This window comes from Trichosurus vulpecula, chromosome 3 (assembly GCF_011100635.1).
Source record: "Trichosurus vulpecula isolate mTriVul1 chromosome 3, mTriVul1.pri, whole genome shotgun sequence".
Taxonomy (NCBI): Eukaryota; Metazoa; Chordata; class Mammalia; order Diprotodontia; family Phalangeridae; genus Trichosurus; species Trichosurus vulpecula.
In genome coordinates this window covers 109,492,635-109,564,571 of record NC_050575.1, presented here as the reverse complement: position 1 = coordinate 109,564,571, position 71,937 = coordinate 109,492,635, and the positions used below count along the sequence as shown (strand labels likewise).

At 40.8% G+C, this 71,937-nt stretch overlaps 2 protein-coding genes across 3 annotated transcripts; both read left to right on the top strand.

Moving 5' to 3' along the window:
- Positions 1–2,001: 2,001 nt before the first annotated feature.
- On the top strand, positions 2,002–6,028 carry SLC32A1 (solute carrier family 32 member 1). The gene is made up of 2 exons (XM_036751221.1): positions 2,002–2,382; positions 4,414–6,028. The coding sequence occupies exons 1-2, from the start codon at positions 2,002–2,004 to the stop codon at positions 5,599–5,601; spliced, it is 1,569 nt and encodes a 522-aa protein (XP_036607116.1). The 3' UTR covers positions 5,602–6,028.
- A 12,722-nt stretch (positions 6,029–18,750) lies between these two features.
- ACTR5 (actin related protein 5) lies at positions 18,751–53,108 on the top strand. Of its 2 annotated transcripts, none has more exons than XM_036752614.1 (9): positions 18,751–19,190; positions 23,914–24,143; positions 26,393–26,562; positions 33,845–34,062; positions 35,087–35,269; positions 38,414–38,530; positions 44,193–44,332; positions 49,658–49,790; positions 52,427–53,108. In XM_036752614.1, exons 1-9 carry the CDS (start codon positions 18,819–18,821, stop codon positions 52,682–52,684), a joined length of 1,821 nt encoding a protein of 606 aa, XP_036608509.1. In that variant the 5' UTR covers positions 18,751–18,818; the 3' UTR covers positions 52,685–53,108. The 2 variants fall into 2 exon arrangements, with proteins under 2 accessions (XP_036608509.1, XP_036608510.1); XM_036752615.1 differs by having other exon boundaries at positions 18,805–19,190; positions 49,658–49,806; positions 52,427–52,541.
- Positions 53,109–71,937: the final 18,829 nt, after the last annotated feature.

Genomic DNA, 71,937 nt, shown 5'->3' with positions numbered 1-71,937 from the left:
ACATAGAGAGGTTATGATCCTTGCAGTAGGTCAGACAGGTCCAATATAGCCTTTGCTTTACTGAATTCTAATTCAATTGGTTCTAAATAATCCTGTCCCCTCAGTTTCTGGTTGTAGGGGGCCTATCTATACATGTAAGTGAAAGCAGAGAGTTGACTTAATGTGTTCATCTTGGACACCGTAACATGCCTCCCTCTTCCCCTCGGCAAGAGATCAGAAAACATTTTGCCTGAAAGATCCAGATGTTTTGGAGAAAATGGTTTACGTCTGAATTGTCGTGTTGTTGTCTGAATACCTGCTTCCCTAACTGCTCTTTGCGGCTGTAAGAACAGTTTCCGAGACTGGGCACACCTCGAGCTGGGCGGTCTTCCCTAGAGTACTTTTATGCGGAATCCCTCCAGTCTGCTCTGTCAGCCTCTAGAGGCTTCTGCTGGGACTCCTCCCTCTAGAGTTCTCCTTGACTCCTCTCTTGGTCTGTTCCCCTGAGTCCCTCATCCCGGGACTCCTTGCTGATTGCACTGACACAGACTAGCCCAGACAGACACACACGGATTCAAGTGGAGACGCACAGATAAACAAGCAAATAGGGGAGATACGAAGTAGGCACATTCGGAGCAGGAAGGGGATTTGGGATCCTGCGTCTGTGCTACCTCCGGGCTGGGAGCGTGTCCGAGTTGGGTATTGGGGAGGGGGGTATCCCCAACCTCCAGTCTTCACTGCTGCTTCCAAAAATAGATCTCTCTTTAAACCCTCAGTCCAAAGGTGAGAGAGGCTTCTAGGCCTGAGACCTGGACCATTATTCTCACTTGACAGAGACCTCTGACAGAAACCCCACCCACATACATCCTGATCCTTCAGTCCTAGAGACATCCCAGGCCCCCTTTCCCTCAATGAAATAAATAACCCAGACTTCTGACAGAGATTGAGGCAAGGAACTGTGCACTTTCCCGTGTGTGCACCCAAGTGTGTATCTCTCTGTGTATGTTTGTGATTAAGACAGAGGGAAACAGAGAAACAGAAGAGAGAACATTGAAGAGTGCTGGACGTTTCTTTTCCTCTTGGATCTTTCAGGCTCGATTTCTTTCGTACTTCTTTGAAGCCACTCCGAAGCTCCAAAGCTTCCCGACTTGGTTCAGGGGCTAATCAGAAATCAGAGCATTAGAGACTTGTGATGAACCAAAATACTCAAACCCGTCACCATTCTGGGGTCTGTCGATGGTAGGAAGGGCTAAGGGCTCGGCTAAGGCACTGAAGAACCTCCCCCAGAAATGCAGCACTTTCTCTTCCCTCCGCTCCACCCCCCTCCTTCTCTCCTCTAGTCTCCTCCTCTCTTCTTCCCCACCTTTCGTCTCCTCCTTTTCTCCCATCTCCTTTTCTTCTTTCCTCCTATCTTCTATTCCACATTACCCTATCTCCCTCCCTCCTTCTTCCGACTCTTCTCCTCTTGTCTCCTTTTCTCTCCTCTTCTCTCTTTTCACTCCCTTTCCTTTTTCTCCTTCTTCTCTCCTTCTCCCTCCCCCTCCTTCTTCTCTCCTTCTCCCTCCTACTCCCCTCTCCCCGCTCCCGCCTCCGTTGGATTTTTTTTCCCCTCCCGTTTGACAGATGATCGCATTGGGCCGCGGACCCGGAGTGCGCCGCGCCAGGCTGGCGTTGGAGATCTGACGCTGCTGTTCGTGCTCCCCCATCCCCTCCCGCGCCCCTTCGGCTTCTCTGCAGTGCACTAGCACCGCCGCTGCTGACGGCGCCGCCTCCCTCCAGTCTCTACCAGTCCGCCCGCCCAGGCCTGGCCCCCAGACCCACCACCTCCTGATCTCCAAGCGCAGAGAGAGGTCATGATCCAGGGTGCCAGCGGGTGGAGAAGGAAGAACGTGGGGGGAAAGTGGAGATAGCGGTTTCACCAGCCATCGCTAAAGCCCTTACACAGCCTGCGCCCGGAGGCTGCCCGGGTGACCTCCAGCCTCCTTAGCTGTCCGTGGAGTGGGTCGGGCCCAAGTTTCAGCCATGGCCACCTTGATTCGCAGCAAACTGTCCAATGTGGCCACCTCTGTGTCCAACAAGTCCCAGGCCAAGGTGAGTGGCATGTTCGCCAGGATGGGCTTCCAGGCGGCCACTGACGAGGAGGCTGTGGGCTTCGCCCATTGCGACGATCTGGACCTGGAGCATCGGCAGGGACTGCAGATGGACATCCTCAAATCCGAGCCCAGTGAAGAGGGCGCTGAGCCGCCCGTCGAAGGTGACTTCCACTACCAGAGGGACGGCTCCGGGCCCCTGCCACCCTCGGGTTCCAAAGAGCAGGGCATGTGCTCTGAATTCGGGGGTGGCCAGGACAAGCCCAAGATCACTGCCTGGGAAGCAGGGTGGAATGTGACCAACGCCATCCAGGTAAGCGCCACCCTCCTCCCCTCCAGGGACACTGCGGCGGTGGCTGAGGAAGCCAAGCACTTACTACCTGGGCGGAGGGACATACATACACAGAGAGAAACCAGAGCAGAGGAGGAAGCAGAGACAGAGACAGGAGATAGATATAGAAACAGAGACCGTGAGAAAGGGAGTTAAATATATACAGAAGTTTTGACATAAGGGAACGGGGAGGGGGCAAACAAAATGAGGCAGAGCCTCACAGAGGCTGTGACACATACACGGACAAGTATAGAGACAAAATGACAGACGGAGGTCCACAGAGTCTGAGAGAGAAAGACGCAGATATTTCAGAGGTAAAAGGCACAGAGACAGAGACATACATGAAAAGAAAGACAGAGACAGATCTAGAGAAATCCAGAAAGAGGCAGAGACAAAGAGAGACGTAGGACGCTGGACAGGCAGATATAGAGACAGAATGAGCAAGACTCAGAGATGGAACCTAGGAGGGAGAGACGGACAGAGAGGCGAAAGGAAAGAAAAAGATATGGAAGAAAGCTGAGAGAGACAGAAAGGAGAGGTAGAAAACAAGGGGTTCTGGAATGGATCCACTTTCAGGTCAAAACTGCAAGAGAAATATCTGACCTAGGAGCTCTTTTCAATCTCCCCTGTCCGCAACCTACTCCCCACCCGCTGGTTGCCTCCGCTTCCCCCACGCAGAGCTCAAAGAGCAATAGAGACCCGGGCAGCACAAAAGAGCCAAACAAAATCACAAACGGACCTTAACACGCATTGTCAGACAGGGATCCTGGCCTACAGACAGAAACCCTGTGGGACAGATATCCCACGACCGACATAGGGGTGTGTGTGTGTGTGTGTGTGTGTGTGTGTGTGTGTGTGTGTGTGACAGACAGATTTCTAGGAGAGACAAATCTGACCAAGGACAGACAGATTCCGCACACACGCAATCTCATACCAGCCTCGATTCCTCTTTTCTTTCAGTGTAAATCCCGGTTCCGACGGAAAACTAAGCAGAGGAGAACGGCAAAGAGATTAAATATCAACACAGAGCTAGAGAAGGGCAAGTCCCCTCTAAGGGTCTAGGATGCGAATTCGGAGTCCTGGGCCTTTAGGGGCGGGCTGGGGGCCTAGTGAAGAGAGGCGGGGGCTCAGAGAAGGGGCGGGGCAGGGAGCTTTCCAACAGCCTGCCCCAAGAGACCGAGGCCTCCCTTACCCTACTTGGTTCTGTTCTGGTATTCTCCGTCCTGCCCTTCTCCCTGGTATGGTAACAGGGACTAATTCTCCCAGAGTGGAAGATAGGAGGGAGGTGCTGTCCGGCCTTTTAATGAATGTCTTCGTGAAGGCTTTTTCAGTTACCAGTTGAAAGTGGAACTTGCGTCCTGGCAAAGCCAGGGCCACTGGACCCAAGAGGAGCGAGTCGGTCTCGGTCCCTGCAACTGAGCGCTGTTGGCGCACTTCCCTGTACAGAGGACCTCCCCCTACGGAGAGGCCTCGCTATAGATTAGCCAGTCCGCTTTTCCCCCGGTTCGCTGAGGTTGGCGGTCATGTAGAGAATCAGTCTTCACCAAACCTTTCTGACAGGCTTGGCTGCCCACTTCGCGCCAAGAGGTCGCGCAGCCCCAAGCCGGAGGCGGTTTCTGCTGAGGCTCACTTTAGCGCTTCCTTCCCTAGTGGGAAGAAAAAAGGCTTTGAATTTGGGGTTGAGGACAAGGCTAGTTGTTGGAGCGAGGGAGGAGTAGGGGACGCACTGTGAGAAGGGCAAAACTCAATAACCTTAGTTACCCTCGATTTCGTTTTTTTTCTTTTCCAAATCCCGCTATTTCCGAAGCCCCGAGGCTAGAACTCCTCTGGGCAGAAGCGAGCTAGGGCGTTAAGGCTCTGATGTAGTTCTACTGTGCTAGACACACACACACACACACACACACACACACCCTTCTTCTCCTTCCCCATCTCCCTCTCCCCTCCCCTCCCCTCACGAGCCAAAGCTGAGCTCAGGCCCACGGAGCCATTTCGTTTCCGTTTTGTCTCTTGTAGGGAATGTTTGTCCTCGGCCTACCCTATGCGATTCTGCACGGAGGATATTTAGGACTGTTTTTAATTATTTTCGCCGCTGTGGTTTGCTGCTACACTGGCAAAATCCTCATCGCGTGCCTCTACGAGGAAAATGAAGACGGGGAGATAGTCCGGGTGAGGGACTCCTACGTGGACATTGCTAACGCCTGCTGCTCTCCCAGGTTCCCCAAACTGGGAGGGAGGATAGTCAATGTGGCTCAGATTATCGAGTTGGTCATGACGTGCATCCTCTATGTAGTGGTCAGTGGCAATCTGATGTACAACAGCTTTCCCAGCTTGCCAGTCTCTCAGAAGTCCTGGTCTATCATCGCCACTGCGGCGTTACTGCCCTGCGCCTTTTTGAAAAATCTAAAAGCCGTCTCCAAATTCAGCTTGCTCTGCACCTTGGCCCACTTCGTTATCAACATCCTAGTCATTGCCTACTGCCTGTCTAGGGCCCGGGACTGGGCTTGGGAGAAGGTCAAGTTTTACATAGACGTGAAGAAGTTCCCCATCTCTATAGGCATCATCGTCTTTAGCTACACCTCACAGATCTTCCTCCCATCTTTGGAAGGCAATATGCAGAAGCCGAAGGAGTTCCACTGCATGATGAACTGGACACACATCGCGGCCTGCGTGCTCAAGGGCCTCTTTGCTCTTGTGGCCTATCTGACCTGGGCCGACGAGACTAAAGAGGTCATCACCGACAACCTGCCATCCACCATTCGTGCTGTGGTCAACATCTTCCTGGTGGCCAAGGCGCTGCTATCCTACCCGCTGCCATTCTTTGCTGCTGTGGAAGTGCTGGAGAAGTCCCTCTTCCAGGAAGGTAGCCGCACCTTCCTTCCCAACTGCTATGGGGGCGACGGACGGCTGAAGCCCTGGGGGCTGACACTGCGCTGCGCGCTGGTGGTGTTCACGCTGCTCATGGCCATTTACGTGCCGCATTTTGCGCTGCTCATGGGCCTCACTGGGAGCTTGACCGGTGCCGGCCTCTGCTTCCTGCTGCCCAGCCTCTTCCATCTCAAGCTGCTCTGGCGGAAGTTACTCTGGCACCACGTCTTCTTCGACGCGGCCATTTTCCTCATTGGCGGCATCTGCAGCGTGTCCGGGTTTGTGCACTCCCTGGAGGGGCTCATCGAGGCTTACCGAACCAATTCAGAAGACTAAACCCTGGGGCAGCGGCGGAAAGGCTGGTGGGCTGGCGGGAGTTCTCTTGGCAACTCCCCCTCTCCCATGAACACCTGCACTGCTCCCAACCTTCTCGCTCTGGTCCCACGGGTTCCTTCGCTGCTCTCTGCCTAGTTCCATTCTATCCAGCCCAATCCAATCCCATTCTGCCTGGTCCCCCAGGTTCCATCTCTGCATCCCTTCCTATCCAAGCCCTTCCAGACTTGGGATTGGGTGGCTAGGGTGAGTGGTTCAAAGATGGCCGCACCCAGTCCAGACCCCACACCCTTATCGAATCAGCCCCATCCCACCCTCTCCAAGCTTCGCCCAGTTCAGGTGTTTGCATCTCTGTGACCCTCCCGATTCAGTCCGGTCCCTTTGGGGTAGGGCAGGGTCTACCTCGACACGTCTAGGCTTTTGGGCTTGTCGCTATTGGTCAAGCTCTTATCCCATTCACTCCTCCCTCTCCCCCTCTCCCCTTCCATAGCCCTTGACTTTTGGTTTAGTTTTTCGATCTAAGCTTTAAATTTAAACATCTATTTTCTTGTTTTTAGTATTCTGGAGGGAAATAGAATAATCCCAAATCAAAGCCTTTATATTATTTTAATTTGGGTTCATCTATTTATTTAAAAATAAAGCTGGGGGTCAGGTTGGGGCGAGGCATCAGAGTGCAGGGAAACGCTTGTCAATGTTTGAGGGAATTTCTTTCCACTAAAACCTCTTTCCTGGGATTAGCTCCAGCACTGGATCACGGGAACTCTATGCAATGGACAAGGCCCAGGCTAGCCCGTCTGTGAGTCCCTTCCTCCCCCTACCCCGGCCCCGATCCCAGAGCAGTGTGGGTGGGTCCATCCCAAGCGCATTTTGCACATTGTAGACTGTTCTAGGACACGCAGCACATCATTGTAGGGGCACCCAGGGAGGGAGAAATTGGCCAGGGACTCTGAGCTTTGACTGGGGATGCGGGATGGAAGGGAATTCCCAATCAACAAATATGCCCAGAATCTTCCACTTTTCCCCATCTCCAGCAAGCTTCCCATTTCCGGGGACATTTTGCTTTCAGCTGAAAACACAAACTGAAATTTGTTTCTTTTACGTTTCATTCTTTTCTTTGGGGAGGGGGGGGTGAACATAAACTGCAACTTGTTGGATTTCAGGAAACAAAATTCACCCCATTCTGTGCAACCTATCAGATTGTGGAGCTGTTCAAATGTGTGTGTGGTGTAATTGTGGTAAATGAGATGAAAATGTATATCAGAAAAAAAATCTATCTTTAACATAAGATGTGGTTCATAGTTATATACACAAATAAAGAGGAAACAATGACCCTGTGGCTTGAGATTTTTCTTTTTGTTTTGTTTTTGAGCCCAGTGCCTGATTTTTTCATCACTATCACATAAGGTAGCCTGATCTAGGCAGCTAGAGAAAAGTAAGGTGATTTCGCTTCAACTAAAAATTAGTTCATTCTTCTTTCATTCAGGAAATATTTATTAAACACCTACTTAGTGCTGGGCACTATGTTTAAAATCAACAGATGAACCATTTAGGTTACGACTAAAAGATCAATAGGGAGATGTCTAGCTGGTCAATAGGAAGAAATGGAGATAGAGGTGGGCAGAAAGAAAATTGTCTTCTAGACGAGGAGGTCCATGAGGAAAGGGATTGTCTTACCTAAATTTTTTGTCCACCTCAGCACCTGGGGATACTACTCTGCACACTTAAATGTTTGTTGACTGACTGAATGATTGAGGGCTCATGTAGCCTTTGCAGAAATCCTCCAGGATTTGAAATTGCAGGCTAGATAACTTACTGTCACCCGTTTTTTCCCTAACTCTACTCACCCATTCCTGGGGCTATGTGGTGTAGTTGAAAGAACTCTGTGTCTGGAAATCAGAGAAAAGCTGGGGGGGGGGGGAGGGGATGAATAACGGCTCTCGCTTTTACAAGTTGAATGATCATGCCCAATTCATGTAATTTCTCCGAATCTCTCTTTATCTCTAAATTGAGAGGTTTGGACTAGTTGACCTGTCCGTTCTCTTCTAGTTTTAAATATGATCTATGACTGTGTCTGCCACTTACTCTTATTATAGATGCATACGCTGAAACTCCTCTCCTGGAACCTTAGATGGGTAGCTAAAAAATCCTGAGGTCTGGCTCAGAATGGCAGTAGTGAATTTTTCTAATCCCGCCCTCACTCTGTTTGGTCAAAAGGAAGAGCAGAGGATTTGATCTGTATAGAAAACCAACCTGCATTCTTCTGATTAGAAATCCCTTTTTTTCTTCAGTTGCAGGGAGCAGTTTGCCAGGTTTATCTAGATAATCAATCCACTTTTCTTTACCTGTGTAGACAGATTCTGAAACCCTATTCTTTAATTGTCCCCCTTCTCGCCCCTTCTCAGCTCAACAGCCCCAAGCTCCGCCTTCTCAAAACCATAGAGGGAGTCTCCGTGTCATCGTCCTCTGTGCTCACGGACTGTCTAGAGTAGACCTTTTTGGATTTTTAAGACTTAGGGCGATGGGGGGAAATGAGAAACCAAGTGAAGGGTGGGCGCTAGGGCGGCTCGGAGAACTCGCTATAGCTCTGTGGGAAAGGGAAGAAAGTACGCCCCTGGGGAGGTGTTTTCTGAATTGCTTTGGTGAATCTCCCCCCGTAGCTGGACTGCCGCTTCGCCCCAACTGATTCGCTGCTTTAGTGCCTCATCTAAGAGGTTGGTTTGAAACGATTTCTTGGTCTTTTGTACTCACAGAAGATTCTAAAGAAATGAGTGAATCTCCACTCTCCCCTCCCAGTATTTCTCTGCTTCTGTTCCTATCTCTTTCTGTCGTTCAGTTTAACTTAAGCAGTATTACTATTCACACCCCGCTCTGGGTTCAGTTAGACACAGTACTCAGGCTCTGCTTTCAAGGAGCTTCCAATCTAATAGAGACTGGAAAGCAGAGACTGGTATCCAGTGGATAACTGGATACCAAGGAGAGTAGGATAAGGGGAAAGAAAAGATCGGGGACGAGTAATACAAGCATTTTGAAGATGGAGGGGTCTCTTTAATCTGGGGATAGAGTGAAGTCCTGGAAGGCTTCTAGGAAGTAATGGCACCTGAACCTCAAGAAGAGAAACTTCAACAGAAAGGGAGAGGAGATCTACTCCAGGAAGCAGGGATAAGCGTTAGGAAATGAAGAGAAAGAAAGAGGAGGAAAAAGGAGAGAGAACAGATCAAGAATAGGAGACAGAGCAGTCCAGATTGGTTGGACAAAATGTTGTTGTACAATACTTGAAGGGGAAGAGTGCGAAGGAAACGGAACTGGGCAGGTAAGTTGAACCCCGATGTGGAAGATCTATATGCCAGGATAAGGAATTTTAATTTTATTCGGTGGGCAATTGTTCTTTTTCTCCTCTGTCTTTCTCGTTTCTTATTTTCTCTTATCTTGTTTCTTAAGTCTATTTCTTTGCCGTCCTTATTCCCCTTCTGTCACTCTATCTCTCTGGCTCTCATCGCCTCTCTCGTTCTCTTGATTTCTCTTTCCCATTCTCGCTGCCTGTCTCTAACGTTCCCTGGTTCTAGGTCTTTCGGTGTCAGGCTCTCGTTCTTTCTCTCCGATTCTCTGTTGTGAACACAGGGTGGGGGGTGGGGTACAATTCATAGAGCTCTTAGCTAACCCAGAATGTCTTAGCTGGCACCCTGTTTCTCTCTCTCTCTGTCTCTGTCTGTCTCTTCTCTCGTCTCCACAAAGTGCCTTTGAAGGACAGAGACGTGACTCTGTTTTGAGTCAAACCTGGGTTTGAGGTTTAGATCTAGCAATCTTAAGGAACAATAAAGACGATCGATTCTGGCACAAATAACTGGCTGTCTTCTCGAAAACACACTGTCTGTCAGCAGAGCTGGGCGGCATCTTGTGCACGCTCCAGTTTTCTTTCAAGGTCAGTGGGCGGAGGGGGCGGGGATTCCTCCTGGAGGAGGGGGGCCAATGAAAGATGGGTTGAGGTATAAAGACTTGTGGCCTTTCCTCTTGAAGCTCTCTCCTTGAGTTCTGGTGAAAGAAACCTTGGTTAGGGTAACCAACTGCAGGAGACAATGTCCTTGCTTTTTTTTTTTTTTTTTTTGGTCTGTGCTGGTAGACTCCCACCCCCATTCCCCTCCCACGCACTCGCGTATCGCGCTGTCTGATTCGGCTTTGGGATGCCCAAATTTCAGCACAGTCTGGGGTGGGGCCTCCTCTGAGAGTCCCAGACTTTCCGCAATGCAGTAATAAGGATGGGGGTGGGCAGATACCAGCCAAGGTGGGGAGCGGGGAGGAGAAACCTAACACCCAAAGACTACCAGAATGCCATTCCTCTTTGGTTCCTGCGAAGTCCGGATACATGGAAACCCACCAGCTCCTGGTTTAAGATTGGGAAAGAGCCCCAGAATTTGGGAACTGGGAGAGGGGAAGTCAGACCTGAGTTGCACTGGGCTGCCTGGAAGGACTCCAGTCCTGAGAGGTCAGTCACAGGAGAGAGCAAAGATGACTCAGAGAGGGCCCAGTTCTGGGGTAGAAAGGAATGAGGACAAGGACGACAGAACCTCAAGAAAAGCCTTCTCTCACCTCTTCCTCCAACCTTATGTTGTGCGCCTGTCCTTCTTAGGAATGAGGGAATCTGTGGTAGCTCCTTCCCTAGATACCTCTTCCTAAAGGGTTCAGGACCAGCCAGTCATGGACTGGAGGAAGGACTGGACAGGACCAGAGAATCTCTGGAACACCTTTTTTTTTTTCTTTTTTGCTCTGTTTTCTCTCTTTACCCAATTAGGCCTTTGCATAGGACAGTTTCTGAGGTAGGGAACAACAACCAGGTTAAAATATGTCTGCCTTTCACCTTGTACTCCTGTGTTTCCTACTCTGGGGAGGAAAACCTCAGACTGAAGACCACAATCCTGAAGAAGCCAGGCCTTTGTTTCTTTCCCAACCCAGCCCTAAAACACTGCCTTAGCTGCAAGCAGAAGGGTACCTTCTTCCCAGGTTCGCCCTGTGACATTCTTCAAGGACATAAGATACTCTCTGACCCAGCTCCCATAATGTATTCTATGATTAGACCACAGTTTTTTGCAAATTCTGGCGTGTGCCTAAGACCTTGAGTTCTCTTACCTCTCACCACCAGAGCCGAGCTCCTATGGGTGGAAGTCAGAGGGGGAAAGAGGTATGAAGTTCCCTGGAACTTGGGAACTACCCACCCTTCTTCTCTCTCCCTCCTATCCCCTATTCCCATGGGATAGAAGCCAATCAGTTTCTTGGTTTCCCAGGCAGGTGGGAAGAAGAACCTCAGTTTAGAGGCCAAGTTTTTATTTTTGTTCACTTTGGAATTAAGGTTTGCCAGATATTTGAGTGCTATACTTAGCTTTAGAAGGGACCCTAGAGAACATTTGGTATAATCTGCTGTTGAAGGAGTGGCAGTTCAGAAAAGTTTAATAACTTTTCCAGAGACACAATGACTTAGCAAGGGGGCAAAACTAGAAACTAGGCCTCTTGCCTCCCAGTCCAGACATCTTTGCATTACACCAAGCAATACTTCCTTCAGCAGACAAACTTTGCTTCCCAAAGCAGAACTCCCCAATCTGCTAGAGATCCTAAGCCTGCAGAAGAAACCAGCTGATTCCCTTGTCCTGAATGAAGTTAGGCTGGGAGATAGAAGGAGAGGTGCTTGAATCTCATCTTCTTTCTAGATTGTACCATCCACACCGACTTTGATCCTGATTCTGAGCAGGAATGTTTCAGAAGCCAAGCTGACCTTGGGGCTGCCAGTCAAGAATGGCCCCTTTTTGAGAATGGCTAAACTAGGAAGGTTCCTTTCTTCTTCTTGCTCCCTGCCCGACAACTGTGGCCAAGGCTTCTGACTTGGGCCTCCCCCCAGGTCATGTAACCCCTACCTCTTGCCGACCCATGTTGCCCAAATCTCTAGCCATAGAGGCTAGTTGTTTTCAAAATAATGGGATCCACTTTTAGCAGGCAATTGAAATTGCTGAATAAGAAGTCCTAAAAGTCTTAACTAGAGTGGCATCCATAGGAATATAGAAAAAGGGCCAGATACAAGAAATTTTATGGATATAGGATTGACAAAACTTGGCAGCTGATTGAATATATGATGTGAGGGAGAGTGAAGAATTGAGGATAACTGACTTTGAGAACCTAAGTGAGTAGAATGATAGCAATGCCTTTGATAGAAAAAGAGAAATTCATTAGAAAAGTATATTTAAGGAGAAAGGTGGGTTCTGTTTTAAAATGTCAAGGTTAGGATTACTGTGGGACACACATAAATATAAGTCATTTGTATTAAGATGGACAGTATTTAAATACTGGACCATTGTAGCTGGAGGGATCATCGTCTTTGGGATGGTAGAATAGAAGCCTTATGGATAAGAACTGTCTTACCTTTTTTCCCTTCTTAATATCTAGGCCCTGAAACATGATAATCAAACATTCATACGATAATCATGAATGTCATGTGAGCATGCCACTGGATAATGCATACTTGCAACAATAATGTCCCTTTTCATCTTCCTTTCCCCTACATGGTTGTTATGTTTAATAAAGATCTGACCATGTTAAAAAAAATGGAATCCATTCAGAGATGGGAGGGACCTTAAGGGAGCCTAACATGCTCCATTTATGGAGGAGGAAACTGGGGAGGCTAGCAGCTTGCAGATTTAGAGCTGGAAGGGCCAATCCTGTTTTACTGATGAGAAAACAGGTCCAGGAAGGGGAAGGGACTTTTTCACTCAGGCAGCAAGTTGCAGGGCCAAAATCTACATTCTGGGCCTCTGAATAGAAGCACAGTGGTCTTTCCACTACACCAGTGTTAAACGCAGTCAGGTTTCTGTCTTTGACTGATGAAAAGAATCAGAAAATAATATGCTCTTTACCTTCTCCCTTTATCCCCTCTTCCTCCCCAGTCCTCTCTCTGCCCCTCTTCCCCCTATACCCTTTCCCCAGCTCCTACCCCAATGTAGGCTTAGGATTCTCCAGCCCTGCCAGTTTCAGTTCTACTTGTCCAGCTTCCCTGACCAGGTTCTATAAGCAAAATACCCTTCTTACCCTTGGGGTGTTTGCCACACCCATGGAACCCGTTATAATCTTCTGCTTCTGGATTGTTCACAGAGATTTTATGTGGACAGAAGCAGTGAAATGACCACTTTATCCAGAAGGAATTAGAGAAGGGTTGAAACAGGCCAAGGACATAGAAGATTAAAAAAACAACAAACAAACGGTGGCTCCCATTTTTTTGGTAATGCTTTAAAGTTTAGCAAAATGCCATCATAACAACACTTTTATGGGATAGATAGCAAGTACATCAGTTTTACAGGTAAGAAACAGTCAATAAACATATATGAAACTACCACAAAGTGCCAGGCACTATGCTAAGCACTAGGGATGCGAAAAGGGGCAAAAGACAGTCTCTGCCCTCAAGAAGCTCACAATCTAATGAAGGAGACAAACAAAACAAATGTGTACAAACAAGTTATATACAGGATAAATAAGAAATAAGTAACAGAGAGAAGGCAATAGAATTAAGGGGGTTGGGAAAGAATTCCTGTAGAAGATGTGATTTTAGTTGGGACCTAAATGAAGCCAGGGAAGGGAGTGGGCAGAGTCAGGAGGGAGAACATTCCAGGCATGGTGGACAGCCTAAGAAAATGCCAGGAGCCAAGAGATGGAGTGTTTTGTTTGAGGAACAGCCTGGAAGCCAGTGTCATTGGATGGAAGAGTATGTGGTGAGGAATGAAGTATAAAAAGAATGGAAAGATAGGAGGGGGTTAGATTATGAAGGATTTGTAATGCCAAACAAAGGATTTTATATTTGATCCTAGAAGACAATTGGGAGCCACTGTAGTTTATTGAGCATTGGAGTGATAGAAGGAGGTGGGAGGGGAAGAGGAGGAGTAACATGGTTGGACCTTGGATTTAGGAAAATCACTTTGGTGGCTAAATAGAGAATGAATTGGAGTGGGAAGACTTGAGGCAGGCATACCCACCAGCAGGCTATTGCAATAGTCCAGGCATGATGTGTTGAAGAACTGCACCAGGGTGGTGGCAAATCATAGGAGAGAAGTCAGCCTCCTGGAGAGAGATATCGCAAAGATGAAATCTATAGACTTTAGCAACAAATTGGATGTGGAAGGTAAAGAGATAGTAAGGAGTTGAGGATGACATCCACATTGCAAGACCTTCATAGTCATAGGCAAGGGTTTAGCTGGAAAGATAATGAGTTTGGTTTTGGACATGTTGAGGTTAAGACATCTACTGGACATTCAGTTCAACATGTCTGAAAGACAGTTGGAGATTGGAGGTCACAGAGAGACTGGGGCACTGAGGTTCAGTATCCAGCAAGCCATTAAATGTTGGTGCCAGAACCCAGTTCACACAGGAGATTCTCTTTTAGCTGTCAAAAAGTTGCCCCTCTAGATGTTGAGTTGAATTCAACAAACACTGATTAAGTGCCTACTACAAATGTAAGGTTGTATGCTATTTTCTGGGATACAAAGATGAAAAAAAATAGAATGAAAAATTCAGTATCAAATTTTACTTAATTATCCCACAGATGAATCTAGCATCAGTTTCTTAAAAGAGTAGGTCCAATTGACAGACACATCACCTTACATCCATTCCTTCATTCACTTACTCATTTAAAAAAATTTATTAGGCACCTTATATGTGCAATGTATTGTTAAGATAGGAGTCTAGAAACCTGAATTTTAATCTAGACTCTGACTTGCTGTGTGACCTTGGGTCAGCACCTTCCCCTCTCTGGATCTCAGCATCCTCCTTTGCAAATAAATAAGTTGGTCTTTAAAGTCCCTTCCATCTCTGACATTATAATATGCTAATATGGCCTTTGGCAAGTGTCCAGAAGTCTGGATTGTTGCCTACAGTAATTAATCCCCAGGGCCATTGGATGTGAATCTATTCATTTGGATAAGTCTCGTCATCATTCAGTAAGAATCAACATTAAAGGCCTCAGTAATGTATTGTTTGGAGGAGGACAGGGAACGATACAGCCTGTAGATAGATGTGGCCATTCTTACCTCCAAGAGTCTAACAATTTAATTTTGAAAAGGGCCTTAGTAGGGCTAGAGCATCAGCCTTTATGTCAATCAATTCACAAGTATTTATTAATTCCTATAAGAGTTGGGCATACAAAAAAAGATGAAATAGTCCCTACCCTCAAGGAGCTTACATTTTATGGCAGGAAATAACATGTATGCATATAAGTAAGTACAAAATAAATACAAAGTATTGAGGGATAAGGAAAGGTCTTATGGTGGAGGTGACACTTGAGCTAAGCTTGTAAGAAAACTAAGGATTCTACTAGGCAGAGAGAGGAAAGGAGGGAATGCATTACAGGTACGGGGGACACCCTAGAAATTAAGAGAGCTGGGTGGGTTCAAATCACAGCTCCTTAGTCATAGTATTGATATGACTTTGGACAATAGTAAGAGTTATTATATTCTCTCAGTTGATCCTTAGAACATCTCCGTTAGTTGTTGTTGTGTCCTGTCAGACTCTTTGTGACCCCATTTGGGATTTTCTTGGCAAAGATACTAGTGGTTTGCCATTTCCTTCTCCAGCTCATTTTACAGATGAGGAAACTGAGGCAGACAGGGGTAAGTGATTTGTCCAGGGTCACACAGCTAGTGGCTGAGGCCAGATTTGGACTCAGGAAGATGAGTCACTCCAGGCTAGGCACCACTTCAACACCTACCTTCTTTGAGGTAAGTGCTATGATTATCCCCTTTTTTTAGGTAGGAAACTGATGCTGAGAGAAATTAAGTGGCTTCCCCAGTTACACAGCTAGCATTTGAGGCAGGATTCCCATTCAGCTTATAATCCTAACATGTTATCCACTATGCTCCTAATCACTTTAGCCTGAGTCCCTCTCCACAGCTGCAAAATGGGGTCAGTGATTTTAGCACTACTTTCTTTACTAGGGTATTGTGAGGAAAAAGCACTTTACAATTGTGAGTTGCTTCTGTAATGTTTAGGCATTTGGGGAGAAGGGTTTTGAAATCTTTCTGCTCTGAAGGAGTTCTAAGGGGAGGGAATGATTTGTAGTCACCAGCTCATAGCCCACTGACCTTCACCTTTGCTCCCTGGAATCTTCAGCATGGCACCCTAAGTATGGAAGCTTCCCCTCACCCCCAGCTCCAAAGAAAAGTCATCAAGGGGCTAGTGAGATCTCCTGTGGCCATGATCATGAGCCCTGTGATTGCTGCTAAGGGAAAGGAAGGGTCCAGAGTTACCAGGGAGGAAGATAGATGAGAGCTGACAGCGCTTTGCCCCTTACCCAACTATAGGATTTCCTTCCACCCGGGAGACTGGTGAGAAAATGAAGCTGGAGACAAATCTGCCAATTTAACACCGGGTCCTTCTGAGAGTTTGGAAACTGTTGCCTCATCCAGGAAGACTATTTGGTGGACTCTGCATTGTTAGAATGTCCTGATCTTTGGCTCATAGGGAAACTGAGTGTGTGTGTGTGTATGTTGGGGAGAAGCGGGATTGATTGAATTAGATTTGGAAGGAGCAGAACCTGGAAAAGAACCCCACCAATTGTAAAATAAGAGGGGAGACTAGATAATTTCAGTATTGAGGTTTGTACATCCTCAGCAAGGTTTGAAAGTTGTGCCCCTGTGTTTGAAAATTTGATTGGCACCTTCTCTTCTAACAAAGGAGACTTAATATTTCACAAAATCAGTTTCCAAGTTCTGAAGCACAATATTGTTTGGGAAAAAGTCACTAAAAATTTGCCTGTTTCTGTCCTCTTGCATTTCCTTCTCTATAAAATAGATTTAATAAATGCTTACATTATAATTATATATAACAAGGAATAGCACGCACCTCACATAGAATGTAAATTATTTTTCTACAGTCTTACTCACCTGAGCACATTGGCTTTAAGTGCAGGTATGAGGAGCAAAAAAAAAAAAAAAAAAAGATAAAACTGGAAAAAAGATCATATAAAGGAAAATGCATGAGATATACAAAAAAGCCACCTAGTGGGGGAGATATGGAATAACTCATAAGGAAGAGAAAAGTCTCAACAGTATCTTCAGATACCAAAACAGTACAAAACAGTACAGAGTTCCAGTTAAAACTAAAGTAAATTAGAAATTCAATATGAGGTAGTTGTCACTGAGAGGTAATGAGATGGGACTCATGATTGCAACATGCAATTCATAGGTATGTTTTATTCAAAAGAAACAGATCAACCGAGTAAGCTCTTTTCAATAATCCATAATAATATAATTATAATTAATTAAGCTCCTGTTATATACCAGGCATTATTAGGCGCTGGCGATACAAATACAATAAATGAAATCCCCACTCAAAAGAAACTTACAGAGATCAGAGAGAAGCAGCTTTGGAAGGAACAAAATGGTATGGATTCAATTCACTGCAATTCAATAAACATTTACAAGCTACATATATGGAGATAAAGTTGACATATTGGTAGAGGAATATAATACTGTTCACTCAACTGAATGGAAGGCAGCAAGTTCCTTAACCTCAGTTTCCCCATTAGCAAAATAAAGCCATTCCTTGAATAGATGGCCTTGTCAGTTCCCTTCCAGCTCTAAGTTTTTGAGTTATGAATATGATTTCTTGATGACAAACACAAAGCTGGCACAAAGCCAGACTATAATATTGATGGGAGACTAGTTCTTATAGAAATTAATAAATGCTTGTGGATTGAGTGATATAAAGGCTGATTATATAGCTGTGGAAGCCCTGCCAAGGCCCTTTTCAAAAGCTCTTCCCTGCTGCACCATCATGTCTATCAGAGAATAAGTTTCTAACAAGTAGGACTGCTCATTAATGGATTGAGCTTCCTTCAAAAAAAGGAAATCAAAAAAGCCGAATGATCATTTCTCAAAGATGTTCTAATCTAGAGATTTCCGATTTGGGTAGGAAGCTAGGTGGCCTGGTAAGGTTTGTGTGTGAAATCTTAAAGGACTGGTTCCCCTCCCTGCCCTACCCTTTTGAAACTATCAACAAACACCATTCAGAAGTGTGTCGGTGCTCAGTATTTTTAGCAGACATCACCACCGTATGAAGAGTCTCGAATTCTATTACTTGCTATCCGATCTTGGATAAAGTCATTCCCTTCCATTTTAGGGAAAACCGAGGTGCCCAGAGGGAAAGTGATTTGGCCAATGCAATGAACTAGCTACAAGCAGAACTTGAATCTGGTTGTTTGACTCAAAATTAAAGCATCTGAGACTAAGCATGAAACATTTCTTTTGACCATAGTGAGCATTTTAAATATATGAGTGTCTAGTTGATAGACTAGATGACTCTTTCACATCTGGATGAAATGAAATAAAGATGTGTAAAGAACTTTGTAATTCTTGATGGACTATAACAATATGAATGCTAGCGATGATGATGATGAAGATGATGATGATGGGGTTTAGGGCTAAGGAAAGCAGGCAAAAAGTCATTCAATTCAATCCTAAAATGGAAGTTTTCATTTCTCCCAAATCCATAAAAAAAAAAAAGCCAAATCATTCAAGTTCTGTCCATTCTGGTATATAAGGATTATGAGCATCTATCAATTTTCTAAAAATTCAATTCCAGCCAATAAACATTAACTAAGCACCTACTATGTGCCAGGCACGGTGCTAACTGCTGGGCATACAATAGAGGCAAAAGGCCGTCCCTGCCCTCGAGAAGCTTACAGTGTAACGGGGAAAAGAAGCGCAAACACGCACACATATGTAAAGCAAGCCATCTACAAGAGAAATAGGAAATAATTAAAGGAGGGCGGGCACTGGAATTAAGGAAGGTTGGGGGCGGGGGGGTTCCCTACAGAAGGCGGAATTTGGGATTTAAAAGAAGCCCGGGAGGTCAGTAACTGGGGACAGCGTTCCAGGAACTGGGGACAGTCAAAGAAAGTGCCCGGAGCCGAAAGATGGAGCTTCTTGCTCCTGGAAGAGCCAGGACTTCAGCGTCACTGGACGGAAGAGGAAAGGGGCGGGTGCGTCACATTGGAAAGGCTGTACGGAGCAGTGGCTAGAGCGCCTCTCGCCCCCTAGCGGAGCGGCGATCTCACTCCAATGGCGGGCCGTGCAGCACGCAGCCGCAGTTGCGCTCCAAACACCCCGAGACCGGAACGTCTGCGCCGGGGCGGAGGGGGCCGTAGCGCCGGAGGAAGGAAAAAGCGACGGCCCCGGACGCCGCCGGCTCGTTTCAAGATGGCGGCGACCTCTAACGTCTACGCTTTCCGGGACGTTCGCGCGGTGCCGGACCCGGTGCTGGAGCCCCCTCCGGCCGTGCGAGTGCCGCACCCGGTGCCGCTAGTGATAGACAACGGCTCGTTCCAAGCACGCGTGGGCTGGGCGTGCCCGGGGGCCGAGCCCGATCCGCGCCTGCTGTTCCGCTCCGTGTGTGCGCGCAGCCGCGGGGCCGCGCGCGGCGGGGGCGCGCAGGTGGGCAACGACCTGGGCAGCCTGGAGCCGCTGCGCTGGCTGCTCCGCTCGCCCTTCGACCGCAACGTGCCCGTCAACCTGGAGCTGCAGGAGCTGCTGCTCGACTACAGCTTCCAGCGCCTCGGCGTCGCCTCGCAGGTGAGGAGGTCCGGCAGCCTGACCCAGGGGAACCCTCTGACTCCTCCCCCTCACACGCCCCTCGGGCTCCTCCCCCTCCCCCAGCCTTCGGGAGCTCTCTGACACAGCTCAGGCCCCTCACTTGCTCACCATCCCCCGCGCTCCGGTACCACCCTTTTGCTTCTCCTATATCCTCCCCTCTTCCTTTTTGCCCCGCCCCCATCCTTAGTCTTAATACTTTAGCTTCTTGACTCCTCACTTCCCCATGCCCCCTCCCATTCTCCCTCTTTCATATCCCTTTATTCCCCCTTCAAATCGTCCTCACACCTTGTTATTCCCCTTCCCTCAAACCCATCCACCTCCCTTCTCCTCCTCTGAAACTCTCGATCTTCATCTCCAGTCATCCTGGTGACTATCTGGCCCCTGGACCCAGATGGCTCTGGAGGAGAAAGTGAGGCTGGTGACCTTGCACAGCCCTCCCTCACTCAGATCAAAGTCAACTGCAAGTCATGGCATCGTTTCCTGATGTCTTGGTCCTCTTCCAGAAGGAAGGACAAACACAAAACAATCTTCATCCTCTTTACGCCCTTCTCAGACCCTCCCTGCCTCTCCTCGCCTCCCCTTTATGCCTCACTTTTCCCTGTTTCTTACCCCGGTACTTCCCTCTTATGCCTCTCAAACCCTCCTAACAGCCTCCTTGTTTCTCTCTCATTCTCCCTCCATGCCCCCTCACTTTCCTCTTCCCCCTTGCATGTGTCCTCTTTTTCCTCATCCTCTTCATGCCCCACCTCCTCACCCTACTGTGGTCTAGTCAGACTCAGCCCCCTCATTCCCCTTCCTAATCATTATCCCTCTCCTCACCTATAACCCACCCTACTGCCATTTCAGCTTGCCTCATTACTCCCTCATCATTCATTTTACAGATTCCCCCAATTAATTCTTTCTTATAGCTCCACTTCTTTACTTTCCCTTTTATACCCTTCAATTGTCCTCACATTCTTAATATATTTCAGCTTCTTCGTTTCCCTTACTTTTCACCTGTTTCCTTGTCAACTCCCACTTTCTCCTCTCCATTCAGTTCTGCAAATATCCATTCAGGAAATATCTATTTTGTGTTTAGCACTGTTCTGGGTAAGGTTGTAGGGATTCAGAGACTTCATGGAAAGAAAGTGGGGTTTGAGTTGGTTTTAAAAGATGGATTCAGCCAGGTGGCATAGAAGAGCACAGTGCCTGGAGTCACAAAGATTGTATTAGCAAGGCAGTAAACACAAAATTGATAATAATTGTGAATGTGCCTACCTAGTTCTGTATGGCAAAATATGACTTTCCATATAGAAAGTAGAAGAAGTAAAACATTTATTCAGACACCAGAGGACCAAATCCCATTACCAATAAATCCAACCGATCCAAGCAGCAACCAGCTCCCAAAACCAGTAAGCCCATTTTATCAAAACAGCAAGGAACTTAAAACATAGTATCACAGCATGGAGCCTTGCCATCCCATTAGCCTTCCCCCCCCACCCCCGGGGCATTCCCACAAATACACTCACAGCACAGCACATGTAAGCTCTTTCCCTCAGCTCCACAGTTTCCTTTTCCTCTCAGCACGCTCCTCCCACCACATGTGACTTAGGCTTCCTGTGACATAAGCAGCTCACACGGCCTATTAATGTGTGGGAAAGATCTTCAAATCTAAATTGTTAGTACAAAGACTCATCTTTCTGAGTTCATATTTGGCCTCACACTAGTGGTGTGACCCTGGGCAAGTCATGTACCCATTTGCCTCAGTTTCCTCATCTGTAAAATGAGCTGGAGAAGGAAATGGCAAATCGCTCCAATATCTTTGCCAAGAAAACCCTATATGGGGCCACGAAGAGTCGGGCACAATTGGAATGATTGAACAAGGAATTCACAAATGTAGAGGAGAAGAAGAGAACATAGCAGAAGTATGGGGATGAAAAAATGAAGTTTGGTAGACTAGTCCACTTGGGCAGGCTTGTAACACGTAGGAATGAATCAGTTAATGAAAACTCATTTGTTAAGTGCTTACGTACTAAGAACCGTGTTAAGTGCTGGCAAATTAAAATTCAGAAGAAACACCAGATTATTTCTTCTTTTTTTCTTTATCCTATCTTGACATGGCTCTTCTGTCACACTCTTTGAGGACAGAGATGGTCTTGCTAGTGTTTGCACACAGTAAGTGCTTAATGTTTTTTCATTAGTGCATTCATTCTAGTCTAGGTCAGGGCTGTCCAACCTTAGGTTATCTTCGGGCTGCATTAAAATAAAATAATTATTTGAGGACCACACCCAGAATAAAAAATACAGTACACCAATAGAAAGTGGGGGAACATGCGTCATGAATAGGACAGGCAAAGGTGTGAAGCATGAAAGCAAACACAAAACAACAAAGCCACAACACATGAAGGTAGGTACATACTGACTAGTCTGCATTGTACAGACTGAATGCATCTCAGAGAGCGATTGAGAATTCCATGCGATATGTTCCATCTGTAATACTGCTTAAAAACACCAAAGAAAATTAACATCAATGAGATTATCTATTAGTGATGGAATTAAAAAATCTAATATATATTCTGTGCAAATTATTATTTTATTTTTTCGCTTGTGAAAATGAAAACCCACAGGTGGGCCGCATGCGGCCCCGAGGGCCATATTTTGGACAGCCCTGGTCTAGGTTGTGGAGGAACTGAAATACGAGTTCAAACTTTACTAACAAGGCCACTATTTACTCATTAGCCATTGAAAATTTGGAGGCCGTTAAGAATGGAATGACCAGAGTTTTGTAGAGAAAGATTATTCTAGCAGCAGTATAAATAGAATAGATTAGACCAGGGGAGAGAGTAAAGGAAAGGCATTGGGGAGTCCATTGCATTTGTTCAAGTGGGTGGTAATGAGGAACTGTAGGAGACTGATGGAAGAGATGCTTCAGAAGCTGGAGAGATATTTCAGAGGTAGAGTTGAGGTATATGGTAACTAACTGAATATGACAGATGAAGAAGATGTAAAGTCAGAGATAAACCCAAGTGCCATGAACAAGGGAGACTGGGTGAATGCCAACCAGCATGATTGTATATTCAGGAGGAAGAACAAGTTTAAGGGACAAGATAATGAGCTTGCTTTTTTTTTCTAAAATTAGATTTTTGAAACATATATATTTTATTCCCCCCCCCCCAATTACATGCTAAACAATTTTTTAACTTTTTTTCAAGTTTTGAGTTCCAAATTCTATCCCTCCTTCCCTTCCTCCCCTTTCTCTTCCCCTTTCCTGAGATGGTAACCAATCAGATATAGGTGAAATTATGTAAAATATCTCCATATTAGTCATTTTATATAAGAAGACTCAAATAAAAGAAAAAGAGTAAAAATAGAATGCTTCAGTCTGTATTCAAACAATATCAGTTCTTTCTCTTGGGGCAGTTAGTTTGCTTCACATTAGTTCTTTGGAATTGTCTTAGGTGATTGTATTGCTGAGGATAGCTAAGTCCTTCACAATTCTTCATCAAACAATATTGCTGTTACTGTGTACGGTGTTCTCTTGGTTCTGTTCACTTCACTTTACATTGGTTCATGGAATTCTTTCCAGGTTTTTCTGAAATCATCCTGCTTGTCATTTCTCATAGCATAATAATATTCTTTTACAATCATATACCACATTTAGCCATAAAATAAGATTTTTTTAATTCTAAGAATCTTTTTTCTTGCCCTCTCCTTGAAAAAGAAAACCTCTATGATAAATATGCATAATCAAGCAGAACAAAATTTCTGCATTGTCCATGTCCAAAAATATGTCTTCAGTCTGCATTCTGAGTCTGTGTCAGGAATTGGGTAGCATGTTTTATTATTGATCTTCTGGACTCAGAATTAGTCATTGTATTGATCAGCACTCTTAAGTCTTTCAAAGTTGGTTTTGCAGTGTTGTTGTATTGTTTAAATTGTCCTCTTGATTTTGTTCACTGTCCCGTTTCAGTTCATTCAAGGGTTCCCAGATTTCACTAAAATAATTTCTTTTTGTAATTTCTCATATATTAATATATCATTTATGTAGCTATTCTCCAATTATTAGCCACTTCTTGGTTTCCAGTTCTTCACCACTACAAAAAGAGGCACTATAAACATTTTTGTACATATGGGTCCTTTTCCTATTTCTTTGATCTCTTTTAGGTCATGATAGTAGTGGTATTATTGCTGGGTCAGGGGATAAGCACAGTTTATTAACTTTTGGGACATGAATACATATTGCTTTCCAAAATGGCTGAATTGGTTCACAGCTCACTGATAATGCATTAGCGTACCTGTTTTCCCTAAGTCCCTCAAATGTTGTAATTCTTTTCTTGTTATCTTTGCCAATCTTGTGAGTGTGAGGTGAATGCCTTATGCCTTTGAGGCTTTTCACCTACCCACACTCACTCTGCTTTTGGTAGGGCTACTGGTTTTCATGGAGTACACAGAATGCAGGAAACTAAAAACACTTTTTAGAAAAAGTATAGATTATGATCTCAACTGAATTATAACTTGCACAGTATGAATCTATAACTTGTGTTGTTTGGAAATGTATGGTTTCAGATTGACAGGGAGAGGTTAATTTTCTCTGCCTCACTAAGTTGGTTTGATTCAAACTAACTAAAAGCCAATATAAGAGTTAAGAAATTTAATTTCTGCTTTTTAAAAACTATTAATCATCTTTTATCATCACTTCATTTATCTTTTCATTTCCACATAGGGCCGTGTTGATCATCCAATAATTTTAACAGAAGCTGTTTGCAATCCACTATATTCAAGACAGATGATGTCAGAGCTCCTTTTTGAATGCTATGGGATTCCCAAAGTTTCTTATGGAATCGACAGTCTCTACAGTTTCTACCACAATAAAAGAAAAAGCTCAAATTCCAGTGGCCTAATTGTTTCTTCTGGATACCAGTGTACTCATATTTTACCAGTCTTAAAAGGAAAGTGAGTTATACTTATCACATTTGAATGACTTGTAGAAAATTCTGAAAAAAGGAAAGTGGTGTATTACAGCAGAAAGAATATTGAAGTTGGCATATTTTGCTTATGTAGTCTTCTTTGTAAGTGACTGATATTTTTAAAGGAAAAGCATGAATAAAATATTTAAGGGGGAAAGGTATTGGACTCGGAATCAGGAAATACAGGTTTTAGTCCCAATGCTGTCAGTAGATCTTGTACGGGTCATTGAATGTTTCTGGACCTTATTTATTTACCTTGTTTATAAAATGGAAAGGTTTAGACTACATGACCCTTCCAATGATAAGATTTGATGATCCCATGATTATAATATCTTCATGCTTTAGAACTAGGTTGGTAATTTACTGTATAGAGTTTACATTATTCTTTGGTTAACACAGGTTAGGTTATTTAAAGATTAGAGAAAGCTTCAATTAATCTCCTGTTTTCTCTTGGCCTGATAAGATGCTCCTGGCAGTTTTTTTCCTAGCCAGATAGATGCCTTCTATTAATCCTTTTGCATGTTAAAATGAAGTCAAATTAGTAAGTCCCTTATAGATTTCTTGAAGAAAAAACATGAGAGTCTTAAAAAAATGATGCACACTTAAAATAGATATTCCCTCAGTAAATGCAACATAGAGAATCTCAAGCCAAAAGAATTGATAATATAGGAAATTTAAATTTTTTTTTTAGAAGAATACAAAAAAAAGGAGGAAAAAGTTCGGTAAAACTAACCATCAGTCAAATTCCACACTATATGAAGTGCAAAGAAGGGAGAGTACTTTAATTCTTGACATTTTCATATTGTGTATTGTAAGTTAGATACTGGTACCTAATGCAAAGTGTGATATTACAGTCAAATTTCATTAACATTTTTTTTCATTCAACCAATTCATTAAGTACTTACATATCCTATACGGAACTTCGTGCTAGGCCATGGGGGATATATAGTGAAAGCTAGGACATAATGCCTTTACAGCCTCACAGGGACTATATGCTGCATACACATATTTGCAATAACTTTGCGTTGAGTAAACTACCAGATCATAGTAATAATAACTCCTATTTCTATTGTTGCTTGAATCAAGTTAGCAAGCATTTATTAAGTACCAGTGCCAGGCACTGTACTAAGCCCTGGGAATACAAAGAAAGGCAAAAATAGTCCATATCCTTAAGGAGCAAACAATTGAGTAGAGGGAGACAGCATGCAGGATAATTGTTTTTGTTTGTTTACTACCTGCTGTGTAAGATACTAATTTTTTTTAATGTAGAATAAAAATGCTAATACTAATAGTGTAATGTGTTTAGGTACCAGTCTGCCAGAAACAGTTTTATTGAATTTATCATTAATCTGTATCCAAGCCATTTCTAGTTTGGTGAGAGAGAATTCCAACAAGAATAGTCCCCAGTGCCTTTCAAAATGAATCTCTACTCCCAGATAATTTGAGGTAACATTTATAGGAATCTTGAACAAGGAAAAGATATGGTAAAATACTGTGTGTTAACATTCTAGAACTTCTGGAGTAACTAAATCTATATCCCATTCCTTCCTGGACTACTCCCTTCACTCCTAGAGTTAAAGGGACCTCTCCCTTTCATAAAAAGGCAGCTAAGTGGCACAGTGGATAGAGTGCTAGGCCTGGAGTCAGGAAGACTCATCCTCCTGAGTTCAAATCTGGCCTCAGACATTTACTGTGTGACCCTGGGTGAGTTATTTAACCCTATTTGCCTCAGTTCCTCATCTGTAAAATGAGTTGGACATGACCCAACTACAACAATTCCCTTTCATAATCCTTTCACACTAGAGTGGGGTGGGTCCTTAAGTAGGTGGGGTGGCAAAGATGTGAATTACACAAATTTGTTCTAAACTTCTCTTAGGGTAACAAATTAAATCCCCAGACTTCTAAAACTTCATTTTTACTTGATTGATTCTACTTAAAAATCTCTTTAGAATGGCTTTATCAGTGTTATTTCTTAATCAGCTATTTCTAAAATCCTGCATTTATGTTTGAAAAACATTATTTACCCATGCACAGGAGACCTGGTTTGGTAGCATCTCATCGTCTGATAGCCTTTGAGGCCTTTGTTACTTAAAGTACACTAATGAGAAAACAGACTCCCTGTAATGCCTTAGGGTTAATGTCTTAAAATTGCTTACCCCTGTGCAAAGATGCATTGTGTTTTTCTATTCCTTGTTGTTGAACAGCTCAGTGTTATTTCTGTGGATTGGACCATAGGTTGGATGCCAAAAACTGTAAACGAATCAATCTTGGAGGAAGCCAAGCAGCTGCATACCTACAGCGTCTTCTCCAACTGAAATATCCTGGACATTTAGCAGCCATCACTCTTAGTCGAATGGAGGAAATCTTGCATGAGCATAGCTATATTGCTGAAGATTATGTAGAAGGTAATGATGTAAACCTTTTGATCACAGACTTTATGATGTATGGTATCTCTGTTACTTTCTGTATTTGTTACATAGATGGACTCTGGCAATTTTGTATGAGTGCTTACTTTAAAAAAATAAAATCAGAATCCTAAAGCATGATAGAGATTCAGATCACTTAGTTTTACTTCCTGATTCTTAACAGCTCTCCTAAACCTTAGAAGAAAGTAAGCATCCCTACTTTTTAAAAGTATTCTTTATTTCTAGGAGCTAGGGCTATTAATTATTTGTTTAAATATTTTTGATTAATTATTTGCTTTAGTATTTGGTCTAGTTCCCTCTCTGTAGCTCATCTCTGCAAATTTAGTCTTTTCCAAGTTAAAATTTTTCCTGTCAGTTTGCCTTTTTTAGGTAACTTTTTTACTTGCTTAGCAGTGTCTTTTAAGAATTGTAATTGATAGGGTCTTTCCTTTATCATCCATCTCTTATAATTTGGAGACTACTTTGGAACTGTAATCCTGAGTTTATACAAGAAACTTTTCTTAAAGGGAAAGTGTCAGTATTAGTTCTTACTATTATTTGACTGAGTAGTGTAATCATTATAAGAAACAGTATCTACTACAGAGCATTTTAAACAAAATTTAAATTGAAAACTTATTTTTATTGTAGCCATTGTGTGTATTCTTTTGGTTCTGCTTTTTTATTCTTTGGTACAGAAACTTTAAACCTTTAAATAGGGGAATGAAGTGTAGGTACTGAAATACATAATTTTTTCCAATTATGTTAATATGTGATGGAATAATATTAAGATGAAACTATAATGATGTTATTTACTGTATGTTAGACATATAAATTACCTAACACCAATGGATATTTCTTTTATTAAAGACCTCAAGGAAAGGCGATTCCAGTCGCAGTAACTTTTAAAGATGGAATAGGAATATTTCTATCTCAGCTTATTTTCAGAAACCAGCAGTTGAGATTAGTTGAGATTAAAATTTGCTCTCTGTATAAGTAAGTACATGCAGCAACATAAAGATACTTTACTGGCTGTCCCTGAACATTGAGACTAATAAACAGGATGGATTTATCTCAATAGTTTCATTAAGTCTGTTTAAATAAAATCAGATTCTGAGTTAGGAGTGACTATAGAAGCCATCTGATCTAACCCCTAATTTAGCAAGAATCTCACACTTTTGATACTACCTGTGTGACCTGGGGAAAGTCATTTAATCTCTTTTGGTTTCAATTTTTTCACTTGTAAAATGAGAAATTTGGGAAAATGATGTCTGAAGTAGCCCTTCCAGATCTGTATGTATCCTGTACACCATCTATAAGAACTGGTCATCCATTCTGTGGTCGAAGGTTTCTAGTGAAGGAGAACTCACTAACTCTGAAGGAAGCCTATTCTCCTTTTGAATAATTTTAATTGTTTACAAGATTTTCCTTATTATCAAATCTAAATTCAGCCCCTTATCTTTGATTGGTAGCAGTAATGAAAATACTACCCATTCCCCTTCACTTTGTGCCCAAGACTTCATAATCTTCATCAGTGCTTTCTAAATTCCTTCTGGCATTATCATATGTGGTAAAATGACTCACCAGAAGTGGGTGAGAAGTGTCAGGGTGGAAGACAAGCAGTTCTTCCTGGTTGGTAGGTACTGACAGCTCTTTGCTCAGACGTTCAGTGGTCCTTTTTCCTTTCTTCTTCTGTCCTTTGTCCTCTCTTCTACTTTTCAATCTACTGACACAGAGCAAAACTCTGCTCTGTCTCTTTACTTTTTTGTTTTTATAAGTCTTTCCACTTATTTAAAGAACATTTCATTTCTCCTCATAATCTGGAAACTGGGGAAATGTCCTTTGAGCCCTTTTACCTTCTCTTCAAGTAGATGCCTTGTCACTGACCATGTCAGTCTCCTGTTCAAGCTATAAGTGGCTGCCTTTTTTTCTGTGAGATTAAAATATGAACACGAAGACACTTAAAATCTTTTACAATCTGTCTTTAGCTTGCCTTTCCAGGATTATTGAACATTATATTACTTCATAAACTCCAAATTCCAGCCAAACTGGCCTACCAGCTATTCCTTGGACATGACATTCCATCTCCGCCTTTGAACAGATTGTCTCTGTGCCAGGAATTATTTCTTCCTTGGCTTGTTCTCTTAAAATTTTTAATTCCCTTCAGACCCAGCTCAAAGTCTAGATCAGGGGTGGGGAACCTGTGGCCTTAAGGCCACATGTAGCCCTCTAGGTCCTCAAGTGCAGTCCTTTGACTGAATCCAAACTTCACAGAACAAATTCCCTTCATAAAAGGATTTGTTCTGTAAAACTTGGACTCGTCAAAAGGCTGCACCTAAGGACCTAGAAGACCACATGTGGCCTCGAGGTCACAGGTTCCCCATCTTTCTTCTAGATAATGCCTGAGATTTTACTTGCCCCTCTTTAGTTATTAGGGCCCTTCCCCAATATTAGTTTGTATTTATTTTTTATATATTTATCTATGTACTTGTTGTTATGCTGACATGTTATATGTGTTAGAATGAAAGCTCGTCGAGGACAGGATCTGTTTTTATTTTTTTCTGTGTATACCAAGTGCCTGGCATAGCAAGATGAATAAATAACTGAAGGAAGGAAGGAGATCAAATCAAGTCAGCAAACATTTTTTAATCACCTACCGTATACCAAGTATTGTACTAAGACCTTGGGATACAAAGAAAGGCAAAAATAGTCTCTGCCCTCAAGGAACTCACAATCTGGGGATGGTGGGGAGACACCATGCACACAACTGTGTGCAAACATGACATGTATAGTACAAGACAAAATGGAGATCATCTCAGAGGGAAGGCACATTTAAAAAGACTGAGAAAAGCTTCTTGCAGAGGATAGATGTTTAGCTGAGACTTGAAGGAAGCCAGGGAAGCAAGGCAGAAATGAGGTGTGGGAACATACTAATCATGGGAGACAATCAGTGAAAATGCATAGAGTTGGGACATAGAATGTCTTGTGTGAGGAATCGCAAGGAGGTAAGAGTCTCTGGATCAGAGTATATGCATGGAAAGTAAGGCTTAAGAAGACTGGAAAGGTAGGAAAGGGCCTGGTTATGAAGGACTTTTTTAAAAGCCAAAGTGAATTTTCTTTTTAATTCTGCAGGTGAGTTTATTGAATAGGGGAATGACAAGGTAAGACCAGCACTTTAGGAAGATCACTTTGATAACCAGTCAGAGGTTGGATTCGAGTGTGGAAATCTTGAGTCAGGTCAGCCAGAAGACTTTATGCATGCCTCAATGAGGATCTGCACCTGAATAGTGACAGCATCACAGGAGAGAAGTGGCCATCTATGAGAGACATTGCAAAGGCCGAATAATCAGATTGGATATTGCATATGGGGAATGATAGAGAGAACACCTAGGTTGTGAGTCTGGTTGAGTGGGAAGATGTCCTCTGTGCATAATGAAAAATTACTTTAACTGTGGCAGAAAGACAAATATCATACATACTATGTAGGACACTGCAAAATTCCCCATACTCTCCATTACTTTCTTTTCCATAAGTTCCTCGGTCTTTTGTCATTTTTGCTAGTAGCTTTCATGAAGAGCTTCTCTATAGAACTGCTGTGGAAGTTGCTGTGGCAACTCTGTAGTTGTCAATCTCTTTTCTCACTTTATTATCTCCTTATCAGGAATATCTAGTTTATTTCCCTTTATCTTGCCAAGTTCCTTCTCTAGTGTCCCTGAATTTGATTTTTTCATCTTCACAATTCCCGAACCTCTAAATTTCCGTAACAGATCCTTCTTCAGCTTTAATCCATTCCTTCCCATTGTTTGATTCTTATTCCTTACCACATTTTAGTGGGAAGGCTTTCATACAGTTAAAGTAATATGCAAATTACCTTTTAGTTCTATTTTCTTTCTCCGTAGCCCCTCCATGCTGTGCTTTTGACTCTCCGTATGTTGCCCCCAAGATCTCCTCACCCTGTAAGTTTCCTTCAGTAGCTGGTTGGGGCCTTTTCATCTTGGAACATCCCTCTGCCATGCTGGCCCCCTTTTCCCATTGCTGAGTTCCTTCTGAGGGGTTTTCATTTTGGAGATGATCTCAGCCTGGCCCTACTTCATTCCTCTCCTGAACCTGTTTCTGACTCTTTGGACTCTTTCTGTCCTGAAGCAGTTAACTCTCCTTTCTACCCTCGGTTCCTCAGCTTTTCAGTTCCCTTTTATGTGTTGTCTTCCTCAGTTAAAATGTAAGTTCCTTTGGAACAGGGACTGTCATTCTTTTTGCTTGTATTTATATCCCCTCACTTAGTGCAGTGCCTAGTACATAGTAAGAACTTGATAAATGCTTGTTGCCTGTTTATTTTCATTATCATTTAATATAAATCTTAGCCCTGATATTTTCAAGTCATTTCAAAATTATCTTTGTTAATAGAGGAGAGAAGAGTGTACACAATTCAAAAGTTACTTATGTTTGTCTTTGAGATAGTTTTATATTTATATTTGAATATAGTGATATCTTTCTGGAAGTTTTTAATACTATTCACATAGTAACCCAATTCAAAGTTTGTTACAATTGACATTATGTCTGGTGTAGGGAAGCAGGTGTAGTCTGTTACTTAATTTCATTTGGCTTGTAGAAATCTGGACAACATATGACCAGCAGTTTTAACTCTGGGAATCATTACTTATTCAAATGCTTGGATACTGTAGTGCTTATTAGTTGTATTGGCATAGAAATTAACTATTGGCTAATCTTTGATTTTTGTGTGGCCCTTAATTGTGGGTCTGTGGTGTATTTTTAGGTCAATAACCTATGATTAGAAAAAACTTGCCTCTGCCTGTTATTTGAGATCCTTTTTTGGATTAAAACTACTTTTTATTTAGATTCCAGAAATTCTTGTGTGTTGCAAAACCTCTGTAAATTCTTTAAGGACAGGAACATGTCATCCTTTTAAAAATTCTTCATAGGACCCAACATAATGCCATTATATAATACTAACAACAGAAATAATAGTGCTAACAACTGACATTTTTGTTCCAGTTTGTAAAGCACTTTATGTGTATTATATCATTGGAGCCTTTAAACACCCTTGTGAGACTGGCACCACATAGTAGTAGATGTTCAATAAATAGTCAGAAAAGAGACCACAGAATTTATGCCTAAGATGTCATTTAAGCAAAGTCCTACTTGTTTATTTTATAAATGAGGAAACCAGTACGGAGTGGTGAGATTAAACTTGCATCGGACTACCCAGGTTGTAAGTGGCAAAGCTGGAAGTTGAACTCACATCTTATTTATAGGATCCTGGAAATTTAGAGCTCGAAGGGACACCACTTACCACTAGAGAAGGACCACTTTATGGTCACTTCGTAGAACATCATGATTTTGTAGGCCCAAGTCTGTGGGTTTGAATGATAAATTATGATATAAGATTGGTCAGTTTGCATGACCTTTCTTCATTCATTCATATCTGCTTTAGGTAAACAAGGGAGATGGAAATAGTCACTGGCTCAGTGGATAGAGCACTGGGTCTGGAGTCAGGAAGTCTGGAAGACCTAAGTTCAAATTTGGCCCCAGACACTTTGTGGCTGTGTGACCCTGGGCAAGTCAACCTCTGATTGCCTGACAAAATGGATCCACTGGAGAAGGAAGTGGCAAACCACCAGTATCTTTGCCAAGAAAACCCCAAAGGGGATCGTGTCAGTCACAGCTGAAAAGACTGAACAACAAACAAGACAGATGTAGTACTATTATTTCTATAGTTTACCTATAAGTCACACTATTATTAGAGATATTTATAAGGTAATAACTCATATTTAAGGTTTGCAAAGTGCTGTGCCTCCATTTTCTCATTTGAGCCTCCTGACCACCTTGTGAAATAGGTGCCCTTATTATTTCTGTTTGTTAGTTGAGGAAACTGGGCTAAGAGTTTAAGTGACTTGTTCAGTGGCATAACTAGTAGTAAGTATCTGAGTCTGGGTTTGAACCCAGGTCTTCCTAAATCCAATAGAGATTTTTATTTAAAGTTTAGCCCTCTACTCTTTTATATCATGCTTCCTCCAGGATTACCCACAGCAGTATTTGGAGCTGGAATACCTAATTTAAAATTGAGGAAAAACATTTTCGATGGAATTTTAGAAAGAGTGAATCTTGGAAAATAGGACAGTGAAACCTCAGTGAACAAATTATCTGGGAATAGAGCATCTTTATAATGAGATTCATTCACATTTCAGTACTTAAGGATCTGTGATTTCAGCAATCTGAGTAGTCCATCTGCCAGTATGTATGGAAACCCTTCTGTGACTTAGATGGTCCTTGTGGGTTCCTGGAGCCAAAAAATTCAACACTGGCCAACATACTGATGAATTTCTCTAAACATAACTAAGTAATTTCTTAGACAGTGGGCATACAGTCAGTCACTGGGGCTGAACTTGAAGCATATCCAGCATAGTACTGTATGTTGGAGCTTATATATTACTGGCATAGCCTTTGAATAACGATAATAATAATGATGGCTGGCATTTGTATAGGGCCTATATGCCAGGCACCATGCTAAACACTTTATGAATATCAACTCATTTGATCCTCACAACAACCCTGGGAGATAATATCCCCATTTTTACAGTTGAGGAAACTGAGACAGATAGAGGGCAAGTGACTTTCCAGAGGTAGTAAGTATCTGAGGCTGGATTTGAATTTAGGTCTTCTTGCTCAATCCACTGTGCTCACTTCACTGCCCAGAGTCATTCCCCATGTTACTAATACCATGATAAAGTGTTATGATATCCCCTGAAGAGAATGAGCAAAAGGGGGTACAGGAGGGTATGCATCCAAGTCACAGACTTCTTTTGGCACCTGGGACTTACTTTGCTGTAGTACAACTCTATCCTACAGGTTCTTTTCTTCTAGGCTTCTTTCCATGCCTGAGTAAATGTTTCCTTTTGCACTACTCATTTCTGTTACTTGTTATTTCAGATGGTAATTGATTTTTTGGTATCTTTCCTTCATACCTCCATGCTTCCTTTGTTATATTTTCTTATGGTAGAATTTCTGACAATACATTGTCTTTCTGCAGCTGGAAGGTACCCAGTAATCATGTAGTCCAGTGTTTTCATTTTATAGTGAGGAAACTCAAGTCCCCAGAGATCTTAGACTCATCCGGGGTCACATAGCTAGTTGGTGACATAGCTGGGCCCAGAACCCACATCTTCTTACTCCTAATTTAATGTTCGAATGAGTATTGCTATCTTTAATATAGTGTTCATCCACAATAATGTGTCTCTTTAATAATTCTCTAAAATTAAAAAAAAAGAATTGCAGAAATGGAGATCTCCTGAATATTACGAAAATAATGTTCATAAGATGCAGCTCCCCTTCTCCAGCAAGCTGCTTGGTAGCACCTTGACATCTGAAGAGAAGCAAGAGAGGCGGCAGCAGCAACTGCGGCGGCTTCAGGAACTTAATGCTCGACGACGAGAAGAAAAACTGCAACTTGACCAAGAACGGCTGGACAGACTTCTCTTTGTGCAAGTAATGGCACATTAATATTTAGTATGTATACCCGAGTAAGGCTAGAGTTTCTTCTGTGAAACTTCCCAGCCTAGGCCAACAAGACTTGTGTCCCAACATTTTAGTCTTCAGAATTAAAATAAAGATTTTGGAGCTGTGGGACATAAGAGAATATGGTTAAAAGTAAAGATTTTTAAAGTCATGGGTGAATTGTAGCTGGATTTTCATTTTAAAAGTAGAGCTATAGTTTTATCCCCTAAGCTAGCATGAAATTTACTTTCAGCAATGAACTAGAGATTGAAAATGTCAGGCTTTGCTTAGAACAAAAAAAAATATCGATTTAAATTGTAATAGAACTTGAAGGGAGATTTCTGTGGGTTAATGGAAATTTTTTAATGTGTGTCTCCTTAAGGTTTAATCTACAATAATAAACCCAAACTCTTTTTCACTGCATTTTATTGCAGTTTACATTCATTTATTTGAAGAACTTTTGGCATGATGCATCAGTCAACACCCCCATTATAACCCTATCAGTAATTAACCTGAATCACAAACTAAATAATTTTGCTGATATGCAGGTTCTATACATTATGCCCAGCAGCAGACTACACTGTGTGCCTGTCATCTGAGGTTAAGCCTAGCTAAGTGCTTATTACCAGAAGGTTGATCAGCAGGTGATGAATTTTTTGGACAAACAGCTTGTTCAACCATCTAATATGGCACAAAGGGACTCTGGATTATATCAGTGGAGAGTGTATCCAAACCAGTGAAATAACAGATGCCTGAAGTATTGAAGTGTGTGCCATATATTGTTACTTAAGGTGATAAAAACATGTTCTTGGCTCTGAGAACGAGTTAGTACATGTGCCTTGGATGATATAGGTACAGTGTTCTGAAATAAGGTGCTAGGTGTCCTTTCCAGGTCTGATTTTTTAAAAATTGTTTGCCTAATTTAGAATTTGTAAAGCCTTGTTGTCTTTATTTTGTCTCAGTGTATACACTATTAATCTTCAGCTAGTTGAAATTCTAAACAATCTCATTGTAGGAACTTCTAGAAGATGGTCAGATGGATCAGTTTCACAAAGCCCTAGTAGAATTGAACATGGACTCTCCAGAAGAGCTACAGTCTTATATACAAAAACTGAGTTTGTCAGTGGAACAAACTAAGCAGAAAATCCTCCAGGCAGAAGTCAATATTGAAGTGGATGTTGTAGACACCAAACCAGAGGTAATTGAAGGGCCCCTGAGAGGACAAGTGGGGTAGATAGAGAATGAGTTTGCTTTTGAACTGTTTCTCTAGTCAAATGGTGCCCAATAATGGAAATAAGTTAATACCTTCTCAGAGGGAACACCAGTTTTATTTTTTTCTGCCCAGTTCTGTTTTGGCAAAGCAGCCCTTTCCTTGTCTCTTTGTATATGATTGCTATTGTCTCCAATGAGAGAGCGGGAAGAAGAGGCTGGGTTGATTCCATATAGAATGGATGCAATCATTGGAGCCAAATGATTGAGTGTTTACTTGGAATCTTCTTAATGCATAAGATCAAGGCATTAGGATGGAAAGATGATTTATAAGATAAAAGAATAACATGCACTCACTAGCAGTCTGATCCTTTGTTACCACATTGGTACTAACTAGTAGCCTTTCCTTTCCATATTTCACTGTGTAATATAGGTAAAGCGCTTAGTATTTTTGATCCAAACAACTCATTCATCCATCCACTCACACACAAAGTGATTCTGGATTGTATCAGTGGAGAGACTATTCAAACCAGTGAAATAATAGTTGTTTGAAGTATTGCAGGGCAGCTGGGTGGTGTAGTGGGTAGAGTGCCAGGCCTGGAGTCAGGAAGACCCGAGTTGAAATCCAGCCTCAGACACTAGCTGTGTGACCCTGGAGAAGGAAATGGCAAACCACTCCAGTATCTCTGCCAAGAGAACCCCAGATGGGGTCAGGACGAGTTGAACATAACAGAAAAACGACTAAACAACAACAAGAAGTATTGAAGTCCAGCTAACGAATACTCCTCCACCTCCCCCTTACCCTCATTATGCCTGACTTGTGATTTGATTTTCTTACTCTTCATCTATTTCTTCTTTCAGTCCAGGTGGTTAGTAATATACTCCAAAGGAAATATCGGTCCTATTTCTGCCTCTGTTCTTCTTGTTTTGTACCTTTTTCCTTCTGGTTCCTGGATTTCCACACATAGTATTATGTTTAAAAAAATTATTATTTATTTTTAACATTTAAAAAAGATTTTGAGTTCCAAATTCGCTTCCTCCTGCCCCTCCTATATCCATTGAGAAGGAAAGCAGTGATATCAGTTATACATGTGAAATCATGCAAAACATTTCCACATTAGCTATGTTGCAAAAAATAAGTGCAAAATTATGCTTTAATTTGCACTCAGGTGTCATCAGTTCTCTCTCTGGAGATGGATAGCGTTTTTCATCATGAGTCTCAGAATTGTCTTGGGTCATTATATTGATCAGAGTGGCTAAGTTTTTCACAGTTGATCATCCTTATATTGCTCTAACAGTATACGATGTTCTCCGGGTTCTGCTCTTTTCACTCTGCATCAGTTCATATGAATATTCCCAGGTTTAAAAAAGTGTTTTAAATATGTTTATTCATATAGGCCTTTTCCCCTTTTCTTTGATCTCTTTGGGGTAGAGACCTAGTAGTGATATTGCTGAGTCAAAGGGTATGTTCTCCAGAATGGTTGAACCAGTTCACAACTCCACCCGCAGTGCATTAGTGTTCCTATTTTTCCATATCCCTTCCAGCATTTTTCCTTTTCTGTTATGTAAGCTGACCTGAAAGGTGTGAGGTAGTACCTCAGAGTTGTTTTAATTTGCATTTCTCTCATCAATAGTGATTTAGAGCATGTTTTTGCACAATTACTGATAGCTTTGATTTCTTCTTCTGAAAACTGCCTGTTACCCAATTTCCTCTTACCAACATCTTTACCTTATTTTGGGGGTTGTCCTGTTGACCCTCCTTTTTCAACATGTCTTTTTCAGTGATACTCTTGCCCCTAATAGGTTCCTCCCTTGTAACAAAGAAGTATAGCAAATCAGTAAATTGCCTGTGTCTTAAAATGTGTGACTTGTCACACATCTATAGTCCACTACTTTCTTGTTTCATCAGTCCTTAGAAGTTATAATTGGTGATCAGCATTTAGAAGTTTTTCATTGTTATTTTCCTTTATATTATTATGATCATTGTGTAAATTGTTCTGCTTCTGTTTACTTCACTTTTCATCAGTTCATATAAATTTTATCGAGTTCCTCCGAATTCTTCATATTCATCATTTTTTATGATGCGATAAAATTCTATTACAGTCATGTGTAATTTTTTCAGCTATTCCATAATTGGTGGGCAATCACTTTCCTTCCACTTTTTACTACTGTAAAAAGTGCCACTCTGGTTTGTAACATTAAGTGTAATCATATTATTTCTTGTTTTTCAGAGGTTTTTCTGAAATATGTTGATATCTTAATAGCATGAACAGGTTTTACCTTCATTAGTTTAGGATACTGTCTATTAGCATACTATTCAGTAGTCTAATTCTTCATAATATGGAAGTGCTTTGAGTTCGTTGATTTCTGTAAACAACTAGATTTAGCCACTAAGTGATTTATCTTGTGCTTTCCTACCTACTTGCTTTTGCTCACACTGTTTCTGCTCCTAGTAGGAAGAGTTTCTTTTTAACTCAGTTCTGTACAGTGCCTAGGATAGAACTCTGCTTATAGTAGGAGCTCCAATTTTTTTTTTTTAATAAAGGAGATGAGAAAATACTAAACTCTAAAGCACTATCCCTGAAATTAATTCATTTTTGGATACATTTTTGAACTACTGGTATAATTCAGAACCCACTAAAACATATATGCATTAACAAAAACTAACTCTTCAGTTCATCTTAAAAAAATCATTTAGCTGCCATGCTATATTTGCCTAGTGTAATAGCAACAAATTTTCTGTTTAGTGGATATTAGTATCTTAATGCCAAACTGGTTCCTGACACAAAATATTTCCTGAAATGTTAGTGTGGTCACAGAAGTCTTTTCAAAGGAAGGTGGGATTTGTTGGATCTTAAGGAATGGATAGGATTTAGATAAATGATGAAGGGAGTAAACTGAGATGGGAGCTAAGGCAATTTTATGACTTTGAAATCTTGAAGTCTTGAAATTCCTTCATTAAGATAGTCATTAGTGTATGATAATTTTATGTGCCTAGGAAGTTTTTCACATTTTTTATGTAGGTTTTTAAACCTTCAGATAAGATCATATTCCTTCCTGTGACAAGTTATGTCTAGAATTAAGGTTGACATCTTTGCTGTTCCTTAAAGTTACAGAATCTCTTTCATTTTAGACACCTGACTTGGAGCAGCTTGAACAATCTCTAGAAGATGTCGAAAGCATGAATGATTTTGAACCTCTGTTTTCTGAGGAAACACCTGAAGTAGAGAAGCCAGTTACTACTGTGCAGGTTTGACTCTAGTAACCCATTGTCATTTTATGGACTCTGTTTTCAATAGTTTAATGAATCTGTGATCACATCAACATGGGTACTACTTTCTGTTAGTATACTCTCATACGGCATTATTCATTCCTATCTTCCCACAAATCCTGTAAATATAGATAGTCTAATCCTTAAAATGGAGAGCCTTCTCTGATTTTTTTTTAAGTTTTATGGGCACTGTGCAATATTTGGTCTCTCCATTTTTCCAGGCTTACTTTTCTTAAAGTAATGTCTTTTATACTACTTGAGTACAAGTTGTGTTGGGCTGGGCCCTGATTCAGGCCAGTCCTCTGGTAGTTTAGATTTAACACTGGCACAGAATTTAACAGTTAACAACAGAAGATTATCTTAGCCATAGTAAGAGAAGGATATTCAGTAAGGGTAGACACTGTAGACACGTAGAGTTGACTCAGCTAAGCAGAGCTCTGTTGTTTGTGATAACCATTGTGATCCACCAGGCAAACCTTTCTCCCCCTCCCAAACTTCTATGTACTGAAGCTGTGAAAAAGTGTTTTCAGTAGTTTGAACTCGTAGTCCCCTGAGCCAACCAAGAAATAACTCAATACCTTTTAAGGTAAAAAAACTGCCTAACCTGCATGGAGTGGGAGTTGTGGGGAGAGGGATTAAGATGTGGCTCCTATAACACATTGTTGATAACACACTGGATCCTGATTATAACCTCCACATGATTTTCCATTGCCTTTTAGTAGGGCCATCAATAATCATGGTAAGATTAGCTAGTTATTCTAGTCTGTGTTTTTGAAATTCACTATTTCTTAGCTGCCTCATCTGTAAAATGGAAGTGTCTCAAAGCAGGAGAGTCTACCATATCATCCCTTGAGGTCCCTTCTAGCTCTAAACTATGAGTCTCTGAAAAGCAACTGTTAGGTGTTATCCACTGGGGAAAATTTTTAGAAGCTTAGTTGAGCCTTCACAAAGTCCTACTGATTCTCCATTGTGCTATTGAGAAGAGCCTGAGTTCTTGAAGACTGCTCCAGGAGAGTACAATCTTTGGAATGGTCTACCATGTGGGAAAGGCTCTAAGAATGGTCCTAGTAAGCTATTGTATCTGTTTTCCAAGAACCAGCATAGAGAGGCTTATCATTTGAAGGCTGGCTACTTGGTGATAGTGATTTCCTTTTGGACATGGAAATCTCTGAAATAATGAAAGATGAAAAATGGCGCTTAGTGCTGTATGACTTCCTTCTGCTTCTGTGTTGACGATAGGCTAGTGGAAAAGGGAACAAAGGATGCTAAACGTTAAATAGTTTTTAGATAGTTCTATAAATAAAGTTTAGCTATAGGTATTCTGAAGGTGATGTTCTTGTCCAATGTATCCTTCTTGACATTCTTGCTATAAGTTAACCTGGAAGACAAAAAGAAGTTCCAGTTAAACGAAAGGATGTCTCACAGACTCCCCTTGGAGAGGCAAATAAAGGAGTTGTCTAAGTTGGTGTGTCTGGGGCAACAGATATTTCATTGGACGGTGGTCATCTCTTATTATGCCCTTCATCATTTGCATTTACAAAGAGACTACCACAAAGATAAGTGTAACTTATGTGCCAGTAACTTGCAGAGGATGAAGAGCTAGAGAAATTGTATGAAGAACTCAATAGAACTCTTACAATTAAATAAATATATACTTTAATATTTGTTGACTTAAATGCATAGGTAGTCTTTGGGGAGGATAGTAAAAAACATGTTGAAAAATATGGTTCCAGGAATGGGATATACCAAGGACTTGTAAACTATACAGAAGTGTTATGCCTATTTTCAAGAAAAGAATCAAGATGGTGATTCATGGTAAGCATTCATATAGTGAGCATCAGATGCCATTACACAAAATGAAATGATTGTATTTTAACAGGCAGGAAATAACTTGTTATCAATGTGGTAGTCACTTTTGAATGTCTGTGACTTACTCTAGAGTAAAGATTGTAATCAATGCCAGATTAAAAGACAATATAAACAAGAAGGTATGCCTTGCAACTGAGGCAGCTCCAGCCTAATCTGGTTAAATGAGCCATTTATTGTTAGTGCCCCCAAAATTGGAAATGGATGAAAGGACAGATTGACACAAAGTATCACCATTTTCTCACAAAGTTTAACTGATGTAAATTTATTGCCACAACAAAGAGACCAAAAGAGCTGGCTGCAAACCATTTCAGCTAGCACAGACATTTGATCTTCTTGCCAAGTGAAGAGATATTGTAGCCAGCAGTTTAAAATATAAACTCATTTATAAAATCTTAGTGGAGGATGGTGAAAGATTTGAGTATTATCACTGCATAAAACAGACAGATGCAGTGGAAGGGAAATAGAAGTTTATGGAAAGCTTAGCAGGAAAACAAACTAAACCATAGTATGCTGAGAATATTTAAGGATGAAACTTAGATGACCGTGAACAGATAAAAAATGGAAAAGATCTGTCAACATTTCAGTAATAAACTTCATTAATGAAACTTAGACATTTGTATTCTGACATCATAGTCCCTGAAGTGTTGCATGAGGAAGTAAAAATGACAATAAAGAAAACAAAGATGAAAAGAGCTTCTGGACTAGACCCAAGTATTGGAGGTGACACAGTTTTTATGGCATTGAAGCACCAAACCTCAAGAAAACTGACAGGAGGGAGGATACCTAATTTTTGGAAAAAATGTCAGGCCTTATTTTTATCACAAAGTGACCAAGAAGATACCGGTAATTTTTGACCCATATTCTTGCTTTCTCATCTCTGACTAGCCTATCCATCTATTGGGGGCATCTTTGATGAAGGCTTTGGAAGTGGATAGGCAAATTTTCACAGACAATTTTCTGCAGCATATCATATCCTTGCAGCTACTCAATTGGCAGAAAGGTATAGAGAATACAAAACTTTTTTTTTTTTGGCTATTGTACATAGCTGCTGACTAAAAAAAGTATTTTCAGTAGGAAAAAAACAACCTTAGAACCTCTCTTAACAAGGGGTCTTGTGCATATAGTGAATCCTTGGAAAAAAATGTAGCAACCAACATAATTTTGGCCCCCTGATTATTATATCAAATGATGCACATAATAGGGCTTGCCAAAGGTATTTGCCACTGTCATGACATATAGCACAGGACCCAAATTGAAAAGATTCCTTGTTGACAAGAAAGTCTACCAGATGCTTCTATTTTCATTAAACTAGTGCATCATAATGGGGCCTGGTTGCTTCCAGCTTACAAGCCTCTCTAAATGAGAACCATAATCTTGAGAATTTGACCTGAGTGTTTATGCAGGAAGTTTCAAGTTATGGGTCACCCAAGGGGCAATGGAGAGAGAGGTTTGTGGTGGGCATAAGAGTATTACAACATTATCAAGGAAGAATTGAACTCATGACATGGCGTAAAAGAAGACAGATGGACCAGTCATGTAGGGAGAGCAGGGCAATGACAGGCTTCATTAGTGTTCACACAATGGTGAGATCTAAAGATTCCTCTTAATCTTCCTTTTCTCTCCCCTCACGCTCCCCTTTCAGCATCTCCTCTTCCCCCCACCTCCAGTACAAAAGTCATATAGAAGGTTTTCAGAAACTGAAGCAAAGTGCAATGTGGTTGGCAGAATGGATTTTAGCTTATGAATGAAATCAAATGTTGCGGTGGAACAAACAACAAATATGAGGATTCCAAAGAAATTTGGGAAGTCTTGTTTGAAATGATATAAAGTAAATAAAACTAGGAGAACAATATATTTAATGACTTGGTAATGTAAATAAAAAGAAAACTAAAATTAAGCTGTATACTTAGTAACTGTAGTAACCAGTCTTGACCCTGGAGAAGAGATAAGGAAGCACCTTCCTCCTTTCCATAAGGTAGAATGTTGTATATGCTATCAGACCTGGTCACTCTGTTGTCTGGTTTATCTTTATTACACGCAAGGCTCATTTGTTGGGACTAGGGTGGGATATCAAAGAATGACCATAATAAAAAAGCAAAAGACATGATTTTCTTTAAAAGTCACACAGGATAAAAAGAGAAGGGTTGTGATCTATACCATGTGAAGGAGTACCCACGCAGATAAGATCATAGATTCATTGAAGTATCAATTTGAGCCCTTTGCAACATGGGCTTTCCAGATTAAAAACATTTTCTAAACACTAATACAGTCACTAATATTCATCTTTATTTTTATCCAAATTACTTGTCATTGCAAGGTAACTTAATTTAAAGACTGAGACTGAAATAGTCATGGTCCCTGCTCAAGCCTGAGCAAGTCCTTTTCATCTCAGGTTCCCAAGCACTAGCATGGGAATGAATGTAAATCTAAAGTTTATTGATTAAAATTGCATGAAGTGGGTGCTCCTGGTCAGTAAAAGGCTCCTAAGTGTAAGATGCTACTCAGTTTTGAAAAGCTTTTTTGATGGCACATTGTCCCTTTTTGATGGATGGGATCAACGCATAAGAATTGTAATTGTCATATTAGGTAGCCTTCCTTTCTTCCTTTCTTTTTCTTTCTTTCCTTCCTTGCTTCCTTCCTCCATCCTTCACTCCCTCCCTTCCTTCCTTTTCCCCCTCTCCCTCATTCTGCTACTATGCAGTCCCACTAACTGATTAGCATAGGAGCTTTGACCTGTTCTGTTTCTGACCTAGAGCGGCTTGCCCCAACTAGGCATCCTAGTTTCCCCTCTCTTCCTCCAGCCTTGGGATTGACTATTTTGGTGCCAGGCTTAGTATGGACACCCAGTTAGTTGCTTAGCTCATTGCAGCTCAGAAATCCTGAGCTCAGGGGATCCACCAGCCTCTGCCCCCCAAAAGCAGACATTATAGGAGTGTGTTACACTCACTTTTTAATACTTTAGCTTGTATTTGTAGGTACTTTCATTCGTTTCGTGGCAGTCATTGTGAACTATTTGATATTGCAGACCTGTGTGTTTATAAGCCATTTTAGCAGGAAGGATCTGAGTTTGAAAGAAAAAAAAAAACAGAGACAAAGACAACATGAAATAGTCCTCAGAGGCAGCATGTTCTAAATTATTTTGTTTCCCTCAGTGCCCATTGTAGTCCATTGCACACTGGAGGTACTTAACAAATTTTTCTTGTCCCTACTTTTAGTGGCACCACCATTTTCCCAGTCATTCAGGCTCAAAACTTGAGAATCATGCTTAGATTCATAGAATGTAATTACTATTGCTTCTTCTTTCAAAATTTCTACTGCATATGTTCTTTCCTTTCCATTTCCCTTGTCATTGTGCTGCTTCAAGTTAGTCACTGTCTGCCTGTGGTGCTATAATACATTCCTAACGGGCTATCTTTTGTGTGTTGTTTTCCTCTTCCAAACCACCCTGAGCATATACCATTATCATTCTCACTTCCGTATGTCATACCTTTATTCATTTTATCCTTACGGTCTGAAATGCCATTCCTTGTTTCCCCACATGTCCGTATCTTACTTTCTTTAAAGGTTAGTTAACTGAAGTCTCACATTTTCTTGAACTTTTATGAATATTCTTGCTGGAGAATCATGGGAAGCCTTGTATATAATATATGTATAGAAATTATTTCTTGAATGAAGTTATAAAAGGAAACTGGGTTTCAAATATGGTTAAAGAAAGTTTTAAAGAATCATTATACTCTATCATAACATGCTTTGTTATATTTTGTCTTTAAAGCCCATGTTTAACTTAGCAGAATATCATCAGCTGTTTCTTGGTACAGAAAGAATTCGAGCTCCAGAAATCATTTTCCAGCCATCTCTCATTGGAGAAGAACAGGCTGGGATAGCAGAAACGATTCAATATGTTTTAGACAGGTAAAGTAACAACTTCTGTTTATCTTCCTTTTCCTGTCCCATTTACCAGAGGACTGTATTTTAAGATATATTTGATTAAGCATATATCTGAGTATGAGGAACTTCTGAAAGATACCTCATCCTGGCTTTTTCATTGATTTTCCTTGTTCCATAATCTTCCTTATGTGTTGTTCCAAACCACAGGTAATACAAAACTCAACTTTATTTGCTCTTGAAACCTTTATTTGTGCATTAGTGGAGCCAAGCTGGGAATTTGCAACACTTTTGAAATAAATTAAACCAAAAAACATACCAGGCGAAGTAGACTCCTGTTCAATTTGACTGTCCTACCTCTATCCCTCTTTTGACCTTATCGTTCCTAAAACTGATGGAAAAATACTAAATCAAAGCCGCATGTGCTCTCTTTCTTACATTGCTGATTTGCACTTTCCCTGTAAAATAGAGATAAATATGGTAAAATCTGGTATCTGTCACAATGTCATTCAAAGACCTTTGTTACTTGGCATTTTTGAGCATTGCCAGTACAGTGAGAAGTGATGTTGGAATGATGATTTTGAAACACTGCTGGCGAGGTTTTCAGGTACCTTTGGAAGTGTCAGAAGATGACCAAATTAGGCTCTGAGGAATTTCACTGTTAAATGTATTTTATTGTATTCTAAGTGGTTGAAAGGGCATAGTAATGATTGGTATGTGTGATAATCTATTGACCAGAATATTTAATTAGTAAGAACTCCCATTCCTCCACCATATGAGGAACATCATTTACCTTAACTTGCCAACTCACATTTCATTTGGGGGTAGAGTGTCTGAGACAGAGACCGTGGCAAAGTCACTTAACTTTGTTTGCCTCAGTTCCTCATCTGTACAATGAGCTGGAGAAGGCTCCAATATCTTTGCCAAGAAAACCCCAAATGGGATCATGAAGACTTGGACATGACTAAAATAACTAAACAACAACAAAGGAATGGTTATAGAATAATGGTTTGAAATGACAATGAAAATTTGAAGTATTTATGGGAACACAGATTTACATCTGGTAGAAACCTCTGAGATTATCTAGTCTCATCCCCTAATTTTTAAAAATGAGGAAACTGAGGCCCAAAGATGTTATTATTTATTTAAAGTCTGTTGGGGGGGGCGGAGCCAAGATCACAGCCAGAAAGTAGCGACTTGCTTAAGCTCCCCCTGCCAGGTCCCTCTAAACACCTATAAAAATGGCTCTGAACAAATTCTAGAGCTGCAGAACCCAGGAAATAGCAAAGAGAAGCAGGGCTGGAGCCCAGGACACCCTGAATGGTCGCTGGGAAGGGTCTACTGCATGGAGCTGGGAGCAGGGCAGAGTAGAGCCTAGCCTGGGCCGTGCCAGGACCAACCAGACTGGGAGCTGGGCAGAACAGGCGTAGCGCCCTAAATCAGTGAGCTGTGGCAGTTACCAGACTTCTCAACCCACAAACCAAAGACAACAGAGAAGGTTAGTGGGAAAAGCTGCTGGGACAGAGTGAAAAGAGTTCATGGTTGGCCACCACCGCAGGGGCAGTGGAGGTGGTGCAACTCTGAGGCTGCTTCCAGAGCTACAGCTGCAGTTGCCTTTGGCCCCAGGCCCACCTGGTGGGAGGAATTAAGCGTTGGATTAGAGGAGGAGTGCAAAACCTGCTTTGCCCAGCCTGAATCTGGGCCGCAATCCTGGTTAGCTGTTCTTGGGGGAGGAGTAGCGCTGGTGTGGCAGAGCTTGCTGTGTAGAAATAGCTCTGATAATAGCAGTGCAGCCCCTCAAGCTTGGGACAAAGTGCTCGCTACTCTACAAGCAGTCTTGCCCCAACAAAAAACTCAAGGGTCAAGTAGTTGGCTGGGAACATGAACAGGCAGCAAAAATGGTCTCAGATTCAGACTCAGACTTTGGAATCTTTTTTTTGGTGGCAAAGAAGACCAACACATACAGCCAGAAGAAGTCAACAAAGTCACAGTCAAAGAGCCTACATCAAAAGCCTCCAAGAAAAATATAAATTGGTCTCAGGCCATGGAAGAGCTCAAAAAGGATTTGGAAAAGCAAGTAAGAGAAGTAGAGGAAAAATTGGGAAGAGAAATGAGAGTGATGTGAGAAAACCATGAAAAACAAGTCAGTGACTTGCTAAAGGATACCCAAAAAAATACTGAAGAAAGTAACACCTTTAAAAAATAGACTAACTTAAATGGAAAAGAGCTCCAAAAAGCCTTGAAAGGCAATGGAAAAGGAGGTCCAAAAGACCACTGAAGAAAATACTACCTTAACAATTATATTGGAGCAAGTGAAAGCTAGTGACTTTATGAGAAATCAAGATATTATAAAACAGAACCAAAGGAATGAAAAAATGGAAGACAATGTGAAATATCTCCTTGGAAAAACCACTGACCTGGAAAATAGATCCAGGAGAGATAATTTAAAAATTATTGGACTACCTGAAAGCCATGATCAAAAAAAGAGCCTAGATATCATCTTTCAAGAAATTATCAAGAAGAACTGCCCTGATATTCTAGAGCCAGAGAGTAAAATAGAAATTGAAGGAATCCACAGATCGCCTCCTGAAAAAGATCCCAAAAAGAAATCTCCTAGGAATATTGTCGCCAAATTCCAGAGTTTCAGGTCAAGGAGAAAATACCGCAAGCAGCCAGAAAGAAACAATTTGAGTATTCTGGAAACACAATCAGGATAACACAAGACCTAGCAGCTTCTACATTAAGGAATTGAAGGGCTTGGAATATGATATTCTGGAGGTCAATGGAGCTAGGATTAAAACCAAGAATCACCTACCCAGCAAAACTGAATATCATGTTGCAAGGCAAAATATGGATTTTCGGTAAAATAGAGGACTTTCAAGCTTTCTCAGTGAAAAGACCAGAGCTGAATAGAAAATTTGACTTTCAAACACAAGAATCAAGAGAAGCATGAAAAGGTAAACAAGAAAGAGAAATCATAAGGGACTTACTAAAGTTGGACTGTTTTTGTTTACATTCCTACATGGAAAGATGACGTGTATGATTCATGAGACCTCAGTATTAGGGTAGTTGAAGGGAATATACACACAGGGTGAGTTGAATATGAAGGGATGATATCTAAAAAAATGAAATAAATTTAAGGGGTGAGAGATGAATATATTGAGAGAGGGAGAAAAGGAGAGATAGAATGGTGTAAATTATCTCACATAAAAGTGGCAAGAAAAAGCAGTTCTGTTGGAAGGGAAGAGGGAGCAGGTGAGGGGGAATGAGGGAATCTTACTCTCATCAGATTTGACCTGAGGAGGGACTAACACACACTCAATTGGGTATCTTACCCCACAGGAAAGAAGGAGGAAGGGGATAAAAAAGGGGGGATGATAGAAGGGAGGGCAGATAGGGGGAGGAGGTAATCAAAACCAAACACATTTGAAAAGGGACAGCATCTAGGGAGAAAATTGAATAAAAGGGGACAGGACAGGAGGGAACAAAATACAGTTAGTCTTTCACAACATGAGTATTGTGGAAGGGTTTTACATAGTGGTACATGTGTGGCCTATGTTGAATTGCTTGCTGTCTTAGGGAGGGTGGGTGGGGAGGGAAGAGGGGAGAGAATTTGGAACTCAAAGTTTTAAAAGCAGATGTTAAAAAAAAAAGTGTTTTTGCATGCAGCTGGGAAATGGGATATACAGGCAATGGGGCATAGAAATCTATCTTGCCCTAAAAGAAAGTAAAGGAAAAGGGGATGGGGGGGAGTGGGGTGACAGAAGGGAGGGAGGGCTGATTGGGGATCAGGGCAATCAGAATATATGCCATCTTGGAATGGGGGGAGGATAGAAATGGGGAGAAAATTTGTAATTCAAAATCTTGTGGAAATCAATGCTGAAAACTAAAAATATTAAATAAAAAAATGTAGATACTGTAAAACAAAAAAGAAAAAAAAAGAAAGTCAGGTAGTAAATAGCAGAGCCAGGACTTAATTCCATTTCTTTTGATTCCATGTCTAAAACTCTTTCTGCTTCAAAACTGCTCATATAATTTCATGCCCCTTATGATTAGATATTTTTCCTACATATATTTTTTAAATCCTTAATTTTGACGGGTTGTAGCTTATTAAACGTTTTGTTGAAACATTGATTTTAGATGTGAGCATATTTACCTTCAGGTTTTTATTGAAATTTTATTTTAAATATAAAATATTTCTGAAATTTTTAAAGTGTGTGGCTAAATTATCGTACTATACAATGTACAGTCTCTGTCTAGAAACCCCTAGCAATAAATTAGAATAATTGTAGGAATAAAAGATACGTGGGATAAGGTATATTAGTTGTGTATACTGTTTGGGAATGTGCGTTATTTATAGCATTCAAATGTCTTAATTCTTGATGCTTATGAGAGGCCTCATTCTTTGAAAATATTGATGGCTTGAAGAACATACATTAGATATGAAGGTTTAGGAGAGTTTGAATCTAGAAGTCTGTGCATCTTGACAGAAAATTAAGAGTATTTTCTTGTATACAGTGATGGATTTGTCATTTGAGCATTTTATAAATTTTTCTTCACATCTTTTGTGCATTTATAATTTGTGTGGCTTTTTAAAAATTACATGAAATGCAATATGAAGGTTTTAGAAGTAAAAATTTATCTGGGATTTGAAGAAAGAGGAAGGGAACCCAGATAACTGAAGACACTGTCTTTAGTAGGCCCCTTTATTAACATGAATAGTCAAATCTACTTTGAATTTTTTTCTGTTTTAAAGTATAATATTTAAAAATATATGAAACTGGCATACTGGAGACTCACCGTTCTAAGCTTCCATGATAGCGGGCAGTATTATAACAAAGTCATTTTGGCACATCAGTATAGCAAAATATTCCTTGGATGAGGTCCAGTTTATATAAACTCTGCTTTATGACAGATAGTGCTACAGCAAAGTTGTACACTATAGACATTAATACTTAACACTCTCCCCTTTTCTAAATTGTAATAATTGATTCAGTGCCTAACACATAGTAGGTAGTCAGTTATTATTGAATGAAATGATTTAACTATCAGATTCAATGCCTCATCAGTCAGTAAGTACATGCCTACTGTGTGCTAGCCACCAGATTACAAACACGAAAAATGAAATGGTTCCTGTTCTCAAGGAGCTTACATCTTCTACACAGTGCCAAAAAACTAGATAGATGAAAATATCTGATTGACTGAAATTGTTTTAGTCAAAGTATTTGATTATGAATTTTGGAATTTTTCACTTTTCATCCAGATATTTTAGCATAGTATGAACATCCTGTATTCGGATGTTTAGGAGGGAATGTATTTGAAAATCTGAATTAAAGCCCTTTTTGGTTTCAGGTATCCTAAAGAAATACAGGAAGCCCTTGTCCAAAATGTTTTCCTCACTGGTGGAAATGTGATGTATCCTGGAATGAAATCCAGGATTGAGAAAGAACTGCTTGAAATGAGACCCTTCCAGTCTTCTTTTCAGGTACAGAGATTACATGGTAAAAACATATTTTTTAACCTGCATTATTGCAATTCAGTAATGATGGGGAAACACTTTGCATTTCTGCTCACTGGTTTTGATTTTCAAGATCTCTATACTTTTTTAAAAACCTTGATGACTTTTTCCTATGGGTATTTACATTACTGTAAACATATTGCTGTTATTATCATTATGCCCACACAGTTCTTGTCAGATGGTGTCTTATTTGAAATCTTCTATCTTTTCACTGTTTTGCTCTCCTTCTTATATTCCTGATCTAATATGTCATTCTGTGTGCCATATTTTAATGCGGAATGGCCAAACTTAGTGACCACCTCAGCTGCCGTATTCTCATAAGGATTTTGAGGGGAAAAAATTATGTTTGTATGTATATATAAATAACCTTTAAAATGCATTTTAAAAAGTTATTTCATACCCAACTGTTTTCGCTCATGCCTAACTTATCTCTGCCTTTTCTGAAATTTCTATAGCCACTGTTATCAAGACCTTGGCCAAACTTAGCCATCTGGGACTAGTGGGTCTAGAATTCAGGTAGAAAGAAAAAATAGGGAGGGAGGGAGATTGGCCCAGTAAAGCTGGGAGGCCTGTTTTCTCTTGGCCATGTCTTGTGAAATCAGAACTAGTACTAGAATCTAGATACACTGAGTCTCAGTCTGGTATCATCATTAGTATATACATCTGTCTTTATAATAATAATTTTAAAAAACACCCTGATGTTAGATGCGTAAAGGAGAAATCAAATCATTGCCTTTTGTTTTGATGCTTTCCCCACTTTTCATTGGTTCTAACTTTATCTCAACACTATGGAGAGAAGTAACTAAAGAAAAGTTATGTAGGCACAAGGCCATTATAGCTCTTTCTCTGTGTCTCTCCTCTCCTGTCTCCTCTCCTCTCCTCTCTCTTGTATTTGTATAGCAATTTAAGGCTTGCGAAGCTCTTTATAGGTTGTCTCACTTGATTTTCACAGCAATCCTGTGAGATCAGTGCTAATATTATCATCCCCATTTTACAGATGAATTCATTGAATTGCACTGTTGTTTAACTTGCATCATTCCACTGTATCCATAGCGTGGCAGACTTTGTCAAATATATTACAGAAATCTGGATCAGCTTTGTCTATAGCATACCCCTGAATTATCAATGTAATGATAAGCTTGTCAAAAAAAAAAAAAAGAAAAGAAAGTGAGGTTAATCTGCCATGTTATGAACTAGTTCTTTTTTTTTTTTTTTTTTTGTTAATTTTTTTTTCTTTTCAAAACATTTTTTTCTCCTTCCTGCTTCTACTCCTCATTCCTAATTTGGGAGAGAAAAAATATATAAAACCCTGGTGTCAAATAAATATTAAGCAAAACAGATTCTTACATTGGCCACTTATAAAGACGTGTGTCTTATCCTGCTTTTATTATCCTCTCTGTTGTGAGGGAGGCAGCATTCGTCATCACTGGTCCTCTGGTTGATGTTGGTGTTGGTCAGAGTTCTTAAGTCTTTCATAATTGTTCAATTATTACAGTGTTGTTGTTACAGTATCAGTTAACACTCCTGGTTCTATTTGCTTCCCTCATTTCCTATAAGTCTTCTCAGATTTCTCACTCATTTGGGATATTTCTTGTATGCAAATGTGTGATGACACTACCAATCAGAATACTGAGCTACATGGGATGTGGGGCTGATGGGATGGCAAATCTTGTATTCCTGTATTTTGAAACTTTATTCCCTGGTTAGCAGTTCTGAAAGTATGGTCCTGCAGCCTCTGAGGATCCACAAAAGCCTTTCAGGGATGCATGAAGTCAGAACTATCTTCATAATAATACTCGTATGATGTTTGCCTAATAAAATTCTCTCCCCTTTTCCAGCTGCATGTCTTCAAGGTTGAATTTTCTTAATGTACTTCAACCAAAATAACATATCCCAACAGATTGAATGCAGAGACAGATATGAAAGTCCAACTATCTTATAATTAAGCCCAGATATGAAAGAGATTTGCAAATAAGTGTAAAACAATACCATTCTTCTCGCTATTTTTGTTTGTTTTGGAAAAGTTATTTTTCACAAAACATGTTTTGTGTTAAAATGTAATGGGCTTATTGTTATTTTTAAGTGAATTAACATTTTAAAATATTAACAGTTTTAATTTATAATATGGCTAATATTGATATTAATATAATATTAATCTAAATTTAATATCGATAGATATAATATTGATAGAACATAAACAAAAGCTCTTTGGGGTCATCAGTCATTTTTAAGTGTAAAGGGGTCCTGAGACCAAAAGTTTGAGAACTACTCGAAGCATGAACTTTGCTTATTAATTATTTTGCTTGGAGTTTGCTAAGCTAAATTTCACCTCATAATTGTTCCAAATTGATTCCAGAAGTGCACTTCCTTTATAATGTAAGAGATGGGGGTGTGTGTGTGCGTGTGTGCGTGCGTGTGTGTGTGTGTGTGTGTGTGTGTGTAGAGAGGTTATTCTTTTTTAAGTCAAGATTTGACTTTGTGTAATTGTTAGCATTCATAGGACATTATTTGTGCTATATGTGGTTATGTGTAATAAGTTGTATTGTGTCATAGAGTCCAAATTGATGGAATCCTCATTAATGGAGGATGTTTTTCTATTTTAGGTCCAGGTTGCTTCTAATCCTGTATTGGATGCCTGGTATGGAGCTCGAGATTGGGCCCTAGAACATATGAATCGTGAGGAAGGCTGGATAACCAGGAAAGATTATGAAGAAAAAGGGGGAGAATATCTTAAAGAGCACAGTGCTTCAAACATTTATATCCCTATCCGGGTTCCAAAACAGACTCCACGAACATTGGAAGCCCAGGCATCAAGCAAAGTAGCAGGAGCTAGCGTAAGCAATCCTTGTGAGCAAGTATAGCAGGGCACCTGAGGATACAGAGCTTCCGCAGAAACAGCATTGAGGAAGCCAACTTCTGTGTCAGAAATCCTGAGTGAAGTTCCAGTTATTAGGTGACTGTCAGCAGTGATTCATTCACAATGAGTCTGTACATAATTGTTTGCTGTGCAATCATCCTCTTAATTAAGATAGCAGACTTCTCCTTTAGAGGAATAATTAGGATACACTTTTTGGCTTTGAGGGCTACACTAATTTTTTAATGGACTCTGCTAAGAAACCTTTCAGCACCCAACATCTTTGACCTTTTTGGAAGATCCTGGAATTGTGGAGGTATACAAAGGGAAGCAAAGAAGATGCAATAGGAGGGAACAAAGAGGAATGGTTCAAGATATACTTTATTGTTATGTCTATCTTTTTTTTTAGTAAAATATATTTTTCTTCTTAATGTGTCACTTGCAGTGGAATTCATTTTAATCTTGAAAAGTAGTTTTATATATGCCCAGCAGAGGGAGGTCTCTTACCTATTTAAAAAGAAAAAGTTAATAACAGTTATATAATAAAAACATTTGGAATAAGAAAATGTCAGCTGGATGGATCCTGGCAAGTATATAGTCCAATTCTCTCATTTTCCGTAAATATGATAATTGAGGCCCAGAGAGAGGAAGTGACTTGCCCAAGACCACATAGCTAATGACCTCTTTGCGTGTCAGTTTTGATTGTGTAAGACTCCTGATTCAGAATAACATTCTTTAGGTTCTAACAAGTGTTCAGATACCAGCAAATTCAGGCCCTCCTGAAATAATTTGAATTTAGAAGTTGTCTGTTTTCTGTAGAGACTTTATTGGATATTTGAAAAGGAGTTTTGGAATTTTTTAAGTATGAAGAAATAGACCAGAGAGGGGAAACTTCAGGACTCTAATACTAGAAATGAGGGTCTCTGAGCAACCAAAACCATTATCAGATTTGTGGAACATTTGTGCATTTTATTCAGAGCCCCTCAAAGGCCATTCATTAAAGCCTATTTGCTCATATTTTAGATGACAATTCTAATAAACTAGGCTACATATTTTCTCAGAGTGTAGCATATTCTCAATAGCAGATTAGAAAGGAAATAAAATTTCAGGGAGTGGGTGTGGGATGGGGTGAGAAGTGTCAGCTAGTGACAGCAGTGAAAAGTCATTACTGGCAGAGAAGATTCAGAACAGCTAAAAGAAACATGGCTGAAAGCGCTGCAGTGGGGGCTGATGGTCCTTTGGGGCCCCCACAGGTGTTACTGGGGTAGAGTGTAGCGTAATAACTGTTCCTAATGAGGATGGCTAGTAGAAAAGGGGGAGATGGTGGTCAGTGCCTTCTATTGAACAAAGCCCAGAAGGGGTAAGTTTTATTAAATATGCACTTTGCAAGAATTTCTATCAGAATTGATAGTAAATAAATAAAACATTTGTGCAACAAAAGGGTACACATCTGGAAAATAAACTTTTAGAATATCCTGTTCTTCAGTAGTGTCACAGATCATCACATTAGAATTGGGAGGGACCTCTGAGAGCGTTGAATCCAACCTCCTCATTTTACACATGAGGAAAGAGTCTCAGGGAGGTTAAGTGATTTACTCAACGTTACATGGGTAGTAAGTGTAGAGGCGACATTTGAATCCACCAACTTCTGATGTCAGAGCTAGTGACCTCTGCACTATACCATGCCACTACCAAGACAATTTCTCCCACATAATTCTTTACTGAAAGTTTGCTCACTTTACCTTGGCTTTGGAGCATGGTCTTGTGGGTTTTGGTGAAAGTCTAAATGATTTCCTTAGAGTTGAATTTTAAATAAATTACCTTATTATGTAATAAGGTAGCAAATGTATCTTTTAAAAAGAGTAACTCTTAAGACATTGAAGTATATAATTGTGAATCATTTGTTAACAAAGTTGTTGATTTCAGTAGTCTGTTTAGCCTTGCTTCTTGAACAGGGTCTGATTTTGTTTGTCATTACTTTAGTTGGAGCTGATGCTGCAGTTTTTCAGGAAGGATTTTGTTGTTATGCAGTGTTAATGAGTTGCATGTGCTTTTCTGGAAGAAACTGGACTTGAATATGCACAGAGATAGAACTAGACAACATTTAGTAGCAGAAATGTTCAGTATTCACGTATATAGAAAAGAGAGAAACTTATTTGCAAAGAATTATTGAATTTTGCACCAACTCTGTCCAGTCACACAATGGTTTTGGTCCAACTGAGTTAAAAAGAACATGATTTTTTTTTTAACCATTAGCAGTTTATGACATATGCTAATGTACCATCCCTAGGGACTCATTTCCTTTGGGCCATCACACTAATAAATCTCTTTCTTGGTCTGTAGTGGTCTGTCTGAGACTGACACTGTAAAAGATCACTTAAATTTTCAAAATATTGAAAGTATAGAATCTTCTAGTGCCAGATAGAATAGGTTTAGGGGAAACCTCTACCCTAGGCATTGAATTGAAAACTTTTTTTTTTTTAAACCTGACTTAATAGGAGTTGCTAAATAAAACTTTTGGTTGCTTCTTAAGTGGCCTTATCTTTTTCTTAAGTCATGGTGTTTTAACATTTGAAGCATAATAGAGAACATCCGGTTGTCATCGAAATATTGACACAAACAGTCGTTGAGATGGTCATCTTGAGGAAATATGGAGAAATGAACCATTTTTGGAAATGCTTTTGGCATGTTAATGTATCGCCTCTCAAACTCATCTCTCTATTTGGATGTGGGGGAGGATGGCAGGTAGCAATCATCTGGTAGATATGTACAGGTGTAGGAGAAGATCTAAAATTCGATAATTCTGTGAGGGAGGTATCATCAAAGGTCAGAATGATGTGGTCTGTTTTTCTGCCTTTTGGTTGAGTATGGCATATTTTTGTGAATAAATGAAAGGAAGAGAACATTTACATTTCTATCAGTGAGCTGCATCCCCTGTGACTGGAATAAACTTGCTTTTTGCTTAAATAATGTTCAGAATACATTTTACATTTTATATGAGCATTTTTTTTATTACATGGAGGCTTTCCTATGAGAAGCAATATAAACATCTTGAATTATTCTCGGTATTTTAATATGCAGAGCAGCACCATTTATTCCTCTACAGTGCAGTTATGCCTGGGTTCCTTCCAACAGCCAAAAGCAATTAAAATTTAAGAAGCCCCAAAATAGCAACTATTGATTTGTTGCTTGGTGCCCTTCTTAATTTCAGCAGCCTATGAGAGCACTCATAGCATCAGTTCCCATCCTATGAAAATGATCCTTGCTTTCTTTAATTTGAATGTGACTAGCTTCATTAAACAGAAGTAGAACACAGCACAATCAAGCCCTCTTTTTTCCCCCTAATAAACCTGAAATATACAGGCTTTTTTCTCCACTCATTCCACATATTGAATCCACAGTTAAGCACTTTTCAGTATAGATTGGTAGTTTTCAGCTTGACTTTTTTATTTTTTAATTTTTTTGCTCATATAACTTCAAATCTGTTATGTACAACTTGCTTTTCCTTTTAAATATATGATAAAGTTTTTTCATTTTACTTTTTTTTCCTCTCTCTTCCCCTGCCTCTATCTCCACCTTAGAGATTACTACCACTAGACACAAATATGTGTGTACATACATGAGTGTAAATCCATACTATACATACTTCTATTTATCAATTCTTTCTCTGAATGCAAATAGCATCTTCCTTCATAGGTCCTTTGTAGTTAATTTGGGTATTTATAATAGTCAAAATGACTTGGTTGCTGAAAATTGTTCTTAAAACAATATTGTTGTTACTGTATACAATGTTTTCTTGGTTCTGTTCATTTCACTCTTCATTATTTTGTGCAAATCCTTACATGTTTTTCTAAAATCATCGAGTTCATTATTTCTTATAGTACAGCTTGACTTTTTATCTTAAGTGAACATATAGAGTGTCAGGAAGAGGACAGCCAGGATTGTGAAGGGCTTGGAGTCTGCAATGTGAAAAACATTTGAGGAAACTAGGGATGGTTCCTGGAGAAGATAGCTGGTGGGCAGTGGGGGTAGGGAATGATATGTCTTAAACATATGAAAAGCTGTCAGTTGGAAAGGATGTTATAGACTTATTCTATTTGACCCCAGTGAAAAACAAAAACAGGAGTAGTAGGTGGAAGTTGGCAAAAGGCAGTTTGGAAGAAAAAGCTTCCTAACAATTAGTGCCATGCAAGAATAGAATAGCTAATAGGCTCCAAAACCCAAGGCAACAGCTGACTGCTTCTTGGGCATGTCATAATGGGAGTTCTTTTGGGGGTATGAGTTGGACTAGATGGCTGCTGAGGTTACTTTTAACTCTAAAGTACCGTCTTTCTAGCAAAGTGTGGTTTAGTGAGGAACTTTCTTTGTCTAAAAGAGAGCAACAATTCTTCCCAAACTGAGGCAGTCTCCTGAGTTCCGGAAAATCACACAGGCAACAGAGCTCATCCTTTTTCACAATGCTTCTGTAGAACCAATCACCAATCACACATAGAAGTCCCTTTATGCATGTCTCCTTTGTACAATTTGTATTCTTATTAAAACATATTACTCAAAGTCAGTAATAAAATCATATAAAGGAGCTTGCTGCAGTTTTGTACTGCAATAGAATGGGCTCCTTTCCTCTTAACCTTTCAGTTATTTAATAGAAATACATACAGTGTAGTGTGCAATGCTAAAGCGGAGGAAGATATTGGACGCCATGCAGAGGGACAGTGGATGTCACAGATTTAATCATACACTGGTGACAGATACTGTGTTTAAGTTCATTCTAATCTCTTGTGTTGAGGCATTCTCCACTAAGACATAAACATAAGATTATAGCTTTACAATTAGAAACTCAGTAGTTAACAGATTGTCTGTGTTATTGAAGAAATGTAGAAAATAACAGAGTTCTGGGAACAGTCCCTTCCTGGGACTGCTTTTTTCATTCTTTGTCCATAGATAGTCAAAAAACATTGGCCAAGGATTAAGCCTGTTGGCCTTTCTTTGCAATCTTGTTGCCAGCTATTGGGAGGAGACAGTATAGTATCACTATCTAAGACTTTTTCTCTAAAACCTTACTAAGATAAGATTTTATGATCCGCTTCAGGCTCATGGCCTGAGACCCTAGCTGTTTGACTTGCAGCATTTGCTTGCAACATTTAATGTGCTTTGGGGATTCAGAAAGTGATATACAATGTTTTATGAAAGTTGTTATGAGGTAGCTGCTGTCTGTTATTAGCACCAAGGCAGAAGCTGTTAATTAACTTATCTTGTGTAGTCTCAGTGACAACTTAGGTTTGCATTTATAAACCCACTAATGCATTAAAAATCTGTATCATGGTTCAAACCATGATTTGCATTACATAGTCTGGAGGGACTGTCTACATCTTTTGTCTGCTTTGGAAGCTCAGGGCACCATCTTGAATGAAATATTTTACTCTTTTAAATTTTAACTTATACATGGAAGACCTTATTCATAGTATGATTAAGGAATAAAGTGCTTTATTACTATATTATTTTAAAAATCTGTTTTTAAAGCTCTGATTAATGAAGAGAGTTCCAGCAAAACCCTGGGTTCAATAGGATCACAACCTTAAATATCATGGGATCATAGGTTTAGAGTTGGAGTGGATCATAAGAGATCTAATAATAGTCTTCATTTTATGGATGAGGAAACAGGCACCAAAATGAAGAAGCAGCTTGCCCAAGGATCCTCCAAGTAGTAGAGTGGATTCAAACCCAGGTCCTCTCCAAATCCACTGCACTTTCTATTGCACCATGTTTTCTCCCAGTTTGTATGGACAGAGCCATTTGGATTTTAGCATTGCTTGTGGTTACGAAGAAGAAATAGGCTTAGAAGTTTGTTTCTCGTTATCATAGGGGAGGTTCTAGTTCCCCAGGCCATGAACAATGGAAATAATTTTTGCTTAGAGCCTTACTATCTTTAAAATCTGTGCCCTCCTATGAGTTCATTTTGTTTATGCCTCTGCAAACACCTTTCTGCATTTGAGGAAGGACTCTTTTGAGTGCAGGGCACATCCGTGACAGAAGAATATTTTCTTGTGCCTACTCTTTCCTTTTTAAATATGAGGAAAATTGTTTTAATATCTTTTAAGATTTTGGGAAATGTGATTCCCTGTCAAATAAGTTTTAATTTAATTAATTTGATTTTTATTTTCTTCCAATCAATGAAAACTGGCCTTCTCTTGATTCTCTCCTTCCCTCCCCACCTCCACTTGAGAAAGAAAGAAAAATAAAAAAATCCCAGTTACAAACTTGTTTCTTAGTTTCGCAAAATAAATTCCCACCGTTGACCACGACCAAAAAATAAAATCTCAATCTACGCTTTGAGACCATCACCTCTGTGTTAGGAGGTTGTTCTCATGTTTCATCATGCGTTCCCTGGATTGGAAATGTGTTTTGTAGAATATTGTTAGACTAAGGGGATAGAGGCCAACAGATAGGTACACCATCTTTTATGCAAAGCTGTATATATTTTTGTGAAACTTGTCATTTTAAATGGAATCAGGAGCTAGAACCTTAAAGGAATTGGATTTCTTTGCATAAAACAGTTAATTTCTCCATTTTGTATTTATAATTTTTTTCACATGAGACAAGGAGCAGTGTGAGTAGTAGATAAAAAACCAGCTTTGACGTGAGGGAGGACATGGATTTTGCCTGTGATACGTAATGCCTGGGTGACCCTGGACTTCTCAGTACTCTAGACATCTCTGAAGACTCTCAAGTCTCAAGGAATATACCAACCTACATTGGAGGGAGTTTTCTCACCTGGGAGTTCCCTATACCAATGAAGTCACAGGTCCAGTTTTTATCCATATCTCTATGGGAGACACATATGCCATACATAGTTGTACCAGAGGTTGTACTTTGCCTTACAGTGTTCATGTTTAGGGGAATGCTGTAGGCATTTTTTTTTTGACCAAGCCTGTGATTTCATTTGAGAGTTGCCTAGGGCACTGAGAAGTTAAATAACTTGCCTAGGATCTCACAGCCAATAAGGCAGAGGTAAAACTTGAAACCAGCTCTCTGAATCTGGCTCTTCCTCCAGTATATCATACTACCTCTCTCATTTAATAAAGTATTTGACAAGGTTTCTGATGGTTTACTTGTATGGCCTGGATCACAGTAGAGTTAAGTGGATTTGAAACTGGTAGAATAAGCAGATCTAAAGGGTCAATAGGCATTTACTAAGTGCCTATTACATTTATTAAGTGATGGGCAGCTAGGCGGCACAGTAGATAGAATGCCTGGCCTAGAGACAGGAAGACTCATCTTCCTGAATTCAAATCTGGCTTCAGATACTTAGCGGCTGTGACCCTGGGCAAGTCACTTAATCCTGTTTGCCTCAGTTTCCTCATCTCTAAAATGAGCTGGAGATGGAAAGGTGAAACCACTGCAGTGTCTTTGCCAAGAAAATCTAAATGGGGTCATAAAGAGTTGGACATGACTGATAAAAAACAACAACAATGTTCTGTGCTGAAGTGCTGGGGCCGGGGTGAGAAACCAGCAGCCTTTTGCAGGGTCCCCACCCCTGAGCTGGGGAATATAAACGAAGGGAAAAAAACCTCACCCCTGCTTTGTCCACAATCTAATGGGGGAAACAACATGCAAACAACTGTGTAGGAACAAGATGTATACAGGATAAATTGGAGATTATCACAGGGGGAAAATGCTAGCATTAGTTGGGATTGGGAAAGGCTACTTATAAAAGGTGGCATTTTTATCTGGGATAGAAGTCAGAGAAAAAAGGAGGCAGAGATGAGGAGAGAGAGAATTTTGGGCATGGAAGACAACCAGAGAAATGTGTAAGGAAATAGAGCATTTTGTACAAGGAACAGCAAAGAGGCCAGTGTCACTGGATTGCAGGGTATATGGAGGGGGCACGCCCAGGATGGCCTGCTAGCATAGGTTCTTTGGTCTGCTTTTCTTAAGGGAAAGGCAACTTTAAGGGGGTCAACAATCTTATTTTAGTGAAACATATATAAATCATTCACTAATTCAGGGGAAAGGTCAGCAACCTGAACATGGAGAAAATACAAATAGAGGATCCAAGCAGAGAAGTTAGCACAGAGATCTACAGACAGGGCTCCAAGTGTCTGAACAAAGTAATACAACCTCCTACACAGACCACCGGATTGGGGAAGCGTTTATATCTGAGTAGTCAGGAGGCTCTTAACAAATGGCTGCTCAGAGTCTGGTCCAGGGAATCAAAAGGTCCTTCTCCTGAGCAAGCCCCCAAAGCAAAATACCAACCTCAGAAAATATATACGCTTCTCAGAACCAGAAGGCATCACAACCCTCATGACTCAGTGCCTAATCACTTAGTACCAAAAGGTGTGAAAGCCTTCCTACAAGCAAGCCTCTCAGTGAGCAAGCTCCTCCTTAGGCAAGTTCCTCCCCCAATGGGCCCTATGTGACTCAGGATGTGTCACTGCTGTGACTGAACACATGTGGTCACATAGGCCTATTAATGGGCAGGAAGATCTTCCTATTCCACTAACATTACAAGCAGTAAGGTGTAAGAAAGAATATTAGAAACGTAGGAAGGGGCCAAGTTATGAAGGGGTCCAAAAGTCAAACAGAGGTGTTTATATTTGATTCTAGAGGTAATAGGAAGTCCCTGGAATTCATTGAATAGGGGTGGGGAGGTGTGACATAGACCTGTGAAAATCACTTTGGCAGCTGAATGGAGGATGGATGAAAATGGAGGAAGACCAACCATGCAGTAGTCCAGGGGTGAGGAACCTGCGGCCTCAAGGCCATATGTGGCCTTGCAGGTCATTGGGTGCAGCCTTTTGACTGAGGCCAAGTTCTACAGAACAAATCCTTTCATTAAGGGGATCTGTTCTGTGAAGTTTGGATTCAATCAAAGGGTTGCACTTGAGAACCTAGAGGGCCACACGTGGCCTCAAGGCAACAGGTTCCCTCGAGGCCACAGGTTCCCCACCCTGGGAGGGTAAATATAATGAATTCATTTTGGGCATGTTGAGGTTAAAATTTCTACAGGACATTCTAAGGTGTCCAGCTTAATTATACCCAAAGGTCTGTTAAGCTGTGCATACCCTTTTATCCAGCAATACTGGTATTAGGTTTCTATCTCAAAGAGATTTAAAAAAAAAAAAAAGGAAAATGACCTATACGTACAAAAATATTTACAGCAGCTCTTTTTGTGGTGGCAAAGAATTGGAAGTTGAAGGGATGCCCATTAATTGGAGAATACCTGAAGAAGTTGTGGTATATGCTTGTAATGGAATACTATTGTGCTATAAGAAATGTTGAGGGGGATGGTTTCAGAAAAACCTAGGAAGACCAACATGAAGTGATGCTGAGTGAAGTGAGCAGAACCAGGAGAACATTGTGCACAGTGACAGCAATATTGTTCAGTGATCAACTGTGACTTAGCTGTTCTCAACAATATAATGAAAAATGCTTCCCACCTCCAGAGAAAGAGCTGAGGGAGTCTCACTGCAGATCGAAGCATAATTTTCTACTTTATCTTTTTTTTAGTCTGTGTTTTCTTTTGCAACATGGCTAATATGGAAATGTTTTGCATGACTTCATGTGTATGTACGTGTTCAGTAGTTTTTCAGTAGTGTCCAACTCTTCATGACCCATTTTGGAGTTTTCTTGGCAAAGATACTGCAGTGATTTGCCATTTCCCTCTCCAGTTCTTTTTACAGATGAGGAAACTGAGGCAAACAGGTTTAAGTGACTTGCCCAGGGTCACACAGCTAGCACATGTCTGAAAACACATTTGAATTCAAAAAGATGAGTCTTCTTGACTCCAGGCCTAGCACTCTATGCACTGCACCACCTAGCCATATGCTCTTCACATGTATGATCTATTTTAATTTGCTTGCCTTCTCAAGGAGGGGGGAGAAGAGGGAAGGAAGGGGAGGATTTAGAACTCAAGATTTTAAAAAGTGGCTGTTAAAATTTTTTTATATGTTATTGAGAAATAGCCAAAAAAGTATATCAGTGACTTAAAAATAGTTATTATATGCACAACCCCTCCCCCAACCCCCACCAAAGATGTCCAGTTCAAGATGTCCAATAAGCACTTGGAGATATGAAACTGGAAGTCTGGACTGGACATCTAGATCCGAGATAATGATTGAACCCGTAGGAGCTGATGAGATCACCAGGGGAGTATCATGTGATGAATCCATGTCATCCTGGAAGGTGGTCTCTAATAAGGTGCCATAGGGATTTATCCTTGACCTTGTCAGCCTTTTTATAAGTGACTAAGTTGTATACATGGAGTGAGTGTATACTTCTCAGATTTGCAGCTGACATGAAACTTGGCCTTCTCAGGACCTTCTGACTGGGAACCTTTATGAAGAAGGTTGGGATGGATAGGGGGAGGGATCCCTGGGCTCTTTAAAAACCAGGCAAGGTAATCTTGTTTTGGTTTCCAGGTCAGTGCCTACGAACAGATACCTAATTTTGTGCTGGAAATAGAACTTGGTGCAGGTTCTCAGAGTAACAAGTTAGTTCCCTAGGGGGCACTTAGTGGGGTATTGAGGGCAGGAGGGAGCACTCTGCTCCACTTCCTCTTAGGGTTTGCCCACCTTGAGAGCCTCTCCAGGCTGCTTCGCTCTCTCTGTTTTTCTTTTCACAGGGCACTAGCTCTGTGGGTATCATGGCTCCGGGAACAAGCCTAGGCTCAGGAGTTTGAACGCCTAATCTGTCTTTATTAAGCCCAGCCCTGGGGAAGGGAATACATCTGCTACTGGGAAAGGCCTCTGCCCTAGAATGAATGGTTCTATCTCTTACTCCTTGCGTTACCTTGGGCACACCCCTCGTCCTCTCTGGACCTCAGGTTCCTTATTTATAAAATAAGGGGGTTAGATTAAATGCTCTCTAAGGCCTCTTCCAACACTGAGATCCTGTATTTATTTTGATTCCCACCCTCCTCCCTTTTCCACTGTGCTGGAAGTTTTCATACCTACATCTACACTGCTTCTTAGAATAGGAATATGAGGAGTTCCAAGACTGAGATTACTACAAAGCCCAACTCGTCCATGGTTAGGAACAAAGGACATGTTCCATTTATACAGCTTCAACAGCCCCAGCCTCTGTTTCTGCACAGCACCTCTGCGGATAGCTGGCTGGCTATCAGATATCATTTCCAATCCTTACTAGTGTATCTGAAGACTACTGCCCCTGAGCTCCCCTACCTCTAACCCCCACGGTCTACACAACACTGCTTGACTCTCACGTCCAGCCATTTGTATCTTCACCTACTATGTGCTTGACCACCTTAGGTGAAGGCGGTGCAGGCCCCGCCCTCAAAAAGCTCATGGTGGGTATGAAGAAACAAAAATCACACATATAAAACAGGATGGTATGGGACACTGTAGAACCTAGTGCTGAATTGTGTTGTTCAGACAGTGCTGCAGGAAGGAGGTCGCCCTGAGCCAGACTTGTACAGGAAAGCTTTGACACCTTTTGGTATTAAAAATCAAGAAAGTATCAATAAAGTAGTGACCCATGTCAGCAGGAAAATTGTTTTAGATGATTTTTCAGGAACATCTCTTACGTACACTCTCATGTATGTCTCTTGCGGTGTACCTGAAGTTGATAACTTCTAATAACCCCCATGCCCCTCAATAGGCCCCATCCTCAAATGTGTCATCCTCTGACCTTGAGTTTTAGAACCCACTCTGCAACAGCCTGGTCTGGCCTTGTTTCCTTTTCTGGAAACTCAGCCATAGCCTTTCCATTAGGGAAATCAACCTTCTAGACCCAGTTCCCTATCTCCGGCAGGGATGTGCTGGCAACTCACAGTGATCTTAGGTGCCCTCCCCTCATTAACAAGGGAAACCACTGGCCATCAGGCTGCCATTTCCATTGGAAACCCTTCTCTCAGTCATAAAAGATAAAATAGATAATGCTGATTATATGAAATAGAAAAGCTTTTGCATGACGTCATACAACTAGGATAAGAAGGAAAATGGTATTAATGAATAAAAAAAGCATTAAGTGCTTACTCTGTCCCAAGCAACATGCTAAGATCTGGGAATAGAGATGGAGAAGGCAAGACAGTGCCTCTTCTCAAAGAGTTTGTACTCTAATTGGGGGGATTAAACACATAAAAAAAAAATTCAGCTTCAGGGCAGATGGAAAGGCTCAAATGTCCTGAGGGGCCAGCAGTTGGGCTGATGACATATGATTCTTCCAATCACTAAAAATAAGAGAAATGCAAATTAAAGCAACTTTGAGGTTTCAACTTACCATTCGAATTGACAAAAACGATAAAAGGTGTAATTAGTCCATATTGAAAGGGCCACAGAAAAGACAAGCCATTAATACACGGCTGGTGGGATTTTAAGTTGGTCCACAATTCTGGAAAGCAATTTAGAATGAGTTTAAAAAAAAAAACCAAAAAGATTAAAACATTCACAACCAGAAATCCCATGCTAGGCATTTACCCAAAAGACGTATGAGACAGAAAGGTCCCCAAACATACCAATGTAATTATTGCAGCAATTTTTGTGGTAATAGAATTAAAAAGAAAGTAGAGCCCATTGATAGGGAAAGGACTAGACAAATTGTGCATAGATTATTGAATCGTAAGAAAAAAATAAAGAACTCAGAGAATTCAGGTAAGGTGTAAACTGATGCAGAGTAGTGTAAAGAAACAAGAAAACAGTGTATGCAGTAACTGCAACAATATAAATGGGAAAGACAATAAAATTAAATCTGTAATTATGACACCCAAGCTTAGGCTTGGAAAAGAACTGAGATGATGTACTTCATTTCCTTCATTGAGGAGGTGGGGGCCTATGGATGTAGAATATTGCCTATACCATCGGATGTGGTTAAGATGGTTTTGCTGCCTATTTTTTCTTTCTAAATCTTGTTACAAGGGATGCCTTGCTGGGTAGGGGAGAGAAATGAATGTGATTTGTAAAAATCAAATCTTCAATGAATAAATATTTTTTTTCCCAGTGAGGGAGGGTGGTGCTAAACAGAAATTCTACCTCTAATCCTGAATAACATGATGGTCTGTGAGGACCAAGCAGTCTTTCGGCTATTGGTTTTTATTCCCGCCCTTCCATTTAGTCTACGTTAGGAAATCTCCTTATTCCCATACTAGTAACCTATCTCAGCTTCTTGGGGCACAGGCAATTCAGGGTGGCCTACCTTCCTGTTCTACCCCATTCCCTATTCTTCTGATCTAGTCTATGATGTAGTGACCAAAAAAAACTGGATTTGGAGTTTGAATACCTGACCTTTAGTTCACTACCTGCCACTTATTACCTGTGTTACTTTGGGCAAAGGGCAGCTAGGTGGTGCAGTGGATAGAGCACTAGGCCTGGAGTCAGGAAGATTCATCTTCCTGAGTTCAAATCGGTTCCTAGCTGTGTGACCCTGGGCAAATCACTTAATCCTGTTTGCCTCAGTTCTCTCATCTGTAAAATGAGCTGAAGGAGGAAACTGCAAACCATTCCAGTAACTTTGCCAAGAAAACCCCAAATGGGGTCACGAAAAGTCAGACAAGACTGAAAAATGACGGAACAACAAAAGCCAAAAAAATGTGGGACTGGAACTCAGGAAAGAGAAGTGGGCTTTGATATATCTTAATATTGCATACATTAGGTGCATATAACTTGCTTACGTACTAGTATCAGATCATACTAGGCTTCCTAAGTTTATCTGAATTCATTCTATTCATCATTTCTTATGGGATAATAACATTCTATTTATGTGCCTTAGTTTGTTCACCTTTTCCTCAAATAATGGGCACCAAATTTCTAGAGTTTATTTTTATTTGTTTATTACCAAGAAAAGTGCTACTAGAAATATTTTTACATGAATGAGACCTTTCCCTTTGGCTTTCACTTTCTTGAGATGTATTCTTAGGAATTGAATTACTGGGTGAAAGGGTATATGAAGTTTAATGACTTTTCTAGTATGAATGGTTTTCCAGAATGGTTGGACTATATGTTTGTCTTCTCCAACACTGACCATTTTTGCTAGTCTGAGAAGGGTGAGATGAAAGAGTTGTTTTAATTTACATTTAATGATTTGGAGCATTTTTTTCATATGGTTGTTGATTGTTTTCATTCCTCCTTTGATCGCTTTTTGGGCAATGGCTCATAGGTAGATAAATAGTTATATTTATATAGATACCGACATATATATATACACATATATATGTATATACATGTGCACACACATACATATCTATCAATTCCCAATATATCTTGGATATCAGTCTTTTATAAAACTAAGATCTTTGCTTCAAATAATTTTTCCTAATTGACTGCTTCTCTTTTTATTCTAACTGCACTGGCCTTTTGTTTGTTCAAAAGCTTTTATATATTTAAGATAATGTTTTTCTTATGAAGATCATCTCATTTCCTTATTTGCTTAAGAATTATTCCCTCAGCTGTAGTTGTGCAAGATACTTCCTTCTATTCTCTGATTTTTAAAAATCACATGACCTTTTGCATTTCTTTATCCAATAAGATATTATTATAGTGTAATGATAGAAGATATGATCCAAACCTAATTTCTACCAATGTCTTTCCAGTTTCCCCAGAAGTTTTGCCTTGTAGTTTGTGTTCTTGAGTTTATCAAATGAGGCTATTATTTTTGGTTTCTTCTGAGTCTTGTTTACTTACTCTTTTCCTGCCTAATTCACCCAGATCCTGTTCCAGCTTGCCTTACTTAGACCTCCTATATAAGTCCACTAATCAAGGTATTTATTTGTGTTTGCTGTGTTCCAGGGCCATGAATGCAAAGACAAAAGTAAAAAGTCCCACTTCTCATTCTATAGGGAGAGACAATATTCACGCAATTAATTATATGCAAAATCGATACAAGGTAATTTGTGGGGGAAGGCACTAGCAGTTGGGGGTATCAGAAAAGGCCCCGTGTAGGAGCTTGTGCTTGAGCTGAGCTTTAAAGAAAGCTCAGGGTTGGGGGCAAGGAGGGAGTGCATTCTAACATGGGGACAGCCTATGCAGAGGCCTAGAAATGGCACCTGGAATGTTATATATGAAGAACAGTGAGGCCAGTTTGACTGGACCATAGGATGTGTGAAAAGATGGGTATTTTAAGCCCAGAAAGGGAGGGTGTAACCAGATTGTGAGTTTAAATGCCAAAAAGAGGAGCTTCTCTGTGATCTGAGGACTGATCCAAGGGTTGGCCTGGAGGGCACTGGAGTTGATTCGCTCACCCTTGCCAATTCTAACGACTGTTTATTGTTTTTTTTTTCCTAACTGAAACCTGAATCCAAATGAATGAATATTTATTAAGTGCTTACTATGTACCAAACCCAATGCTCAGTGCTTCAGATGGAAAGATGAAAGACAGCATAGCCTTTATTCACAAAAAGCTTGCAATCTGATAGGGAGAACACAGATCCTTTGGAGTGAATCTCCTTACCACTGTGGATTTACGCTCCACTAGCACATGACCTGTGTAATTCTTGTTTATTGCTCCAGAAATCCTCCACAGGAGATCCAACCAACCCGTGCTAGAAGCCTTCCTTTTGTTGTTGTTTTTTTGTTTCTTTTGTTTTTTGTTTAATATTTAGTGGTTACCAATGCAAGCGCTTATTCCTCCCTCTGGGCTTGTTTTCTCTGTAAATTGAGGGATTTAGACCTGATGATTTCGAAGGTCACTTTCTGTTTGTTCTACAACAAGGCTGTCAGTTCCATAGGCATCAGAACCATATTTTATCTAAAATGTATGTCCTGAGATGCCATCACAAAACCCTGTTTACATTAGGGGCTCTTAATGAATGTTGCACTGAATTGGTAGAGAGAGATTGGGGCATAAGGGAAACTTCCTAAGTCGGGCTCCTCAAATAGGGTCATAGGCTGTAAATGGAAGAGTATTTCTTGGCCTCTGTAAATGGGTCATCTTATGCATGGTACCTCATGTTTCTATATTTTCTTTCCCTTTGTTTCTGTGTAAAGCTTTTCCCTCAACTCCTTTTATTAAGGCAGGGGTTATTAACCATTTTTTGTATGATGTGTTGTTCAGTCATTTTTCAGTCCTGTCCTACTCTTCATGACCCCATTTGGGGTTTTCTTGGCAAAGATACTAGAGTAGTTTACCATTTTCTTCTCCAGCTCATTTTACAGATGAGGAAACTAAGGCAAACAGGATTAAGTGACTTACCCAGGGTCACACAGCTAGTAAGTGTCTGAGGTCAGATTTGAACTCATGAAGATAAATCTGCCTTCCTGACTCCAGGCCTGACACCGAATCCACTGCCTCACCTAGCTCCCCATTTTTTAATCACCCCTTTGGCAATCTCCTCTCGGAATGCTGCTTTTAAATATATAAACTAAAGGATATGAAATTACAAAAGAAACTATATTACATACAGTTATCAAAATAAAACAAGTTCACAGACCCCAGATTAAGAACCCTTCAATAAAGGGAAGAATAGTTGCCTGCACTGGCTAGTGTGAAAACATTCTCTTCAGCTTCCTCAGGTCATAGTATTTTGAGCTGGACAGAACTAGTTCTTTAGGGCTGAAAGGAACCTACACATTTTGTTCTTTTCAGTTGAGAAAATCAGAAGACCGGGGCAGCTAGGTGTCACAGTGAGGAGAGCCCCGGCCCCGGAGTCAAGAGGACCTGAGTTCAAATGTGGCCTCAGACACTTGACACACTTACTAGCTGTGTGACCTTGGGCAAGTCACTTAACCCCAATTGCCCTCCCTTCCCCCCTCCAAAAAACAAAAGAAAAAAAGAGAAAATCAGAAGATAAAGCAAATTGCCAAAAGTTACACTGTCTTCTGAGAACAGGTTGGAGAGCCATCATGTCTTGAACTCATGTCATCAGGCCATAAGACCGTGAGACAGAGAGCATGTCTTTAGGACTTAATCCTTTCTGCTTCAGAATTCTCACCTTGTGGCCCATTGTTCTGATTGGCGAATGCTTCACATGACTGGATAGATCTATAGCTCCCTCCCCCCTCCCCATGCTCTGTTTTACTTCCATGCCCATCTCCCTTTCCAGTTCTAGAGTCATGAGTCAATATTTCCACTGCAACTGGAAAGGTCACATCAGTTGACTCCTTTATGGCCCATCCCTGTCAGTCAGCAAGCATTTATTAAGCTCCTGGGATGTATCAGGTGCTGTCCTAAGTACTTCGTTCTAAGAAAGGCAAAAGACAATCCATGTTCTCAAGGAGCTCACATTCTAATTGGGGAGATAACATGCAAACATCTATGTACAAATGATATATACAGGATAAATTGGACATAACCAACAAAGGGAAGGTAATAGCATGAAGGGGTCTTGGAAAAAAAGCTTGCAGAAGGGATTTTAGTTGAGACTCAAAGGAAATCAGGGAAGCTAGGAGTTAGAGATGAGAAAGGAGAGAATTCTGAGTGTAGGAGCCAGCCAATGAAACTCCTGGAGCTGGAAGGTGGAGTGTTTTATGTGAAGACCAGCTAGGAGGCCAATGGCACTGGATCACAGAGTATGTAGAGGTGAAGTGTAAGAACAGAGGAAAGGTTGAGGAGGACCAGGTTATGAAGGGCTTTAAAAAAAACAATTCATTTTATCCTGGACACGATAGGGAGCCACTGGAGTTTATTGAATAAGGGACTGAGTGGTCAAATCAATTTGGCAGCTTAGTGGGGGATGGACTGGAGTAGGGAGAGGCCGAGTCAGGGGGACTAACCAGCAGGGGATTGCAGTAGTATGGGCTTGAGGCAATGAGGGCCCACATGGGGAGAGCAGGGAATGAATATGAAAGATGTTACAGAGGTAAAATTGACAGGACCAGGCAGCAAACTGGATTGGGGGCGGGGGGTGAGAGAAGGAAGAGTAGAAGGTTGGAAAACTACGTGACTAGGAGGTTGATGGCCTCCTCAACAGTGATAGGAAAGTTAGGAAGAGGGGAGGGTTTGGGGGGAAAGATGAGTTCAGTTTTAGACATGTTGAATTAAAGATGGCTAAGACATCCACTTTGAGATATCTAAAAGGCAATTGGAGGTGGGAGACTGGAGGCTAGCAGGGAGGTTAGGGCTGGATAAGTAGTATAGAGATGAAGTAGTATAGACTGGACAAAAAGAAGAGGACCCAGGACCCAGAGCCCTGGGGGACACCCACTGTTATTGGGTGTGACCTAGATGAAGATCCAATAAAACAGACTGAGAAGGATTGGTCAGACACATAGGAGGAGAACTAGTTTAGAGCAGCACCATCACAATCCCAAGACAAGAGAACATCAAAGAGGGTGATGGAGTGTCAGGTGATGCAGAGAGGTCAATAAGGATGAATATTGAGAAAAGATCTTCAGATTTAGCTATTAAGAGAACATCAGTAACTTTGGAGAGAGCAGTTTTGTTGAATGATGAAGTCAGAAGACAGATTGTAGAGAATTAAGAGTAAAGTGAGAGAAAAAAAAAGTGGAGGCATGGATTGTAGATGGCCTTTTCAAGCAGTTTAGCCATGAAAAGGAATAGAGATCTGAAATGAAAGCAGACATGGATGGATCAAGTGTGGGTTTTTTAAGGCTAGGGGAAACATGGGCATGTTTGTACACAATAGAGAAGCAGCCAATAGACAAGGATAAATTGAAGATAAATGAGAGAGTAGGGATGATAGATCAATCTGCTGGAGAAGATGGGATGGAATGGGATCACTTGTGCATGTAAAAAGGAGGTCGCCTTAGCAGTGAGGGCCATGTCTTCATGTGAGATGAGTGACGGAGAGGATATTTGCACAAGGCATCCAAATATTGAGGTGAAGGGGAAAGGAGAAGATGGAGGTATTGATGAAAGGCCTTAATTTTTTCAGTGAAATTTAAGATAAGATTCTCAGATCAGAAGGTGGGAGGAGGGGGATTTATCAGAGGTTTGAAAAAAAGAAACACACTGTTGTGAGTCAATTAAGGCAGGGGTGGGAACCACATGTGGCCCTCTAGGCCCTGAAGTGCAGCCCTTTGACTGACTCCAAACTCAGAAGAAGTTTGGAGTCAGTCAAAGGGCCGCCTGCCAGAGGTTCCTCACCCCCGAATTAAGATGGTCTAAAAGAATTGCCTTGTCATGGTGAGGGCCCACTTGAAATTATATAACATAAATTTGTTGTGGATCCAGTCAACACAGTTTTGTGCTTTTCTCCAGTCTCATTCAACAGTACATGCATAGGAGTAAAGACAGCAGATGGTACGAGTAAACCAAAGCTGGAGCATGGCAGGGCAAGGTTGGTGATTGAACAAGAAGGCAAGAGGACAGTATAGAGCTGAACTGGGTCATCAAGGTGTCAATATGGGA

Excerpts from the sequence above, each read along its gene's own strand:
- SLC32A1 (XM_036751221.1), top strand. The coding sequence starts at position 2,002 with ATGGCCACCTTGATTCGCAGCAAACTGTCCAATGTGGCCACCTCTGTG. Across the intron at positions 2,383-4,413 it reads ATGTGACCAACGCCATCCAG|GGAATGTTTGTCCTCGGCCT; the intron begins GTAAGCGCCACC and ends TGTCTCTTGTAG.
- ACTR5 (XM_036752614.1), top strand. The coding sequence starts at position 18,819 with ATGGCGGCGACCTCTAACGTCTACGCTTTCCGGGACGTTCGCGCGGTG. Across the intron at positions 19,191-23,913 it reads GCCTCGGCGTCGCCTCGCAG|GGCCGTGTTGATCATCCAAT; the intron begins GTGAGGAGGTCC and ends ATTTCCACATAG. Across the intron at positions 44,333-49,657 it reads ATTCAATATGTTTTAGACAG|GTATCCTAAAGAAATACAGG; the intron begins GTAAAGTAACAA and ends TTTTGGTTTCAG.